General features: G+C 42.1%; 1 protein-coding gene across 1 annotated transcript; it reads right to left on the bottom strand.

The window, feature by feature from the left end:
* Positions 1-15,925: 15,925 nt before the first annotated feature.
* On the bottom strand, positions 15,926-63,611 carry LOC124036311 (transcription factor 7-like 1-B). The gene is given in 13 exon segments (XM_046350734.1): positions 15,926-16,522; positions 17,170-17,221; positions 17,459-17,566; positions 17,688-17,850; positions 18,101-18,225; positions 18,227-18,248; positions 21,280-21,363; positions 22,090-22,192; positions 22,350-22,485; positions 36,189-36,272; positions 62,200-62,327; positions 62,432-62,504; positions 62,673-63,611. Coding segments are annotated over 13 exon segments (1,740 nt in total). The 5' UTR covers positions 62,859-63,611; the 3' UTR covers positions 15,926-16,046.
* Positions 63,612-72,089: the final 8,478 nt, after the last annotated feature.

Genomic DNA, 72,089 nt, shown 5'->3' with positions numbered 1-72,089 from the left:
AAACTCGAAACGAGCGAAAAACAACGCCCAACGAGCTTGACGGGCATTAAGTCGTTTGGCAGAACGGATGTACTCAAGGTTCTTATGGTCTGTCCAAACGACAAAAGGAACGGTCGCCCCTCCAACCACTGTCGCCATTCGCCTAGGGCTAAGCGGATGGCGAGCAGTTCACGGTTACCCACATCATAGTTGCGCTCAGATGGCGACAGGCGATGAGAAAAATAAGCGCAAGGATGAACCTTATCGTCAGACTGGAAGCGCTGGGATAGAATGGCTCCCACGCCTACCTCTGAAGCGTCAACCTCGACAATGAATTGTCTAGTGACGTCAGGAGTAACGAGGATAGGAGCGGACGTAAAACGTTCTTTTAGAAGATCAAAAGCTCCCTGGGCGGAACCGGACCACTTAAAACACGTCTTGACAGAAGTAAGAGCTGTGAGAGGGGCAGCAACTTGACCGAAATTACGAATGAAACGCCGATAGAAATTAGCGAAACCTAAAAAGCGCTGCAACTCGACACGTGACCTTGGAACGGGCCAATCACTGACAGCTTGGACCTTAGCGGAATCCATCTGAATGCCTTCAGCGGAAATAACGGAACCGAGAAAAGTAACGGAGGAGACATGAAAAGAGCACTTCTCAGCCTTTACGTAGAGACAATTCTCTAAAAGGCGCTGTAGAACACGTCGAACGTGCTGAACATGAATCTCGAGTGACGGAGAAAAAATCAGGATATCGTCAAGATAGACAAAAACAAAGATGTTCAGCATGTCTCTCAGAACATCATTAACTAATGCCTGAAAAACAGCTGGCGCATTGGCGAGACCAAACGGCAGAACCCGGTACTCAAAATGCCCTAACGGAGTGTTAAACGCCGTTTTCCACTCGTCCCCCTCTCTGATGCGCACGAGATGGTAAGCGTTACGAAGGTCCAACTTAGTAAAGCACCTGGCTCCCTGCAGAATCTCGAAGGCTGATGACATAAGGGGAAGCGGATAACGATTCTTAACCGTTATGTCATTCAGCCCTCGATAATCCACGCAGGGGCGCAGAGTACCGTCCTTCTTCTTAACAAAAAAGAACCCCGCCCCGGCCGGAGAGGAAGAAGGCACTATGGTACCGGCGTCAAGAGACACAGACAAATAATCCTCGAGAGCCTTACGTTCGGGAGCCGACAGAGAGTATAGTCTACCCCGAGGAGGAGTGGTCCCCGGAAGGAGATCAATACTACAATCATACGACCGGTGAGGAGGAAGGGAGTTGGCTCGGGACCGACTGAAGACCGTGCGCAGATCATGATATTCCTCCGGCACTCCTGTCAAATCGCCAGGTTCCTCCTGAGAAGTAGGGACAGAAGAAACGGGAGGGATGGCAGACATTAAACACTTCACATGACAAGAAACGTTCCAGGATAGGATAGAATTACTAGACCAATTAATAGAAGGATTATGACATACTAGCCAGGGATGACCCAAAACAACAGGTGTAAACGGTGAACGAAAAATCAAAAAAGAAATAGTCTCACTGTGGTTACCAGATACTGTGAGGGTTAACGGTAGTGTCTCAAATCTGATACTGGGAAGATGACTACCATCTAAGGCGAACATGGGCGTAGGCTTCTCTAACTCTCTGAAAGGAATGTCATGTTTCCGAACCCATGCTTCGTCCATGAAACAACCCTCAGCCCCAGAGTCTATCAAGGCACTACATGTAGCACCGAACCGGTCCAGCGTAGATGGACCGACAAAGTAGTACAGGATTTTGATGGAGAGACTTGAGTAGTTGCGCTCACCTGTAGCCCTCCGCTTACAGATGAGCTCTGGCTTTTACTGGACATGAATTAACAAAATGTCCAGCAACTCCGCAATAGAGGCACAGGCGGTTGGTGATCCTCCGTTCCCTCTCCTTAGTCGAGATGCGAATCCCTCCCAACTGCATGGGCTCAGTCTCTGAGCCAGAGGAGGGAGATGGTTGCGATGCGGAGCAGGGAAACACCGTTGATGCGAGCTCTCTTCCACGAGCCCGGTGACGAAGATCTACCCGTCGTTCTATGCGGATGGCGAGAGCAATCAAAGAGTCCACATCTGAAGGAACCTCCCGGGAGAGAATCTCATCCTTAACCACTGCGTGGAGTCCCTCCAGAAAACGAGCGAGCAGCGCCGGCTCGTTCCACTCACTAGAGGCAGCAAGAGTGCGAAACTCAATAGAATAATCCGTTATGGACCGTTCACCTTGGCATAAGGAAGCCAGGGCCCTAGAAGCCTCCCTACCAAAAACTGAACGGTCAAAAACCCGAATCATCTCCTCTTTAAAGTTCTGGAACTTGTTAGAGCAATCAGCCCTTGCCTCCCAGATAGCTGTGCCCCATTCTCGAGCCCGGCCAGTAAGGAGTGAAATGACGTAAGCAACCCGAGCTCTCTCTCTAGAGTATGTGTTGGGTTGGAGAGAGAACACAATCTCACACTGCGTGAGAAAGGAGCGGCACTCAGTGGGCTGCCCGGAGTAGCAAGGTGGGTTATTAACCCTAGGTTCTGGAGGCTCGGCAGGCCAGGAAGTAACAGGTGGCACGAGACGTAGACTCTGGAACTGTCCAGAGAGGTCGGAAACCTGAGCGGCCAGGTTCTCCACGGCATGGCGAGCAGCAGACAATTCCTGCTCGTGTCTGCCGAGCATGGCTCCTTGGATCTCGACGGCAGTGTAACGAGCGTCTGAAGTCGCTGGGTCCATTCCTTGGTCGGTTCCTTCTGTCATGCTGGTGAAAGAGGACCCAAAAGCGACTTGGCGAAAACAGAGTCTTTAATCCAGTAAAGTGAATACAATCAAAAAAACACAACTTTCACTCGAAATGACGAGGACAAACTGTAGACTCGATCTTGAACAGCAGGTGAACAGCAGGTTGCCTCGGGAAGGCACTTGAACCAGACAGACTCAGACACCTGCTCACCACGCAGCATCTGAGGAAAACACGACACGACAGGGCGATACACAAACACAGCACGGTGAAATCTAGACAAGGAACCGACAGGACAGGAACGGAAAACAAGGAGTGAAATAGGGACTCTAATCAGGGAAAAGGATCGGGAACAGGTGTGGGAAGACTAAATGATGATTAGGGGAATAGGAACAGCTGGGAGCAGGAACGGAACGATAGAGAGAAGAGAGAGCGAGAGAGTGAGAGAGGGAGGGGGAGAGAGAGGGATAGAAAGAGGGAAAGAACCTAATAAGACCAGCAGAGGGAAACGAATAGAATGGGAAGCACAGGGACAAGACAAGATAATAAATGACAAAACATGACAAGTATGGTCTGGGTGTCATATGGCCTGGATATCATATTCTCTTAATGTGCATGTGCTTGCTACATCAGGCTCTCAATGGTTCGCTCCAACACACTTCGAATACATGAGAAATAAAACTGCAGCAAAGTACTTTGTTTTTAAACCAAAACATGGAGTAGAAACTAGCTATGTGGCACTGTCAGTCTTGTGCCTGATTTAGCTAGTTCCCTCCATCCAACAATGATTTGATAAGATTAGCTAGTTAGGTATAACATTAGTTTGTTTTGCTGGTGGCCTAATTGGCCCACCTCATTTGGGGTAGCTATCGTTAGCTGTGCCATCGATCTATCAATCAAATGTATTTCTAAAGCCCTCAAACAGCAAGCAATACAAATGTTGAAGCATCCCTCTGATCAGATCGATTTATCTAACGTTAGATAGCCAGTCTCGGTACCCAGCACACGTTAAAGCAAATACTACGTGGTCAAAGTTATTGTAATGTTACTGAGGGTAAAATAAGTGTAAAAAAGTAACATTTATCTGCGGCAGTTGTTTTTAACCTTTTTATTTAACTAGGCAAGTCAGTTTAAGAACAAATTCTTATTTACAATGACGGCCAAACCCGGACGACGCTGGGCCAATTGTGCACCGCCCTATGGGACTCCCAATTACGGCCGGTTGTGATACAGCCTGGATAGGCATGCACCCAGTCTAGGCTAATTCAGATTAGCAGATTGATAGACCTAAATTAGCGCTATTTGACAAAAACTGAACTCACCTCTGACACCACCAGGCAAATAAACCAGCACAACAAACGGGAATATTGTCTTTGACAACATTTTGACTTTGAGACAACAAACTTATCTAGCTATAAGACATTACAACTACACACAGAAAGCTTTCCCTTAAATGTTGACTCGTATGTTATGATAAATCACCTTCCTTCCTTCTAGTGATGGGTCGTTCGCGAACAAGTCGGCTATGAGTGCCGGCTCACACATCAGAAGAGCTGAATATTAAATCATAAGCCTAAATGCTCAAGCGCACACATTCGTTCTGACTGTCTGCTCAGACTAACAGCCTCACCTGTTGTTCCTGTCAATCAGACATGCAGTGTCAACCAATGAACCAAAGATGTGAGGGAGGGCCGAGCCAACTCACTCACAGTCACACACTTAGCAGCCGAGGAAGGACAGCTGTGAAAACAGCTGGAAAATGAGTCGGAAGCACAGTAGAATTTGGATGCATTTTAATCATGTAGACCATGTTAGAGCATAGTGTAGAATTTGCCAAAACAAAATCTCATATAAAGTCGGTTCTATACACAACCTACACCGGCTTATGCGAACTGTGCACCAAACTGTGAAGCTAGCTGTAGAGAAGCTTTGAGAAACTAGCGGGCCTGCTAGTGATAGTGGTGGAGCCAGCACCTCCACACGTGGAGATGTGTCCACTCAGTCAAGTAGGCCTACTCCGCGACCCACATCAACGCTGTCTTCTATGGACCAGTTTATGCCAATGTCTGCGTGTCATAAAATTAACATTTTCAAATGGACCTTGCCCACACAATCAACCTAATTGTAAGAGATGCTCTGAAGGTGATGAAGCCCACTGTGGACAAAGTGAAAACAGCTGTGGAATACTTCCACAGGAGCACAGTAGGTCTACACAATGCCAGATGGGGATGCCTGAGCCGAGGCCTAAACAACACTGCACTACAAGGTGGAATTCAACATGTTATATGTTCAAGCTGTTTCTTGAGTCAAAGGATGCCGTCATCTCTACCCTGGCCATTGTCAATGCAACTGTTGATGCTCTGACCCAAGAGGAATGGGAGGTGGTGGAGGAGGTATGCAGAGTCATGGAACCATTTGAGCAGGTCACTGTGGAGATCAGTGGAGAGATGTACAGTAAGCAGTTATTACTACATCATTATTCAACCCAGTATTATATACAGTGGGGCAAAAAAGTATTTAGTCAGCAACCAATTGTGCAAGTTCTCCCACTTAAAAAGATGAGAGGCCTGTAATTTTCATCATAGATACACTTCAACTATGACAGACAAAATGAGACAAAAAATCCAGAAAATCACATTGTAGGATTTTTAATGAATTTATTTGCAAATTATGATGGAAAACAAGTATTTGGTCAATTACAAAAGTTTATCTCAATACTTTGTTATATACCCTTTGTTGGCAATGACAGAGGTCAAACGTTTTCTGTAAGTCTTCACAAGGTTTTCACACACTGTTACTGGTATTTTGGCCCATTCCTCCATGCAGATCTCCTCTAGAGCAGTGACGTTTTGGGGCTGTTGCTAGGCAACACAGACTTTCAACTCCCTCCAAAGATTTTCTATGGGGTTGAGATCTGGAGACTGGCTAGGCCACTCCAGGACCTTGAAATGCTTCTTACGAAGCCACTCCGTCGTTGCCCAGGCGGTGTGTTTGGGATCATTGTCATGCTGAAAGACCCAGCCACGTTTCATCTTCAATGCCCTTGCTGATGGAAGGAGGTTTTCACTCAACATCTCACGATACATGGCCCCATTCATTCTTTCCTTTACACAGATCAGTCGTCCTGGTCCCTTTGCAGAAAACAGCCCCAAAGCATGATGTTTCCACCCCCATGCTTCACAGTAGGTATGGTGTTCTTTGGATGCAACTCAGCATTCTTTGTCCTCAAAAAACGACGAGTTGAGTTTTTACTAAAAAGTTATATTTTGGTTTCATCTGACCATATGACATTCTCCCAATCTTCTTCTGGATCATCCAAATGCTCTCTAGCAAACTTCAGACGGGCCTGGACATGTACTGGCTTAAGCAGGGGGTCACGTCTGGCACTGCAGGATTTGAGTCCCTGGCAGCGTAGTGTGTTACTGATGGTAGGCTTTGTTATTTTGGTCCCAGCTCTCTGCAGGTCATTCACTAGGTCCCTCCGTGTGGTTCTGGGATTTTTGCTCATCGTTCTTGTGATCATTTTGACCCCACGGGGTGAGATCTTGCGTGGAGCCCCAGATCGAGGGAGATTATCAGTGGTCTTCTATGTCTTCCATTTCCTAATAATTGCTCCCACAGTTGATTTCTTCAAACCAAGCTGCTTACCTATTGCAGATTCAGTCTTCCCAGCGCGTTGCAGGTCTACAATTTTGTTTCTGGTGTCCTATGACAGCTCTTTGGTCTTGGTGGTGTTTGGATTGTGACTGAGGTTGTGGACAGGTGTCTTTTATACTGATAACAAGTTCAAACAGGTGCCATTAATACAGGTAACGAGTAGAGGACAGAGGAGCCTCTTAAAGAAGAAGTAACAGATCTGTGAGAGACAGAAATCTTGCTTGTTTGTAGGTGACCAAATACTTATTTTCCACCATAATTTGCAAATTAATTAATAAAAAATCCTACAATGTGATTTTCTGGATTTTTTTTCTCATTTTGTCTGTCATAGTTGAAGTGTACCTATGATGAAAATTACAGGCCTCTCTCATCTTTTTAAGTTGGAGAACTTGCACAATTGGTGGCTGACTAAATACTTTTTTTGCTCCACTGTACATGTATATTAGCAGTAGATGAGAATGTAGTATCAGTAGACAAAACATGAACCTGAACTAATAAGCTACTGTTCTCTCTTTTCAGCTGTGTGTCAGCCTCAAAAATGATACTCCTGTGTAAGGGTCTGCAGCGAATCACAGCCAGCCGCCAGAGAAGCATATGTAACCACAGGACATGTGACAGAGTTGATGGACACCCTATGTTCATCAAAGTTCCACAGAATGGAATATAATCACGTGATATCAGAAACCGCTGCACTTGACCCCAGGCTTAAGAAGTTAGCCTTCAGTGACACCAGAGCAATTGATGGGGCTCTTCAAAGAATAACCTCAGCAGCAGGGAGGGACAGACCCAGCAGTCAGCTGGATCAGCACCAGGGCAACAGGAAGAAGAGGGATCAGATGGAGCAGAAGCATCAGCAGTAGTGTCACAAAAGTCTGCTGTTTGGATGCTTTTGAAGGAATCCCTCAGCAGATGCCATAATGGAGGTCCGATCCTATTTGGAGGAGCCCCTCCAAAGATCTGCAGATCCTCTGTGCTGGTGGAAGAACAAGGCCTCTGTCTACCCATGGCTTACTAAAGTCATGACAGGGAGACTCTACATAGTGGCCACATCCGTTCCCTCTGAGAGGGTCTTCTCGAAAACAGGACAAATAATTACTGAGAGAAGAAACAGCATCAGCCCCTCAAGTGAGACAGCTTGCATGTCTGAATGCAAATCTCTCATAAAAAGCTAAATATGGTCAGCATTGCTGTGTGCTGCTGGTTATAACATGGCAATAAAGAAGAGAGAGAAAAGAGGGACCAGTTTAATGTTTTAAGTGGGATGCTGCAATTTTGCACATTGTTATTTATTTTTTATTTATGATGCAATATTCTATTAAATGTTACATTTACAGGTGAATTCAGAAGTTTACATAAACTTAGGTTGGAGTCATTAAAACTTGTTTTTCAACCACTCCACACATTTCTTGTTAACAAACTATAGTTTTGGCAAGTTGGTTAGGACATCTACTTTATGCATGACACGAGTACATTTCCCAACAATTATTTACAGACAGATTATTTCACTTATAATTCACTGTATCACAATTCCAGTGGGTCAGAAGTTTACATACACTAAATTGTCTGCCTTTAAACAGCTTGGAAAATCCCAGAAAATTATGTCATGGCTTTAGACGCATCTGATATGCTAATTGACGTAATTTGAGTCAATTGGAGGTGTACCTGTAGATGTATTTCAAGGCTTACCTTCAAACACAGTGCTTCTTTGCTTGACATCATGGGAAATTCAAAAGAAATCAGCCAAGACCTCAGAAAAATAATTGTAGACCTCCACAATGCTGGTTCATCCTTGGGAGCAATTTCCAAATGCCTGAAGGTACCACGTTCATCTGTACAAACAATAGTACGCAAGTATTAACACCATAGGACCACGCAGCCGTCATTCCGCTCAGGAAAGAGACGGGTTCTGTCTCCTAGAGGTGAACGTACTTTGGTGCGAAAAGTGCAAATCAATCCCAGAACATCAGCAAAGGACCTTGTGAAGATGCTGGAGGAAACGGGTACAAAAGTATTAATATCCACAGTAAAATGAGTCCTATATCAACATAACCTGAAAGGCTGCTCAGCAAGGAAGAATCCACTGCTCCAAAACCGCTATGAAAAAGCCAGACTATGTTTTGCAATTGCGCATGGGGACAAAGATCATGCTTTTTGGAGAAATGTCCTCTGGTCTGATGAAAAAAAATAGAACTGTTTGGCCATAATGACCATCGTTGTGTTTGGAGGAAAAAGGGGGAGGCTTGCAACCCGAAAAACACTATCCCAACCGTGAAGCATGGGGGTGGCATCATCATGTTGTGGAGGTGCTTTGCTGCAGGAGGGACTGGTGCACTTCACAAAATAGATGGCTTCATGAGGAATGGATGAGGAAAGACATCAGTCAGGAAGTTAAAACTTGGTCGCAAATGGGTCTTCAAATGGACAAAGACCCCAAGTATACTTCCAAAGTTTTGGCAAAATGGCTTAAGGACAACACAGTCAAGGTATTGGAGGGGTTCTCACAAAGCCCTGATAGGAAACAAAGACCCATAGAAAATTTGTGGGCAGAACTGAAAAAGCAAGGAGCAAGGAGGCCAACAAACGTGACTCAGTTACACCTGTTCTGTCAGGAGGAATGGGCCAAAATTCACCCAACTTATTGTGGGGAGCTTGTGGAAGGCTACCCGAAACGTTTGCACTTTGTTTATATACATTCAAAAAGTTATACTTTAAATGCACGTGTAATAGCATCTTTCTTTTTACATTTATTTCAATTTGTGGGATGCTGCAGCTTTGATATGGTGCAAAATCATTTTGAATGGTTAGATTTATATGCACTTTGTTACAAAGGTATACTTTAAATGCAAATGTTTAATAGCATTCTTTTTCATAACAAACCAAATCATTTTTAAATACATTGTGGTAAAGGTAGAGTATGATTTCATTTAAAAATTTCATTAGAATTGTTTTAACACCAATCATAGTCAAACTATCGCATACTGTTTGACTTGAAAAAATACAAAACATATATTTTTTTAAAGAGCCGTTTGGGAGCCAAAAGAGCCGGCTCTTTTTTGGTGAGCTAAGCTGAACGAGCCAGCTCACTGAAAAGAGCTGGAATGCCCATCACTACTTCCTTCACCGTTCATAGATGACAAAACCAGGGGTTTATTCATTAGTAGGATTCCGTTGAAAAACGTTTAGTAACGGAAACGTTTACTCTAGGAACCAAACGGAAACGAAACGGGGGAAGGACCTACCATTTATTTATCCACGAGAAACTCTCCGTTGCAAAACGTTTTGCAACAGGCCAGGCTAAGCAGGGTTGGTCCTGGATAGGAGACCAAATGCTGCTGGACGTGGTGTTGGAGGGCCAGTAGGAGGCACCCATTCCTCTGGTCTAAAAACAAAATCCCAATACCCCAGGGCAGTAATTGGGCAAATTACCCTGTGTAGGGTGCTGTCTTTCAGATGTGATGTTAAATGGATGTCCTGACTCTCTGTGGTCACTTAAGATCCCATGGCACTTATTGTAGGGGTGTTAACCCTGGTGTTCTGGCTGAAATCCTAACCTGGCCCTCATACCGTCACCTAATAATCCCCAGTTTACAATTGGCTCATTCATCCCCTGTAACTATTCCCCAGGTCGTTTCTGTAAATAAGAATATTATCTCAGTCAACTTACCTGGTTAAATAAATATAATCACTCAATCTTTTCTTGGCCAATTACAATATATGAAGGAATCCAGCAGAGGTCAGTACAGGCCTTCTGATGGTGTGATGAACCTTGATATTGATCATCCAGCTTGGCCTCAGAGACATACGAAACATACTATACATATTTCTGAGCACCTACAATGATGTAGTATGATGTACTAAAGGTCTAGTTATACTGAACACATGTAAAGTGTTGGTCCTATGTTTCATGAGCTGAAATAAACAATCCGAAGAAATGTTCCATCTGCACAAAAAGCTTATGTCTCTCAAATGTTGCGAACAAATTAGTTTACATACCTGTTAGGCAGCATTTCTCCTATGCCAAGGTAATCCCATCCACCTGACAGGTGTGGTGCATCAAGAAGCTGATTAAACAGCTGATTAATCAGCATAATCAGCTCCCGAGTGGCACAGCGGTCTAAGGCACTGCATCTTAGTGCTAGAGGCATCACAGACACCCTGGTTCGATTCCAGGCTTTATCACAACCGGCTGTGATTGTGAGTGCCACAATTGGCCCAGAGTCATCTGGGCTTTGCCGGTGTAGGCTGTCATTGTAAATAAGAATTTGTTCTTAACTGACTTGCCTAGTTAAATGTAAATTAGAAGTTCCACCTTGTGCTGGGGACAATAAAAGGCTACACTAAAATGTGCAGTTTTGTCACGAAACACTATGCCACAGATTCCTCAAGTTTTGAGGGAGCGTGTAATTGGCATGCTGACTGCAGGAATGTCCACCAGAGCTGTTGCCGGGTAATTGAATGTTAATTTCTCTACCAACATTGTTTCAGTGAATTTGGCAGTATGTCAAACCGGCCTCACAACCGCAGACCATGTGTAACCATGCCAGCCCAGGACCTCCAGATCCGGCTTCTTCACCTGTGGGATCGTCTGGGACCAGCCATCCGGACAGCTGATGAAACTGAGGAGTAATTCTGTCTGTAATAAAGCCTTTTGTGGAGGAAAACTAATTCTGAATGGCCTGGCTCCCCCGTGGGTGAGGCTGGCTCTCAAGTGGGTGGGCCTATGCCCTCCCAGGCTGGGCCCATGCCCTTTCATGTGAAATCCATAAATTGGGGCCTAATGAATTTATCTCAATTGACTGATTTCCTCATATGAACTGTAACTGTAAAATAGTGGAAATTGTTGCATGTTGTTTTTATATTTTTGTTCAGTATACATTTGACAGAAACAAGTATTCCATTCATAATGTAGCCTAATGTAACGTTATATATCATAGGCTACTAAATGCCGGGAATAGACTTGCATACCAAATCCGATTAATTATATGTATGTTTTATAAATGGTTTATATTTCCACAGACGCCTACATTTTGGGGGGGCATTTAATATTTAAAAATAGGAACATACAATTGGAGTAACAGAATGCTTCATTTGAGTCATTCTCCACAGCTGTGAAAAACACACTGTATCACTGTTGCACTTTTAATTCAACATCAACTGGATTAATATTACCTTTGTGATACATTTCCCATCAGAATAGGCCTGTTAGTTGCAAGAACCTGTCACAATCTGTATACAAGAAAGGCCCGTTTGGAGGTAATGTCTAACGAAAGCTGTTTGCAGACTAAACTTTTGTTGGTTCAAATCCCATAAGGAACATTTTGTTATCCTTCAAGGTGGTTTGGTTTAAGAAATCCATTGTTTTTAATAAGTAAAGGACTTTTTTCTTATATTGAATGAGGTATCCATGCCTGGCTACAGTGTTGTGAACGATCTTACTGTGAACACATTCCTATGCAAATGCTGAGGGATTCACTGGAGTCTGACTACTTCCATGGAGCTGTTTGCAATGTGTTTTGTCAATTTGTGTGATAGAAAGCTCTAGATCCTCGCAGGTACAACCAAATAAATGTATTTCAGTAAGTGCAAAATCAAATCAATTGCAATTTGTTGGAGCACATAACCTGATATTTGGGGAGCCATGATAATCATCCAAATGTTAATGAGAGGTATTTGACATCTCAGCTGGAAATGGGAGACCTGTGGATTCTTGTAATGAATGTGTCTTAATTACGGTGTTTGACATTTAGAAATTCAGATGATCACTCTCATTCTTCAGTTCTATTTGCTTTGCCTTCTTTAAGGTCAAATGGGTATGAATAATACATTAAGCAGGGGGTTCTTCAGCTCACAGCCAGCTCAGTGCCAGCTGAGTCTTGTCAAACTCATTGAACGTTGGGGATACAGTCAATTAATATCATGTTGGGAAAGCAGGGTAAAAGCACATACACTGGAACCTTCCAGACACTTCCAACATCCTGTATCTATCGATAGGAGCACCAAGATAATGACAAAGGAAAAAGGAGCCGTGATTGGATAAGGTTCAAGTTTTAATGAGTGCATAGAGACAGTACAAAAATAAAATACAATGTTCAACTCAGTTAGTCCATGTAGCCATTTTGTTAGCTATTTAGCAGTCTTATTGCTTGGGGATAGAAGTTGTTCAGGAGACTGTTGGTGCCAGACTTGATGCACCGGTACCTCTTGCCGTGTGGAAGCAGAGAGAACAGTATATTGCTTGGGTGGCTGGAGTCCAACGATTTCCAGGCCTTCTTTTCACACCGCCTTATATAGAGTCCTGGGTGGCAGGGAGCCCGGCCCCAGCGATCTACTGGGCTGTCCGCATCACCCTCTGTAGTGCCATACGATTGAGGGCGGTGCTGTTGCCTTACCAAGCAGTGACATTGCCAGTCAAGTTGCTCTCAATGGTGCAGCTGTAGAACTTTTCGAGGATTTGAAGGCCAGTGCCAAACCTTTTCAACCTCCTAAAGGCGAAGAGATGCTGTCGTGTCTTCTTCACGACTGTGAGCATGTGTGTGGACTATTTTAAGTCCTTAGTGATTTGGACACTGAGGAACTTAAAGCTGTGGACCCTCTCGCTCCACTGCAGCCCTGTCGATGTGGATGGGGGATAAATACAGAAAGTTTACAATACAGGCTGTTCTAAAGTCAGTTTTACTGTATATGTAAACCCTTTGTATAATGTATTACTTTAGTTGACGATATGGTAGCCTCTGTTTGTTCTGGCTGTAGACAATAACACAATTTAAATGTGAGACTACACTAATTGTGTGTTTTGCATCTCTGTCTCAGACTCCCAGCCTGTCCATGTTGAATGGCACTGATGACTTACTCTGTTATTATGGCTCATACTTGCTAGCTAAACCTGACTCCTTGTAGCCTATAGGCCAGTCCTAGGATTTGATGTCCTTTTGACAGCATGCTACCAGCATATAACAACAGGATGTTACATTGTCTCCTGCAAGCCAAACCAAATAGATTGTTCTCTATAATCCCATAGTATGATATATCTCGAAGAATGAACCACTGAATCATATTAACTCCTCTGTCTAATTGGGGACTTATAATTGGGGACTTATTTCTCTACGGTGGAGATGTGTCTATGCAATGTCTCCACATCATGCATTTGAAATATCAAAGGGTTAACCTGGAATTCATTTGTGATCAAAGGAGGGCCCAAAAAATAACCTTGGCAAGAGACTGCAAGAATTTAATGAGCAAAATTAACATGTATTAAAGCTGACATTGTGCTTACATGGCAGATGTCTAGTAGAGCAACCAAATACTACACTTATTATTGCATAAACAATTCAGACTCCACAATGTTGTGCAAATAAAACTTAAAATACAAATATCAAGAAAAGAACATGTTGTATCCTATATGTGCAGTATGAGGAAACAAATAGGAGAGGATTTGTTCAAATAGGAATTGTACACATTGCAGCTACATATGAAACATCAAAACAACTAACACTATCGCCTCATCACAAATTGTGAAGCTGTATTCCTGTGATCATTTTGAAACAATTATGCAATGGTGGATATTGACTGAAATTCATTGACAGTTATTAGATGGCTTGGAGCCAGCCTGGAATAGCCAGTGTTCTACATTTTAAGTTATTCGCCTGGAGTCTCTCAGTTTCATCATGTGTTACTGTCTAAGGAGAATGCAACATTACAATAGATCTGTAGCCTTGAGGAGGCAGTTTCACTGGCTGTGCTTTACAACTCATTACCTGTAATTTCAGTGACGGATAGGGGAAGCAGCTTGAGGGCAGGCAGACATGGCACCAGAGACCACGGCCTCTGCCTGGGATGAGGTAAGAAAGAGAGGCAAACAAGCAGAGACTTATTACAGCTAATGATTGGTTAAAACATTGCTGGGAGACTGACAGCTCAGTATCTCACCGCAGGGTAAAAAAGGCACAGTCTGTCGCTTGTGGTTCAGACCATAAAGAACCCAGTCTGAGAGAGAGAGACGCCCTTGTCTGAGGGCATTGTACAGCGTGTTGAGGAAATGGTTCAAGTTATGGCTTATGGAAAATACTAATGAATGACAGCTATTGGTATTGGCTGCATACATAAAACATTTGAATAAAACTCATTTTGACTCTGCTCCATCCTAATTAGGCTAATGTGTATGTTCACAGCCCCTCTATAAGAGCTGATAAGGATACTGAGCATGGTAAGCAGATGAGAGAGTATGCATGTGGTTAACCATTGTTACTGTCAGACTCAGAAGGGGCTACACTGGGCCCTGGGGAACACACATAGCTGTGGGTTTGGAAGGCAGGTCAGTCTCCTACCATCTGGATGTTGCAGGAATACAATGCATCAACTAATTGCTTACGTCCATTTGTTTTTTTGAATTACCAAACTGCCAATTATATAGATGGGCATTTCAATGACAATCTACAGTCACAGCAGCTCTGCTTTCGCCCTTCTTTATAAGAAGTGTGGGTAAGGTCTAAAACATAGTCACAAGGTGAAGGAACTTCATGTGCCAGTCCTCCAGCTAGAGGCTAATTGGTCCATCCCTGGCACTGCTCCCCATGTCCAAAGCCACCAAAAACTGTAACCTACCGTGTGTATCTTTTACTAATTGAATTGCCTAATGAGGTCCCAGGGGCTACATCCCAATACCTCAGAGTTAATTAAAGCCTCAGCACTGTGCCAAATGGTGAATAAAGATGCAGTAAAACAGGGAGAGCGCGAAACGGGTTTGGTGTGCTGGGGACCAGTCTGACCTGCTTTTTTGTCGTTGTTATGGGACTCTACATTCCAGGAAGGAACAGATGCCTATTTATTTTTGTTGGCTTCAAATTTTGTTACCTTGGCACGTCTTTTCATTTTCCGGTATGGTTAGCCTAAATTCACCCAATTAAAGATTAACTAGTGATTCTTCTCCCACTATCGTCATAATCTTCATTATAAACAACTAAATTGACAAACAAATATAGAGATGTAAAGATGAATGACCATTTCCAATATTTATCTTGAAGAATGTCAGAACTTAACAGATGACGGATTTCTAAAACTCCCAGCAAATAGTCTTCTTCCAAGTTAGTATCTGTACCTGTATTTACAGGTTTGAACCTGTAGGAAATATGTTCATTGCTTATATTGCATATATGTCGTCAAAATTATGTTTTTGATTCATATATATTCAAATGAATGTGCGTGATCAGGCAGTGATGGAAGAAAAGAGAACCAGGCATTTCTAAAAAACAATCTCAAAGGTTTATTTAACATGTCAAAAGAAAGTCACACTCTTGGGAATTTAAAAGGGGCATTTGCAAGGACTGAAATTATTGTCCAGAACTATAAATCAAACTCAATCCTAACATTAATAATGTTTTGGCTAAAAGGAGAGGGTGTTTTTTGTTCCTTTTCTTAATTTTCTTTTATACAAGTAGTTTATTGGATAAATGCATCAAAAAAAGAAACCTGTTCTGCAGTAAACTTTACAAAAAATACATTTTGTTTCATTGGAGAGGAGTAGAAAAGGATGGGATCAAATATTGACCAATAATATTTATTCCTTTTCATCATTTAAAAAAAAGTTCTAATATCTATTTTTTGAAAAGTAAAAGCAATATACAGCACAATAAAAGAGAAAAAAAGAATTGCTTTTGTAGATTTAGTCAGACGATTTGGTTACCAAGGAGAGGGGCTGTGACTGGAAGAGGGCATGATGGGAATGTAGGGCTGCTTGATGGAAAGGAGAGGGCGGTGAGAGCATTGAGTGGTGCAGGGAGCTGAAGGGGATTGGCCGAGGGAGAATGGGTGTGGAGTGGCTGCCTGAAGTACCAATAGGGATGGAGATGCTTGGGTGGGAAGAGGAGGAGGAAGAGGATGAAGATGACGAAGATGAAGCAGATCCAGAGGGTTTGCCAGTTAGAAAATGGTGGTGCAGGCGTCCTTCTGGTTTGGTGGTGAGGGACAAGGGCTGGGCCTGCTCTGAGTGTGTGGCGGCGGGAGCGGCCGGGGAGGCCAGAGCTGCAGAGGGTGTGGCTGGAGAATCCAGCATGCTGCCGTGAGACGAGGCAGGGCTGTCACACATTTTCTCTGAGGGCAGGTATTGTACACACTGCTTCTTGTTACTGATTGAGAAGTCTGGAGAAACAAAAGGAGGGGGCTTTGTCAATATTGCTGTTAAATAAGCCTATAATCTGTTACAAGTCCTTCAACAGTGCCAGTTCCCTTGCATACATGACAGTTGGCCAAAAATACAAAACATTCACAGACAATGTACAGAACATGGAAAACCAAAAGGTCTGGGACAATTTTTTGAAACTTCGAATTAATGTAAAAAAAGAAGAAGAGAAAACAAAGAACACTACCGCAATGGGTGAAATGCACAACTAAATGGCATAGGTTTTTAGAAACTAAAAAGTTTGGGTGAAAAAAAAGTGTAGGTCTACGTCGATAACACATTAAATGCCTGCATGTAAATGAGGTTTGACTGCTGTGCTACAACAGACCAGACCAAACCACTGCGGGTGGAGTGGAGAGCAGTGTCCTGCAGTTCAGCCTTACTGGTTCATAACAGCAGACATACCTGCCTCAACGTCACAATTAGCACTGCACTTCATATGCTGCTTGTGAAAGTAGAGGGAAGAGAGGAGTTAGTTGGGAGTTAGTGGCAAGCCAAGTGTAGCTAGCAGCACTGTTTGACACAGGCCTATAGATGGAGTTCTTTCTGCCCTAAATAGAGAGGATAGGTCCAAGAGAAGAACAGAGAGAAGAAAAGGACCCCTTACCCTCCGGTGTTGAGTCTGGCTTATTATCTCTCTTCCTCTTTTTCCGCTTTCCCTGCACAGATAAACAAAACAATGTAGTCAGAAAAACAGGTTACTATCAAAATGAAAGCAACATGCTTCAACACTACATCAAACAACTTCAGTGTAGGAGAACAAAAGTCTTGTAGATCATTAGAATCACAGTATATATGGAATTATTTTTTTAACCAACTGGAAATGAGGCGCTTACTTCCGTAACCCACATTTCCCCTCCCTTGTTGAAAGATCCATGGGAAAAAGTCCTACTCACATAGTTATCTCGTGCTGACCAGCCTGGGTAGAGTTGGGAGTGGAGTTGCCTCTCTTTCCTTGCCAGCTCATAGTATTTGGCTTGCTCTTCTCTCGATAGAGAGTGCCACTGAACACAAACATAACAAAAGTCACAACTGGCCAAAGCATGTACACAATTTACACACAAACACACCTGCAAACTGTGGTGTGTCTCTGTGTGGTCAGGCAGTGTGTTGTGCTGTGCTCACCCTTCGGCCCAGTATCTGGTTGATGGCAGCACTCTCCTTCAGGGTGCACTCAGCCACCACCTTGGCCCTCATCTCCTTCATGTACAGCATGAAGGCATTCAGAGGCTTCTTGATGTGGGGCTTTTTGTCCTCCTCCTTCTTCACCGGGCCGGGAGACTTTCTGCTGAGACACAAAGTACACATTGCAAATGTCACTTAAAATAGTCCTCCTTGTGTATGAGGTCCGATTCCATTCCAGAAGACCTGGCTGACCTCTTACAAAGAAACAGGATGCTCTAGAATCCTGGCCCTCCAAATGGAATTATGAATAGAGACGGGATACTCAGTCAACAACCAATTTTAATAAGAGTAAATAAAGTGTTTATATGTTTGGATAAAGGTAAATGTGAAGAATCTCAGTTATTGGTCCTTACGAATGCATAGAGGGGCTCATGTGGTCATGAGTGTTTGGTTCCTGCTTGATGGCTGGTGATACGATAGCAGGATGAGGGATGCCAGTCTGGTGCATGCCGTGGGGGTGGTGGGGCATCATGTGGGGGGGAGAAACGGCTAGACACCAAGCTGGAAACAACAAAGACAACACAACCCTAACGGTTAACAAACTTTCAACAAACTTCTTACACACTCTTTCGGGTCTGACTTGTCAAGTCGACTGTTTGTCTGGAGTCTAGACTAAAGTAATGTCCACAATGAGCTACATATTTTTTTTTTGTTCAAATAAAGACTTTTTCAAAAGTCCCTTTATCCAACCATGCCTGGAGAAAAGTGAAGTGTATGGTAACCATGGTGACAGAGGGGACCTGACACCGGAAACCACTGCTTCCCGTGTTCAAAACCATGCAGGGTCTTTCTTCCACAGCTATCAGAACAGAACACCTTCAGATAGCTGTTGGAAAATGAGAGTGGTGCTAACACAATGGTACATTGTACATGGACAAAGGGGGAAATTAAGTTCCATGCTCCTCTGCCACACATTCTTGTTAAATACACGAAAGGAAAATCCTTTAATGCTTCATAAAAATCTCAATTTAACAGACAGATATGGTTTTTGAAAGTCCAAAATACACTATAAGCTTGTACTTCATGCGAGTGTGTCCAGACGCTTTTCTTGCTATAAAAAAGGTTACTTAACAGTAGCACGTCAAATTGAGGACACCCCATTCGTAATTGGGTGTACACTTTAATCTCTCCAATATCTTTCTACTTAAACTATCATGTCATACATAAAAGAGGGGGCTCTTCCACCATTATGATCCCAGCAGCCACTAAAAAACTAGCTGAGGAGAAGGAAAATTTAAAAAAAAGAGTAGAACATCAAATACAGTGGCTTGCAAAAGTATTTACCCCCCTTGTCATTTTTCCTATTGTGTTGCCTTGCAACCTGGAATTTAAATGGATTTTTGGGGGGGTTGTATCATTTGATTTACACAACATGCCTACCACTTTGAAGATTCAAAATGTTTGTTATTGTAAAACAAACAAGAAATAAGACAAAAAAATGAAAAAAACTTGAGCGTGCATAACTATTCACCCCCCCCAAAGTCAATACTTTGTAGAGACACCTTTTGCAGCAATTACAGCTGCAAGTCTCTTGGGGTATGTCTCTATAAGCTTGGCACATCTAGCCACTGGGATTTTTGCCCATTCTTCAAGGCAAAAAACTGCTCCAGCTCCTTAGAGTTGAATGGGTTCCGCTGGTGTCGGGCAATCTTTAAGTCATACCACAGATACTCAATTGGATTGAGGTCTGGGCTTTGACTAGGCCATTCCAAGACATTTAAATGTTTCCCCTTAAACCACTCAAGTGTTTCTTTAGCAATAAGGTCATTGTCCTGCTGGAAGGTGAACCTCCATCTCAGTCTCAAATCTCTGGAAGACTGAAACAAGTTTCCCCTCAAGAATTTCCCTGTATTTAGCGCCATCCATCATTCCTTCAATTCTGACCAGTTACCCAGTCCCTGCTGATGAAAAACATCCCCACAGCATGATGCTGCCACCACCATGCTTCACTGTAGGGATGGTGCTCGTGTTCTCGGGGTGATGAGAGGTGTTTTGTTTGCACCAGACATAGCATTTTCCTTGGTGGCCAAAAAGCTCAATTTAAGTCTCATCTGACCAGAGTACCTTCTTCCATATGTTTGGGGAGCCTCCCACATGCCTTTTGGCAAACACCAAACATGTTTCCTTATTTTTTTTCTGGCCACTCTTCCGTAAAGCCCATGCCCAGCTCTGTGGAGTATACGACCTAAAGTGGTCCTATGGACAGATACTCCAATCTCCGCTGTGGAGCATTGCAGCTCCTTCAGGGTTCTCTTTGGTCTCTTTGTTGCCTCTCTGATTAATGCCCTCCTTGCCTGGTCTGTGAGTTTTGGTGGGCGGCCCTCTCTTGGCAGGTTTGTTGTGGTGACATATTCTTTCCATTTTTTTATTATGGATTTAATGCTGCTCCGTGGGATGTTCAAAGTTTCAGATATCTTTCATAACCCAACCCTGATCTGTACTTCTCCACAACTTTGTCCCTGACCTATTTGGAGAGCTCCTTGGTCTTCATGGTGCTGCTTGCTTGGCGGTGCCCCTTGCTTAGTGGTGTTGCAGACTCAGATATATATATCATGTGACACTTAAATAAAGTCCACCTGTGTGCAATCTAACAAATTATGTGACTTCTGAAGGTAATTGGTTGCACCAGATCTTATTTAGGGGCTTCATGGCAAAGGGGGTTAATACATATGCACGCAACACTTTTTTATTTTTATACATTTTTGAAACATGTTATTTTTTAAATTTCACTTCACCAATATGGACTATTTTGTGTATGTCCATTACATGAAATCCAAATAAAAATCAATTTAAATTACAGGTTGTAATGCAACAAAATTGGAAAGATGCCAAGGGGGATGAATACTTTTACAAGGCACTGTACATACAGTATTATCATATATTCATGACAAAACTGTCAAATATTACATGAACAAGCCTTGTTCAGGTGGGACAGACGGCAAAACAAACTTTGTAACACTGTGGCAGGAGCTGAGAATACTATTGATCATACAGAGACCCTGATGAATATTTCATCCCATACTAACACCGGAAGGCCCGCTACAAATCTTTCAAATTTTGACAGTCGGGCAGAAAGTTCAATCAGATGAGAGTTGTCGGTTCAGATGAGCTTTGATTTGTCGTAATCGATTCTCAGCCCTTTCATCTTTGTGTGTGTATGTGTGTGTGTGTATGTGTGCGTGTGTGTAGCAGATCAACTGAGAACATTGGCCTGGCCAGGGTAGTATAGTTCACAGAAAAGACTGTGCTGTCTACAGCGTAGGGTTCTGAATGCCAATAATCTGTTCACGCTCTCTTTGGAAGGAAGGCTGAGCTCGTTTTTAGAAGACTTAGCACCCCTATTCCTTTGTAGTCCCTACCCACTGGCTGTCCACGGTTGGATACCCCTGTCCTAAGACTGTTAGAAACTCAGCAATGAGAACATCATAAACATGACTACAGAATGCATTACAACCACAAGATATTGCTCTCTTTTTGAGGATGGCTTGGGGTTGGTGAGACTGGGTGACAAAGAGCAAAGCGATCCACTCACCTGGACATAGATGCATTCATTGCGAGGGTGGGATAGGGGTGCCGGAACCCCCCCGGGGGGATAGAGTACATGTGCTGGCCCTGCCTGAGAATCAGAGGAGTAGAGGAAGGCACCAGTGAGAAGAGGATCAGACACAGCTGACAGATAACGCACCAGCACTAATCCAGCACTCAACTGCAATCCCCTGCCTGCGGAAAAGCACCGTTCAAATTGGTTACAAGACCCATAGCAAAACCCATAGAATGTGAAGAATTTATCCTAAATATCTCAAATATGTCAGTGTTTTATTATCAAAATTGCATCAGAATGTGCCTATACCGCTAAGTTTGACAAACACTGTACATATTATACCGTATTCAAAGTTTCTCCTATACTATACCAGGTTAGAACTGTACTTTGAGATAAATGCACATCAACAAAACTATTCTCCATGTCTATGAGTTAGGAGGATGTGGGTTACTCCACAGATACATGACATATTGCCATGGGGCAGAGAGGAAAATGTGCAGTTTTATAGCAAACCTCATGTTATTCTACATATTTTGCAATGAGGCTGAGAGTGTTTTGCATTTCCTACTATTCTACACATTTTGCTATGAGGCTGAGATTATTATACATATTTTTTTCTGTCATTTTAAACATTTTTTTTTGTCATGGCTTATGACATGTTCATATGCTATCTGGGGAGAAGGGTGTTTTGTGGTTGTGGCCCCCACCCCCCCCCCCTTGTGGGGGCTGCAAGGGTGTATGGTATGCCAGTGCATAAATATGTATATAATACTGTTCTATTTAATGCTGTGTGTTACTCACTGTGGCACCAGCCATCCCAGAGGGTGAGGGATCTGTCCCACAGCACCTGGAGACAGGGGGTAGTACGGAGAGAGCTCTGATGGATGGGGAGTCCGAGGAATGCCTGAAGGGAACACAGGGGGGACAATTGAAGCAATAGATCATTTAAAGTCACAGTCAAGGTCATTTTCTCTAAGAAATTAATAGATATATAGACTGCAGTTTAAGTTTAATGCAAGCCATGTTATGCTTGCATTGAGGGTGTGTGTGTGTGTGTGTACCGGTCTTTGGGTCAAGGATCTCCGGGGAGAGGTGTGAGGGAGGGGTTCCGGGGGAGAAATGTTCATTGCTGTAGGTGATGAGGGGGGTCAGCGGGTGGACGTGGTGAGCATGCTGCACCACTGGGACCTTGTTGGACTGTAGGAGAGACGAGAGGAGAGGAACACACAGAGGGGCTTTAGACACCAGAGAGAGAGGACTAGATAGACCAGGGGTTTAATAGTATCCCTGGGTCTCCAAAGACTCAAACAGAAACAGGCTCATTCATAAGTCTGACATGTGTTGTGCCTGATGCTTGCCATGTATAACCAACATGCATAGCCCTCTGCATCCTAATGCAAACGGTTCCACATCCACCATGGACTCTGTTGGCATAAAGGTCATGACACATGTTGTTGGTAGTCACTGTATCATGTGGGTAAAGGTGAGTCCCTATGCCTGAGAATGCTGCCTGTCTGCCTGCCTCCCTCCCTGGTAAACAATGCAGGCTGTGGCTGTGTGTGTGACAGGCCCTATGATGCAATCTGGATCCCCACCAAGACACAGTGAAAGCCTGCAGATGCATACCAACACCATTACGGCCATTACGTGGAGGAGAGAACTGCTTGTTCAGCCCAACAGGCAAAACAACAGGGCCCAAGATGTGAAAGTTCCACCAACACAAGCCCGCAGTACTGTAGGTAGCTCAGTGCCCATACACATGGCTAATCCCAAGCCGCTAACTTGCCCGCACACTATTCAGTTCTTCATTGATCCATGTAGGATGACATTAACCCTGAACAGTGTTTTTAGTTCCTCAATGATATGGTTTGAGTACACTAGTACTAGATCTATCGATCTAGTCTAAGGGAATCAAATCCTATACACTCAAAGCACTCACAATACAGCATCAATCACAATGGGAGGTGGGGTATACATACACTTCAAGGAGTTAAATAACTGATTTTGTTGGCGCAGACTCATTGTTATTTCAGCTATTTTAAAAGGGCCGTGTGGTGGCAGAGAAACGCCATATCCCCTGACTCTAGTGCAGCTAGCTAGCGGACCTGGCCAGGCCAGCCAGGAGGACGATGATAATAATAATAACCAGCGTCTCTACTTTCATTAGGCAGCGTTCGGCCTCACAGTTATTTCCTCTGGCTGCCCTGCTCAATGAAACGCTTGTTGGCCCAACTCGTCACATGTGAGGGCCAGGGGTGGGGGGGGGGGGGGGAGAAAGGAGTCTTGTTCCTCCAACCTAACCTTTCTTCAGTATCCCTCCCAACCCCCTTCTCAACCTCTCGTCTAACCAACGAGGTCCAGGATGGAACAAGGTTTGCATTGAAACGACTGTACGCTCTCTTACTTCTTGATGCTTAGAATTGTTCCAAATATCAGGCATGCATTTTCTGCCCTTTTTTTTAAAAAAGCAGGTCCAACCTCTCCCCCCTTTTTAAGTCTTAGCAAACGTGTTTCTCCTGCTTCCAAAGCCTGCTTTGATTTCAATAATGTCAGTTGTGATGAGGAAATTGCAGATGCAAAGCCTTGTAAAAGGTAAAGTACATATTAGATGTAAATAAAAAAAATAAGCCAATGACACATGGATAAAGCTTTCATATTATAGGATTGCGTACGTACGATGATAATACATACATACATACACCTAGTTGAAGTTTACATACACTTAGGTTGGAATCATTAAAACTCATTTTTCAACAACTCCACAAATGTCTTGTTAACAAACTATAGTGTTGGCAAGTCTACTTTGTGCATGACATCTACTTTGTGCATGACACAAGTCATTTTTCCAACAATTGTTTACAGACAGACTATTTCACTTATAATTCACTGTATCACAATAACAGTGGGTCAGACGTTTACGTACACTTTGCTTGACATCATGGGAAAATCAAAAGAAAATCAGCAAAGACCACAGAAAAATAATTAGAGAGCTCCACAAGTCGGGTTCATCCTTGCGAGCAATTTCCAAATGCCTGAATGTACCACGTTCATCTGTACAAACAATAGTATGCAAGTATAAACACCATGGGACCATGCAGCCGTCATACCACTCAGGATGGAGACGCGTTCAGTCTCCTAGAGATGAACATATTTTGGTGCGAAAAGTGCAAATCAATCCCAGAACAACAGCAAAGGACCTTGTGAAGATGCTGGAGGAAACGGGTACAAAAGTATCTATATCCACAGTAAAATGAGTCCTACAGTGCCTTGCGAAAGTATTCGGCCCCCTTGAACTTTGCGACCTTTTGCCACATTTCAGGCTTCAAACATAAAGATATAAAACTGTATTTTTTTGTGAAGAATCAACAACAAGTGGGACACAATCATGAAGAGGAACGACATTTATTGGATATTTCAAACTTTTTTAACAAATCAAAAACTGAAAAATTGGGCGTGCAAAATTATTCAGCCCCCTTAAGTTAATACCTTGTAGCGCCACCTTTTGCTGCGATTGCAGCTGTAAGTCGCTTGGGGTATGTCTATCAGTTTTGCACATCGAGACTGAAATTTCTTCCCATTCCTCCTTGCAAAACAGCTCGAGCTCATTGAGGTTGGATGGAGAGCATTTGTGTGAACAGCAGTTTTCAGTTCTTTCCACAGATTTTCGATTGGATTCAGGTCTGGATTTTGACTTGGCCATTCTAACACCTGGATATGTTTATTTTTGTACCATTCCATTGTAGATTTTGCATCATTTTCTTGTTGGAAGACAAATCTCCGTCCCAGTCTCAGGTCTTTTGCAGACTCCATCAGGTTTTCTTCCAGAATGGTTCTGTATTTGGCTCCATCCATCTTCCCATCAATTTTAACCATCTTCCCTGTCCCTGCTGAAGAAAAGCAGGCCCAAACCATGATGCTGCCACCACCATGTTTGACAGTGGGGATGGTGTGTTCAGGGTGATGAGCTGTGTTGCTTTTACGCCAAACATAACGTTTTGCATTGTTGCCAAAAAGTTCAATTTTGGTTTCATCTGACCAGAGCACCTTCTTCCACATGTTTGGTGTGTCTCTCAGGTGGCTTGTGGCAAACTTTAAACGACACTTTTTATGGATATCTTTAAGAATCTTCTTGCCACTCTTCCATAAAGGCCAGATTTGTGCAATATACGACTGATTGTTGTCCTATGGACAGTCTCCCACCTCAGCTGTAGATCTCTGCAGTTCATCCAGAGTGATCATGGGCCTCTTGGCTGCATCTCTGATCAGTCTTCTCCTTGTATGAGCTGAAAGTTTAGAGGGACGGACAGGTCTTGGTAGATTTGCAGTGGTCTGATACTCCTTCCATTTCAATATTATCGCTTGCACAGTGCTCCTCGGGATGTTTAAAGCTTGGGAAATATTTTTGTATCCAAATTCTTCACAACAGTATCTCGGACCTGCCTGGTGTGTTCCTTGTTCTTCGTGCTTTTAACGGACCTCTGAGACTATCACAGTGCAGGTGCATTTATACAGAGACTTGATTACACACAGGTGGATTGTATTTATCATCATTAGTCATTTAGGTCAACATTGGATCATTCAGAGATCCTCACTGAACTTCTGGAGAGAGTTTGCTGCACTGAAAGTGAAGGGGCTGAATAATTTTGCACGCCCAATTTTTCAGTTTTTGATTTGTTAAAAAAGTTTGAAATATCCAATAAATGTCGTTCCTCTTCATGATTGTGTCCCACTTGTTGTTGATTCTTCACAAAAAATACAGTTTTATATCTTTATGTTTGAAGCCTGAAATGTGGCAAAAGGTCGCAAAGTTCAAGGGGGCTGAATACTTTCGCAAGGCACTGTATATCAATATAACTTGAAAAGCCGCTCAGCAAGGAAGAAGCCACTGTTCCAAATCCGCCATAAAGAAGCCAGACTACGGTTTGCAACTGCATATGGGGACAAAGATCGTACTTTTTGGAGAAATGTCCTCTGGTCTGATGAAACAAAAATAGAACTGTTTGGCCATAATGACCATCGTTGTGTTTGGGGAAACAGGGGGAGGCTTGCAAGCTGGAAAACACCATCCCAACCGTGAAGCACGGGGGTGGCAGCATCATGTTGTGGGGGTGATTTGCTGCAGGAGGGACTGGTGTCATGCAATAAAATGCTAATTAATTAGTGAAAAATCATATGTGATTTTCTGGATTTTTGTTTTAGACTCAGTCTCTCACAGTTGAAGTGTACCTATGATAACAATTACAGACCTCTACATGCGTTGTAAGTAGGAAAACCTACAAAATCAGCAGTGTATCAAATACTTGTTCTCCCCACTGTACATACAGTCAAAAGTTTGGACACAATTACTCATACCAGGGTTTTTCTTTATTTGTACTATGTTCTACATTGTAGAATAATGGTGAAGACATCAACACTGTTGTAAGCAACAAAAAAGTGTTAAACAAATCTAAATCTATTTTAAATTTGAGATTCTTCAAAGTAGCCACCCTTTGCCTTGATGACAGCTTTGCATAATCTTGTTATTCTCTCAAACAGCTTCATGAGGTAGTCACCTGGAATGCATTTTAATTAACAGGTGTGCCTTGTTAAAAGTTAATTTGTGGATTTTTTTTTCCCTTCTTAATGCATCTGAGCCAATCAGTTATGTTTTGACAAGGTTGCGGTGGTATACAGAAGATGGTATTTTACCAAATAGGACTAAGTCCATACAATTGCAAGAACAGCTCAAATAAGCAAAGAGAAAACAACAGTCCATCATTACTTTACGACATGAAGGTCAGTCAATTCGGAAATTTTTAAGAACTTTGAAACTCTCTATCATGAAGAACACCACAGGAACGGAAGACTCAGCGTTACCTCTGTTGCAGAGGATAAGTTAATTAGCGTTAACTGGACCTCAGTTTGCAGCCCAAATAAATGCTTCACAGAATTCAAGTAACACACACAACATCAACTGTTCAGGAGACTGTGTGAATCAGGCCTTCGTGGTCAAATTGCTGCAAAGAAACCACTACTTATGGACACCAATAAGAAGAGACTTACTTGGGCCAAGAAACACGAGCAATGGACATTAGACCGGTGGAAATCTGTCCTTTGGTCGGACAAGTTCAAATTTGAGATTTTTGGTTCCAACCGCCATGTAGGTGAATGATCTCCGCATATGTGGTTCCCACCTTGGTGTGATGTGTGGGGATGCTTTTCCGGTGACACAGTCCCTGATTTATTTAGAATTCAAGACACAATTAACCAGCATGGCTACCACAGCATTCTGCAATGATACGCCATCCCTTCTGGTTAAGGCTTAGTGGGAGTATCATTTGTTTTTCAACAGGACAATGATCAACACACCTCCAGGCTGTGTAGGGGCTATTTTACCAAGAAGGAGAGTGATGAGTGCTGCATCAGATGACCTGGCCTCCACAATCCTCTAGGCCTCAACCAAATTGAGATGGTTTGGGATGAGTCGGACCGCAGGGTGAAGAAAAAGCACCCAACAAGTGCTCAGCATGTGAAACTGTTGGAAAAGCATTCCAGATGAAGCTGGTTGAGATAATGTGCAAAGCTGTCATCAAGGCAAAGGGTGGCTACTTTGAAGAACCAAAAATGTATTTTGATTTGTTTAACACTTTTTTCGTTACTACTTGATTCCATGTTTGTTCTGATGTCCCCACTATTATTCTACAATGTAGAAAATAGTACAAATAAAGAAAACACGTTTTCCGGGATGGAAAAATGCCAACAGTGTAAACTTAAATGGATATTTGGGGATTTTGGAAATGAGGCCCTTTATCTACTTTCTCAGAGTCAGATGAACTCATGGATACCATTTTTATGTCTCTGCTTGCAGTTTGAAGGAGGTTGCTAACTAGCATTAGCGCAATGACGAGGTCAAATGGGTATCCCTTCCTTTCTCTGACTGTTGCCACCGCTGCTAAAGAAAACTAGAGAAAAAGACTGGATGGTTGCATAAAGCATTTATGCATAATGTAGAAAACCCAAAGCCCAAATGTCATGTATACTTTAGACATGTTTTGTTGTTCTACTTCATGTACAATGTGAGTGAATTTTCCCTATATTGTGGATGCTGTTTGAGACCTCTAGACCTGAGAGCCAACATTTTTGGGAAGCACTTCAGTGAGAATTGGAAACGATCGCCATTAATAATTCATACTTTGGAATACACCAATCATGTGTTCGCTCAGAAGAGAGTTTAAAGTTTAACAGCGCCAGTTTCAACGTGAAGACCAGTCTGCATACGAGTAAAGCAAGCAAAACAATGGAACAGAAATATGTAGACGTGGGCTGTCCACATGCAAAAGCATTTAGGCCAGCGGCCTACCTGCTTAAACCATCTTCAGAGGAGAGGTCCCATTGTGGTCTACGTTTAAGTACATAGATGGTTACCTCATCAACTTCTACTGGGTTATTAGGTGCTGACAGAAAAGCAATAAGCAAGTCCCTCCCTCTCGATCAGAATATTGCGAGTAGTTACAATTAAATAAAAGCATTGGTATTACACTTCTTCATTCTGTCACATTGAACTTTCAGTTGGATAGCAGTTCAACAGTAGTTACCAGTTAGCCAACATGAAAAAAACAAGTTGCCCAAAAACAAGTAGTCTTGATGTGTAAAAGTGAAGAACGCCAACTTCAATCATGGTTCTAAATAAAAGGAGGAACTCCCCAGCCCATCAATACCTCCATTCAGCCTCTAATTACCCCTTTACCCATCACAGCCTCACATGCTTGGGTTCATGAGCAATCTGGAGACAGACGGGACCTGCATTGACACACAGACATCGTGCTCTCTACATAGACCTGCCTGCTCGTTAAACTACCGAGTCCACTGTAACAAAGCACAATGCCTTCACAACTGACGTGTGGCAACAGTGTTGAATGATATTGGATTCGAGTTGACACGGTAACAGGAAAATGAAAAATAGCAAAAATTTGCTGAGCCAGTGCAGAGACAAGGTGGCTGTCTGTTAAGCGGTTTGAGGCAAAAGAGGCCAAGGTGGCAGTACCTCACTGGGCCGTTAAACTTGGAACACTGCTAAGAAAAGCTTAGTCCTTGGTCAATGTGGGTGGAGGGGTAGATTTCATTCAAATAAACATGTTTTTGGATCCTGCACATCTGAATTGAATTACTAGGCAAACAGCCGATGGGGAAGAGCACTCAGAAGAAACTGAATAACCCCAGAGCTTTGTGTGTGCCTTTCTGCTACGTGACCCCTTCTGGGTGGGAGGCTCAGAGGCTTTTCAAAACTCCAGGAAAGAAAGAGTGAAAAGAATGCATGGCATGCTGAGAAATCCAATAATTGTTTTCAATGCCAACAGGAAAAAGGACATAAGAGTGGACTGACTGTCATATGCTTTTAGAACAAGTCCACCAAAAACTATGGCAGACAAGTTGCGTCGCTTTACGTCTGAACAGTCATCCCCACTGAAAGGGTCAATGGCAATTACATTTCAATTTAACAAAATGGCCGTGTCACGTTGCAGTTGCTAGACACCAATAAATAATTGAGTGTTTCACCTAGGTCACGAGGAACTGAGAGGGCAAGCGAAAAGGCAAGCATTGACACAAACATAGTCACCACTAGTTACCACAGCCACAAAGTCAGAGATTCCAGCCTATTTGTTCAACTTATCTTTTTTAAATGTGATTTCAAACCTAACCACACTGCTAACCTTATGCCTAACCACACTGCTAACCTTATGCCTAACCATACCCTTAAAATAAAAACAAAAAGCTACATTTTGTTTTCATGAATTTGTGGCTGTGGTAACTTCTGGAACCCTACAAACATGGTGAAATTACTAAAAAAGGATGTAGAGATTATTCACCACTGATTAATCAAATAGCCAATTTTGAAAGTTTTGGTTTTCAGATGACTGTGTACTTAGATGTCGGGACTTGGTTCCTATATTTGACTTTCACTGAGGTACTGAGTCCAGTGTGTGTCTATAAAAGTAAGGTTTCTGCAGAGCCATGGAGGGACTGCAGCCTTCCCATCAGTATTCAGTTAAGGCTTTCCAAAACCTTTGATTTTATGATGGACTCTGGTTGTTTAATGCGTAATGCAACATGGCAAATCTCAGAGCACAACCAGTAAAACTCATTTTGACTGCAAGCTAGCAGAAAGTAGCTTTGCCAAAACCAACCTGTACAAAAACTGCTATTCAGTCTAATGTGCCGAAAATATCAACGGAAACTCCATGGACAGGCCATTTTTGGATGCACACCCATGTCAATGCTGAGCTCTTACTACTTCGATTCACTTAACAAGCAATCTGGTGACCTCCATCCTGCTCTAAGTGAGTTATGACAAGCTGCTGACAGTGACCAAGACCAACGCTCCTGTTGTCAACATGATTGTTCTGTAATGGGGTACTGAAACACAAGATAGAAGAATTCCTCTGTCTTTGTCAAATTCAGAGCATGAGGCCATTTTGAGCTGTGAGTACTGATGATCTGATGACTGGACTGGGCAGACACACACTATCCGATCTCATTAGGAAGTCACATTCTTTGTAAACATTCCCCATTGATGTTTTAACTTTTGCTAGTGAAAATTATGTGGACACCCCTTCAAATTAGTAGATTAAGCTATTTTAGTTACACCCGTGTATAAAATGGACCACACAGCCATGCAAACTCCATAGACAAACATTGGCAGTAGAATGGCCTTACTGAAGAGCTCAGTGACTTTCAATGTTGCAGTCATAGGATGCCACCTATCCAACAAGTCAGTTAGTCAAATTTCTGCCCTGCTACAGCTGCCCGTCAACTGTAAGTGCTGTTATGGTGAAGTGGAAACATCAAGGAGCAACAACTGTTCAGCCGTGAAGTGGTAGGCCACTCAAGCTCACAGAACATGACCACCAAGTGCTGAAGCACGTATCGTGTAAAAATCGAGTCCTTGGTTGCAACACTCACTACCAAGTTCTAAACTGCCTCTGTAAGCACCGTGAGCACAAGAATTGTTCATTGGGAACTTCATGGGTTTCCATCACCAAGCAGCCGCACAGAAAGGTCACAATGTGCAATGCCAAGTGTCAGCTGGAGTGGTGTAAAGCTTGCCGCCATTGGACTCTGGAGCAATGGAAACGCGTTCTCTCAAGTGATGAATCATGCTTCACCATCTGGCAGTCCGACAGACAAATCTGGGTTTGGCGAATACTAGGAGAACGCTGCATAGTGCCAACTGTAAAGTTTGGTGGAGGAGGAATAATGGTCTGGGGCTGTTTTCATGCTTCAGACTCAACCCCTTAGTTCCAGTGAAGGGAAATCATAACGCCACAGCATACAATGGCACAATTCTGTGCTTCCAACTTTGTGGCAAAAGTTTGGAGAAGGACCTTTCCTGTTTCAACATAACAATGCCCCCTTGCACAAAGCAAGGTCCGTACAGAAATGTTTTATCAAGATTGGTGTGGAAGAACTTGACTGGCCTGCACAGAGCCCTGACCTCAACCCTATTGAACACCTTTGGGATAAATTGGAATGCCGACTGCAAGCCAGGCCTAAATCGCCCAACATCAGTGCCCAAACTCACTAATGCTCGTGGCTGAATGGAAGTAAGTCCCTGCAGCAATGTTTCAATATCTAGTAGAAAGCCTTCCCAGAAGAGTGGAGGCTGTTATAGCCGCAAAGGGGGGACCAGCTCCATATTAATGCCCACAATTTTGGAATGAGATGTTGGACGAGCAGGTGTCCACATACTTTTGTAGTGTATATACAGTACATACAGTGCAGGACACATCAGGGTTTCCATTAGGAAAAAGTGCCGCTTGACATTTGAATTTACTGGACATTTGAGAAATGTACCGGACCCATATGCATTGGGTGCATAACCTGATTAGGGTGTCCATTCACAGTGCTCAAAATGACAGAAATCACATTTAGATTATGGTCATTCATATTAACAGAACATGCAAGTCGAAGATGCAACGATGTGCGGTCCTTCTTACCAAATTCTGATGCGCACTTTGAAGATGCTTAGAATAACTGTCCACATTTACTTTTCCTCAGCCTACAAGAGGAGTAACGCACAACAAAATCACTAGCCTTTGTCAATCTACTATCCCCCATAGTAGGAAAGTTGACCTGTTCTATTTGGTCAGCTTGTTGAGAAGGAAATGGCCTATTCCAAACAGACTCTGGGACAGTTGTGGGAAGATGGATCCTAGATTCATACAACCAGTAGGCCTTGGCTACATCAAACATGTTTTTTATTTTTATTTTAAGCAATGCGTCTGATGAAACAGATTAGAACGTTTAGCTTAAAATGTTCTTCACATTATAAGCGCAGCAATCCACACAAGGAAGTAGGCTACACGTGAATGTTCGTTTCGCAATGCAATTAGCAGGAAAACACCATTGTAAAAAGGGCACTTTCATGTGAGAGGTTTCATGTGACAGATGAAAATATCCACTTAGAGATCTAGTAGCCTACTTTGAAGCAAGGAAATACATGCCTCATAATGTATTCAGCCATTCAGGTTTCAAACAATGAAGTATGTTGTTTTCAAAATGCATAGCCTACTGCCTCCAGCTCATTGCAGAGTGGTGTGTGACACGGTGATGAGGCCTGCCTTCCCTTGGCCTTTGAGATGCTGCAGCAGCAGCTCTCGCGCTGTCTGACAGATGTCCCACTCAAGGGCTCTGTATGCTGTACGTGTGTGATAAATAAGGTACATAATGAATATACTGCAGAATACACACTCGTCAATTTAATTCCACTAAATTATGCCAATTAACATATAGACCGATAAGCATGACCAGTCAAATTAATTTCCATCAATGAATAGGCTAAAAAGCATTACTTCGCAATGGGATTTTCTTATTTTCCCCGACAATTGGCCAGAGCCAATTTGATTTAAAAATCGACTTATCTACCCTGGAACACACACTAAAAAGGTAAAAAAATATATGTTTTTAAGAAAGTAGTGTTTTTTAGACAAGGGCATTCCATGAGTTGGTATGATGGGAAGTTGTGATGTCATCGGCCTACCACTCCATTGCAATAGAGAACAAAAGAGGAAAGACCCACCCTCCTTCTTGTGATGTCATGACTTACCTGGACCACCTATTGAGATGTGCCTTTTGTTAACTAAATCAGGTGTTAAATGAGGTGAAAAGGAGACTGGAGTTCCACTTTAATGTTGAGTCACTTATAACTAATGACATGTCGAACAGTCTAACATGGACCAATCAGTAGGAATGGTAGAATGACCTGAAGGGTATTGGCAGCATGACCTCCATGATTATGATCGGACTGCATTACTCTAGTTTGAAGAGTACGTTATTGCTGCTGTTCAAATGCACGCACATGATCTGTGGTATCAGATGGCAGACAGCTCTCTCCCTGTCCAGTCTGCTCCAGCAAGGCCGGACACTACTGGTGGAGAGACGAGGCAAGGGCTGACTCCCACAATACATCAACTGGCCCTGCATCGCCATTGATGTATAATGAATGAAGAGGTAGCCCTCTGAGTATGATATGGGGGCGGGGGTGGGTATTCACAGACAAGCAATGTTCCCTTCTATTGTTCCCTTCTCCCTAGTCTGCCCACCCGTACCACCAAAAGCAATACCAACTGAATGCTAAACAAACCTGTCTCGTAAATAATTGAGGATCTCGGCCGGAGCAGGCTCTGATTAGCATACGGGCCTTATGGACCCAATCTGCACAGCAGCTACAGGACAGACTTCCCCGTTCCACAGGCTTCTCATATCCAAACAAGGGTTGAAAATCTTTTTCAAAGCTTCCTCTCGCTCCTGGTCCACTAAGACAACGAGGAGTCCAAGTGAGACCAGCTCCATCATTCATTACAATTGACATTGTTGTCTGCTGCAGGCCAGGCACCGTGAGGGACACTTGATGATCTGAGTCACCAGGAATCTGATCATCAGCGATGGCATCATTTCATTACTGCTGTAGAACTGCTGCTAAATGACTAATTCATCAGCAAATACACTAAGGGGGAGAATGCCTTTCTACAAACACATTCTAGGGCAGATAAATCATCAGTAAAAGGGCCATATGTGTATGAACAATTTAAGATTCTGAAGGTACATGCATGTGCGCATACTTGAGGGTCACCTCCAGGAGTCCCACAATCAATATCAGAGAAAAACGCTGTCTCCACACCAGCCATCATGAATATACAATTATGACATGTAATGAGTGCTTGCAGAAGAGAGCAGGAATACATCAATATTGTGGTTGATGGAAGCCCTGCTGCTGTCCCCTGGCTCCCTCTCCTCAGGTCCCTCTGGCTGGTGTTGGCCCTGGCCCCTGGGCAGTAATCCCTGGACCCCCGTGTACCTCTGCATGTTCCCATCCGCTCCCATTGCTCTCATTAGAGCAGTGCTGGGGCCCTGCAGGCCTGGAGAGCCTGCCTCCTGCTCCCCCTCTCTGCTGCCTGGGTAATGAGCACATAATCAGCCTGGCTCCCTGGCAGCAGCTCACCAGAAGGGCATGTGGGTTTATGGCCGTGGTGTGTGTGTGTGTGGGGGGGGGTTAAGGGCACAGTGGGGTGTTTCAATCCGAATCCCCAGTGGCCCAGCCTTCCTTAGCTACACTCACTCTGTATCAGATGATGCTTCTGCTCACACATTTGATGACCCTTTGTCTCAGATCACCTGATCTAGAATGGCTACTTCCTCTTCTAGTTCACATGACCCAATACTCTATTGGCAGAAAAGATTTAAGGGGAAGGACATATAAACAGTGAAAGACAGTGACTTGAGATGGGAACCAGCAAACTGTCCACTACCAAATCTAAAGTTAGGCAATTCAAATAAGTCAAATATTCTCCTTCAACATTAGCTACAGTAAATCCCTCACGCCTGAATGGCAAAGTACACAATAAGGCTCTCTCTATTTGACCTTCCTGGTTCAATAGACGTCGCACAGATATAGAAGGCTCGCCACAACAGAGAACTCCGGAGTTCAGCCAAGGCAGGGCAGCATGGAACCGAGCCAGAGTCCTCAGTGTTCACGTCAAGTCTTCAATAGTCTCTTTCAATTCCTCCTGATTCACTTCCCATTACTCTGCTCCTTATTCACATTGTCTGCTATTCCACAATGCAAGACCATGCATTTCATAATGTTATATATTAAGTAAATAAAATAAAATCCATTGGCAGGAACAAAACAGGGCACAGCGGACAAACGAGCCATGCTCAGAGTCACCGACAGGTCAGCACTTATTGTAATAAAATATATTTAAATTGGCTTCCCAAGACCATTTTAACAGAGAGTGAAGTCAGCCACAGAGAAGCTCTGGATTCCCCAGGGCAAGGCCTACACTACTCCCAACAGCTTCCCATTGACACCACTCAATGAGGACTTTGTCAAGTGCATCATTGCGTTTATGAGATCCGACAAACACACCAAACTAAACAGACCCGTCTAGCCGGGATTACTGAGGTCACAGGCTGAGTCACTGTGGTTATTTTCCCACAGCGTGGTGACTGAGGCTGGTTCTCTCGGAGCACATCTACAGATCACTTCCCTAACCCCAGATCAGCAAGATATGCTGTTCTTTCTCTCCCCACTTCATGGCATGTTGATCCCTAGTGGCGTTTATCTAGTGTTTATCACTAAAACACGGTTCCGTGTGAGGTGTAACAGGCCCAGCAGGTCCTGCACGTCCAGAGGTGCACAAAGAGGCTGTGCCAAAACATAATCACGGATGACTTCTCTACGGAAAGGCATATGAACTGGCCGGACGCGACCTTAAACTATATGATAATTAATGATAAATGATGTATTGGACTGGCATGGTATGGAATGACTAGATGACTGTTGTGTAATGACGTAGTGTAGTGAAGGGTGCTGTGAGCTGTTACTAGACCCAGTGGATGGATAGATGGTATGGTGTACTCACTAGGTGTCCTGGGGTGGGGGAGCGGGAGTCTTTGAGTCCAGCAGCTCCAGGGACATCCAGTAGAGGCCATTTCATCTGCAGGTACTGTGGGGTGAAGAAGGAGTAACATGAAATCAGGATTATTTAGATAGATTCAAATGAAAGCGATCACAGAGAAAAGGAATGTACTTCTATACCTAATCTGCTTTATATACAGAGTAAAGCTACAATCACACAGTTTTACACCATATGCTATTATCGAACCTGCTATAATGTGTCGAGACTAACTCGCTAATGCTTGTTGAGAATGAATAGCATGAAATATGGTTTAGCTATTCCAGAACAGACCACAGTGTAATAAATGGTGTGGGAGCCAGCAGAGAGCCATAACTCTGACAGACACCTGTATGAGACTCATATGCTGTTGGAGTCAGACACCGGCTTTTGGCAGCAGGGGGGAGAGGGATGTGAACACAGCGGACTGGAGGGGGACTGTGAAATCGCAGTTTGTCAGGGAAAAAACAAGATTCCAGCTGTGGGCGCCCATCGACTAGCGGGTGGGAAGGGACTGGAAGGAAGCTCCATCAGGAGAGGGGAAAGGCAGGGGTGGGGTCTCCGCACTAAGCCTATGGCATCCTGGTGAATTGTTTTGGCCTTTTGACCCAAACCAAACTAATCCACTTTTATTGTTCACATTTTTCAACTTGCTATCATAGTTGTTATCATTGGCTTAAACATTACGGTTTTCTTTTCCATTTTTTTGGCACAGATTTTAACACAATTGTTCATTTATGGCCGCCCAGCCCATGTGTAACTCCCCATGGAACAGCGTCATGTATTGAGGAGTTGTTTTTATCTCCTCCTGAAAGCAACACGTTTAAAATAGATTTTCTAGATCAGTCTTGGTGCGGTGTGTGGAGCTGGTGCTCAGACCGATGAAGAGCTCGGCCATCTGGTTTGTGAATCAGTTTAAATACTGAATACAGCAGACTGTCATACATGTGCATTTTCTCCATGGTATCCAACGATTTCAAATGAATTAAAAGGGTTTTCCTTTCAGTTTCTGCTGCATTTGTGGTATCATAGATATTCTACATTGCCTTTTGGGCATAGAATACAATACCAACTTGATTCCCAGGCCTCAGCATGTGTCAGTAGTAATGCAACAGCATTGCTGTTTAGTAATTGCGAGTTGTTTTGCACATTACTCCGTAGTTTAATTCATGTTCACTATGACACTCTCCAAAATGGCTGGGTCAGCAGCAGGCTAAATAGAGAAGGAAGAACGACGTGCATCTCAGAGTCCCCATAATCAACCTCTGCCACTGGGGCTTATCAGGCAAACTTTGACTGTTTCGCTGTACTGATTTGAAGGGTTTAAGACCATTTTAACAGTTTAGCTGTTTCAGCTATTTTACTCATCTCTCTCTCAAAATCCATATCCCAGATTAAAATAAAATATCTATTTTGCATGGAAAAAAGCCATATTGTACAATAAGACATGGCACATTTCCTCATCTTACATAAACCAAGGCTGTGCACTTAATACATTATACTGTTGCACAAAGTCTATAAGGGGGAGAACTCGCTGCATGCATGTGAAAGATGACAAAAACCTTTTCAAGGCTTAAAAGGAGTTGACAATCATCTGTGCAGGATTAGATTTTTAAAGCTTCATTCATCACTCTGAGTTCATAGGGAGGAAGGAAGCTTGGATGACTGCAGGTTAAAAATGGAAAAGACATAACAGGAGGGGGAAAGGGAGAGAGGGAGAAAAACATTTTCAGGAATGAGTTTGTCAGAGAAGGCAGAGGGTATTGTTTCCTGACAGCTGGGGCCCAATAGAATACTGAGGGGGGGGACCCTTATTCCCATCTAAAATGGGGGGGGGGGTTCTTGGAGTTGACATCAGTCCTCTTCATTTTCACCACACTGCTCAAGGCTGAATCGCAGGTCCTAATGGGCCCAAGTCCATACAACTGTCAGGAGGCCCTTGCTTTTAGATGCTGCTAGCTCCCTATTGAAACTTTATTTTGTTCTGTGCATACTGCTTAATGAATGCTGCTTTCTGGAGGGATAACCAAAACAATACATTTTTCACTGTCTAATCTATGTCAATCACAAGTCCCTCCACATATGAAACAAGCCCTATTGTGAGCATTTGGTCAAATCTGGCCTGACCATGCCAGCCCCCAGCTCTCCCAACCCCTCTTCCTTTATTGGACAGCTTCTAAGGGGACTGGGGGATATACCCTGAGGCACTTTTAAATGAGCCAGCCTCGTTCATAAAATTGTCACTGTACTCGATGGAGCGGCTGATTAGAGAAAGACCCCTTCAAAACGACCATCTTGCCCAACCCTCCCTGTAAAATGTCTACCTCACACACCCAATATCAGCAGTTCCTACATCACTGTAGTCAACTACACACCAGCCACACACTACGAGAGAGGGAGAGGTGGTAGGGGATCAACTCAGGGGGGCTTCAGAGATATTCAACTGCTTTCTAGAAATCTTTCCACACACACACACACACACACACACACACACACACACACACACACACACACACACACACACACACACACACACACACACACACACACACACACGTCAGTGTTCCTCATGCAGGAAAAGCTGAGAGTCTAGATTTTATATAGATATTTCCTTCACTCCAAGTTCGGGGCAGAAGCCTCAAATTAAAGTGGGAATGCAATGTTCTCTCTTCAAAATAACAGAACATTTAGGCTAAGAATCAACGGACCCTTATTCAATCAAAATCAATGAAAAATTCTGTTTGACCAAAAACACAAAAACCTGGTCAACAGATTTGAATAAAACCCCCAAAAATAAATGCACGTACATAAAACCCAGAAAGGAACGCATGGTAAATGGGAAGATACTGTTCAAATGGTTATTCCCATGGCTAAAGTCTTGTTGAATAATCTGTAAAAGATTGAAACTAAAATCAGCAATTACACTTTACAGTAAACTTCAGGCAGTCAAGTAATGCTTTGTAGATGCTCTTAATTTCATTAGAAACAAACACAATTTGAGCAGGCCTAGGTTGGCCTCCATAGAGACACTGGTTTCACTGTAGAGTCTGCTCTGGTGAAGAGTTTCAGAAGCTGTGAGAGCTGTGCAAATAAAAGTCAACTTCTGCAACTATCTGATCCATTTCCATGCCTCTAATTGTCTTCCAGCCTCCCTCTGCCTCCAGAACTCAGAATAGACATCAGTAGAATACTGTGCTACTTATCAGGGACCCAGATGCAACAAAGGTGGCAGAGTCACCACAGAAAATTTCCCAAAAGCCAAGATGAAGCCCTTTGGTTTTTCGAACAGAGAGAATACAACATATGCTCTGGGGCATGCGGACTGCCAGAGTTGGGTTCTAATTGTTACATTTCCCTCACAGAGCAGGGGGAAACATGGCCAAGTGTCTTTGTCATCTCTGAAGTGTGTGCCGTCATACTGCTGGCCAGGCAACAACATCAGAGCATGGAGGAGAGGAGAGGCAGATGTCTGGACATTTGTTGTCAAAGTAAGTCAGACACTCTGCCAGAGACAGGAAAAGAACAGCCCAAACTTTTCCACTAACTATCTGCCGTGTCGTTACAACTCCTTGAAAAGGTTTAATCAAATCTGCGATTGACACATCCTCAGGTTCTTTTGTTCTATAGTCAATCAACTACAAAAATGTGTCTTTGAAAATGTCTACAATGTCTATTTTAGGGACCACACACACTGCACCAAATGCTGATCTGCCGTTCATTCGGCACGGTGTGTTTTAGGGTTCCCTCGCTGGTGGATGTCCTTTCTGCACGGTTCTACATGTAGAATCGGTTTGCACTAGGTTTCTACATTATGGCCGGCACTCTGTTCAGACGTTCTAAGTACTATCGGCCAGCAAACGCTACCGTGTGTCTGTGCCGAGCAACCTTGGCTAAAATCCTATTTCTTGCTCCCCACATCACCGTGAATCTCAGTGTTTGGAAATCACTGTTTAATGTTCTAACTTTTGATGATGTATATAAAAGTTTAAAGTTGTAGCTGAAATGCGTATTTTTCGCATACAGTATGTTGACACTGGTATTGTGCTGGAGATAATAAAAATGAGGTTGAAAAGTGGTGGAGTTGCCCTTCCAATACCAGCAGATGAATTGACAGGGACACTCCAGGGCAGAAAACCTGCCTGGCGGGCAGGGTGTCTGCTCTGGGCTGGGGCCATCAACCCCACTCTCAACACTCTTCTCCAAACAGCAGGGAAAGAGAAATGCTTCCAGGGATTGCTCCAGCATATATGTCAATCACCTACTTCGTGGAGAGCCCCTCCCCATTGTTTTCTTTTGCCCCTCAACAGAAAATGGGCCACACAGCTTGCTGTTAAGAGTGAGCTGTTAATGATCCTCTACCTATATGAACAGCAGCACCACACAATGACCATGCCAATCCTTACACCATAGTCCCTCCCTGTTTATTTCCGCTCAAATCACCTGCTTATGCGAGCCATTGCCACCTCTACTTGATCTATGTATGACATAAAATGAAAAACAAAAAAAATCTAAATTTGAATTAAGATCCATTGTTTGCGGACATTACAGGCAATTACATAGACAATTATTAAGCAAACTCCAGCCCTCATTGTGCTAATTAGTGGTTAACTGACAGGAAAACGATGGGAAGTTATGCTGGTCAGCTTGGCTGCTACTGGCCACAGAAATAGCTGTAAGTGGAAAAACAGCCCATTATCCAGTCTGCAGTAAAGTGGATTACCTTATAAGAGGAAGTTGTCCATGAAAACAATCCTCAGGAAAACGAAGGAACTTACACAGAGAAAATATTATGGTGCCTACATAATTGATGGAAATAACAATTAGTTACCATGAATATATCCACACCCTGTATTTACCATTTCTTATGTAAACATAGATATACACTGCTCACCTTTATGGAGTTGTCAGCTATTAACAAAAATGTTTTTACATTAAAGAAAAATGTTACCTTGAATAAAAGTTGATGAGCTAATCCAATGCAACAACAACTAGAAACACTTTATCAATTCACTTTCAAAGCCCCAAAAACAGTCCTTTAAGGATAAACTGTGTGCCAAATGCACAAGCCTTCAAATGGATACATTGCAAACTATGCCATTTTGAATCTGAGAACATAAAAATGATAGATGTGTTTGGTAGGATGTGTGAATAGCGGGGTGATATTTCCCAACGCCCCAGCCCAGAGCAGGCACCCAGGTTATGCATGGGGTTAACCCCGAGAAGCCTGCCGTCTCAAGCAGTGTCACTAGCATCCTTCTAATGGCTAGCACATTCAAAGTGTCCATTAGTACGTGGAGGAGTGAAGTTAAGTGACTGTGACAGGGGCACTCCCTCAGCTCTCTGGGCCTCTATTGTGACCAGGTTGGTCGCCCTGCTCTCTTATTCACAGCCAAGGAAAAACTGGGTCAAAGGTCAGCCATCCAGAGTGCACTGGTTTCTATGGCAACATGGCCTATTAAGGCCAGGCTCATAGGCCTCTTAACATGCTCTTGTATACAAAAGAACTATTAGCGCAAAGAGGGAAAGAGAAGAGTGAAGAGGGGAGGCAGCATGAGGGAGGTCTTAAAAACACAGTGGAGGGGCTTTGCCAAGATTCTAAATCAGTTACACACTGTGCCAAACAGTCCCAGACAAATCCAACATAACAACCATCCATGCTTTCTTACAACCATCAGTCTTGGTCAAATAAAGAGGTGACATCACTGGTCCATGCTCGTCTACAAACTACAAAGTTGACGTTTAAGACACAGAGAAACAAAGAAAAACTTGCAGAATCATCAACACTTTAAAAATTCAACCTTTATTTAACTAGGCAAGTCAGTGAAGAACAAATTCTTATTTACAATTTTGGCTTACCTATGCGATGCTGGGCCAATTGTGCGCCACCCTATGGGACTCCCAATCACAGCCAGTTGTGATACAGCCTAGAATCAAACCAGGGTCTGTAGTGACGCCGCTAGCACTGCAATGCAGTGCCTTTGACCGCTGCGCCACTCAGGAGCCTAATTGGTTTGATGCTCAACAGTAAAAAGGCAGCTTGCGTTCTTCTTCTACATGCATTAGATTCATTTGTAAGGAATTCTAAATTACACAAAAACTAAATAGATTAAATTGTATTGAACTCAGTGAGCTTTAGTGTCATATGACTAGTTAATGTACATTCTGAAAAATGCCATACTGGTCTGCAAGCCCCGATATTATTTAGGCTGTTATTTAGGCTGTTATTTAGGCTGTTATTTAGGCTGTTATTTAGGCTGTTATTTAGGCTGTTATTTAGGCTGTTATTTAGGCTGTTATTTAGGCTGTTATTTAGGCTGTTATTTAGGCTGTTATTTAGGCTGTTATTTAGGCTGTTATTTAGGCTGTTATTTAGGCTGTTATTTAGGCTGCTAAAAATCAGGTTCTGTTTGTAAAGTCCCCACTCATGAATTTTGACTTCTGTCTCATTCCACTAGGCTAGCTGCAAAAACAAATGTATACAGAATCTATTTTTACACAAACCAACAGTGCAAACCCAAGATATACCTCTTATTTTGGCCTTTCTGAATAGTGCCTTGAGGGTTTTACTAGAGAGAAAAAGACTGGCTTTAATGAGACTGCATTTTTTTGTATCTCAAGCAGTTATTTGTATCAGGGTTCATTTTTATTTGGGGGGGGGGGGGGGGATTGACATGATCAAGAATTATTGCCAGAGTTTAAAGAGTGTTGCTACAGCAGAACAGTGAATGTCCCTTTAAACGATGTACAGTATCGTTTTTCTTTAAGGCAATTTAAGGCAATTTAGAATAAGTTAGCAGATCAGATGGTCAAATAAAACGGTTAATTACATTTACATTTTTACATTTAAGTCAAAATAAGCACTTGTTGACATCCAGTGGAACAACCACTGAAAGTTTAAATATTTTAAGAATAATCCTATCCTAGGTTAAAGCAGGTGTCTCCGGATTGTCCTGGCGTCGTGATTTGTTCCATGACAGAAAACAACGGGAACTGTAAGTGGTAGGGAGGCTGGTCAAATAAAGCCTGGAGGTACTGATGTATAATTAAAGCCACAAGACAATAATAATTAATTAAAGCCACAAGACAATAATAATGTGTCTGGCAGGAGGCTCACTTTCTCATTCAAAGAGAGTAGGCAGTCACGCTGTTATACTCAATTATTTGAAGTCAATTATGTGGTATCTGGACTACCCTGGTAAATGCAGTAATAATGCGGTCCAATGTCAAGCCATGTTACACTTTTAACGGAGGAGACATTGTCAGTCTTTCACGTAATTTCCCCTGGCACCGTTTGTCCAGTAACACAACATTTTATTGTTTGGGGAGCAGCCTACTTTCATTGAAATGCACAGCCGTAAACCTCTGTAATTAACTCCAGAACTAGTTGTGACTAACAGTGGTTGGCTGGATGTTTAATGTAAAGCTCAAGAGAGAAATCAAATTAACTCTCTCTCTGTGTCTGTGTGTCTGTGTCTGTGTCTGTGTCTGTGTCTGTGTCTGTGTCTGTGTCTGTGTCTGTGTGTGTGTGTGTGTGTGTGTTAAAAGTGCAATATCTACACAAATGACATCAATGAAACCTGCATTTTTCATTTATACCCAAACACAAATGTACTAACAGAGACAGCATGGGTTACCAACATAATAGAGTGTGTGGTGCCAGCCAAGCAGGTTATGATCGGTAATAAGTCCACCATACACCCCCACACAACAGGGTAAATACCTCTACACAATAACCACTTCTAAACTGAGGTAGAAACAAAAAAATAAACTTTTTCCAGAAAATGTAGATAAATATTTACACCTCTGGGTAAATTTGATCTTAAACGAGGATAAGTCTGCCAAATGTTATATAACTCCTCAGACCAGCTGACACAGACAGGAGGCCATGAAGCATCTTTAGGAAGTATCAGTATAAAAGAGGAGTGGTTAGGTGGGGTGGTGGGGAGAAGGAGAGAGAAAAAGGGCCTAAATTAAACACATTTGTTTCTGCTCTCACATACCACAAGTCTTATGAAAACAGAGGGTTGATTGTGTTCACTCTGCAGCCCCCCCCCCTTCCAACTCCACACCCCCCCCCCTTCCCTGCCCGAGCACCAGCCCCTCCCCCACACACAGCTGCCTGCAGATGCCTCCTGTGTTTGCACTGAGAGTAGGCACAAATCTCAGGGCCTGAAGTCTCAGCCCTGCCTCATCTCAGTTTTACTGCCTGACACCCCTCTCACCCCACTGCTAACCTAGTCTCTCTCTGACACATGCACTGTGGGTATGCATGTCTGAACTTGCAGCCCATACATCAGAGTTAAGTTGTTCAAGTTTAATATGGCAGCATTTTGGACTTATAAAAAAACATTCACATAAAAATTAGTAATCAAACTAAGTCAGCCCTTATTGCTGATTTTTTAGAGATCAAAATTGGTAAAAATGCGCCAAACAAAGGAAACAATTTTTTAAAAGTACAAATATTCAAATGTTCACTAGTACAAACACATAAAATGACACTAGTACAAACACATATAAAATGACACTTTCCAAAGAAAGTGACATTTCTGAAGAATTTAGGCCAATGGAAATCACCCTGCCTGCCAGTCCCCTGCCTGCCAGTCCCCTGATTCCAGAAACATCAATCTTTAGAAGGGATACGGAGCAAAACGAGCCTGGGTCATAAGGTCCTCTACCGCTTCAAGGTTCACCAAGTCGTCAGAGCAAAACAACAGAGTAGTAAGCATATGCAAGGAGCCTTCCCCTTCCTGAGCACACAAGAACCGCTCAATCCCTGTCAACACTCAGGAAAAACCTCTGGAACAAATACTTTCCTGAGTGTTTGGCGAAAAAGGGAGGAAAATTAAATTCAGTGAGCTTAAAGAAAGAAAAAAAATCTTTACAGATAATAAATGCCATGTCAATTTAAATCAAATGATCTGTATCTGAAAGGGATTATAGGAAGTACCAAAAGGCACAATGCTAGCCAATAGTCCTGATGAATGCCAATGATATCATGGAGATTTTCATGATATCAGGGAGAATGGGGGCCACTAAATGTCAATGGAATGATATTGAATCAGTGTTGGGGTCAATTCCATTTACATTCCAGTCAATTCAGAAAGTGAACCAAACTCCAACTAAAAAACAATGAAGAGAATTGGAATTTTAGTGTACTTCCGGAATTGACTGAAGTTAAATGAAATTGACCCCAACCCTGATAGAAATACATACACCAACTCATGGTTAACCTTGCCAATTTCAAAAACATATTCCAGTCTTTGCATATTACTATCATTCAATCTGAATACATTCTTATGAGAGGGGAAAGGTGATTATGACCAGGGGCTGCAGCAAATATCAGATTCCCAGGCAGGGGCAGAGCTAAGGGGAGGCCCCTACCAATTACACTGAGTGTTCAGGAAAGCAGAGCCAAGACCATGCTGCCACAGACCTACCTGAACACCAACCACTCTCCAAAAATCACCACTAGAAATACTGCGTATACTGTTCAGCTCGCATAGTAGTTTTGTTGAGATTGGAGAAAAAAAAATATTTATATCTTGATATAGTCTTTCCTAAAAAACAAAACAATTCTCTCCCACTTCACAATGCAACAACTTCTTCCAAATCCAAAGTGCTCACTCCTGCAAACAATTAGAGATGACCTGAGCACTGTAAGCTGTGTGTGTCAGATAGAGAGGGGGAGAAGGAGCTGATGGAGGAACGAAGGGGGAGAGAAGGGAGAGGGGAGCTTGTGCACAATTACAGCAGGGATTTATGGCCTGAGAAACAATTTATAAATCACAGCGTCTGAGCTAATGTGATCCAGATTGCTCGCCATGCAGCTGCAATTTTGGTCTGTGTGAAACTGCATAATAAACCTGACTGGAGGTCATTTGTTGGGTGGTGGTGGGGCGGAGAGAGACTGGAGTTGTGGGTGGGGGCTAACGAGGGTGAGGTCTTTGGCTCGCAAACTCTGGAGGTGTTTTGGACAAACATGCTGGGAGTCTTATATGTTGGGTGGGAAGTTTTGCTGAGGTGCAAAACAGGATTGTTGATCTTGACAGATGCTCGAGACGAAGTGTTCTTGCGTAAACCTCACAATGACTTTTCACATGCAAATAATAAGTCAGACGTTTATAAAAAGCTCAGTAAATCAAAATGCCATTTTGTATTGCGGTGAAAGGTAATTGAAGGAGAGCAGCAAAGCAGGCCTCTAGCAAAAAAACCTCATCTTGTCTTTGAACAAATCATATTTATACAATGGCACTAGCCTAGCTTGCAATAAGATGCTATATCCATGTCTCAGGCACAAGTTCTAAGCCAATGTCATTGCACCCATGTGAAAGAATTTAGCCACCATAACCAAATCAATGAATTAGACCGAAAATGTATTTTAGATTGTGATGAGAAAAAAAAGAATAGTGTGGCTTTTTCCCCCTCTTTTCGTATCTTAGGGCTGGTGTGAAAAAGGGAACGGATGTGCTCAGTGAACCTGGGGCTTTGGTGACCACTCAGCAAACTGGCCCTGAACCTTGACCTCTCACCCTTCACCCTGGGGGGCAAACAAAGCTCTGAGTGACATCTGAAACAGGAGACCCTATGGGGAGAGAGTGTCTGGACAGGGCTGAACTGACCCATTAACTCTGCTGATAAGATTTAGTGCCTTTTTTGTTGTTTCGTGTCTTAAACCATGGGGTAGCACACAGCTCAATCAAAAATAACGAAGCAAGCAACGAATTTGAGGTTAAAGTCTTCATCTCATTTATTTGCCAACGCCTCCATATTATACGAAAACAAACAAAAACTGTTCCCTAATGAACGACTTCACCCGCCTGACGCCAAGCTTAGCTGTGATTACCAACAACAAGCAGGAGGGGGGTTCCATGGAGCTAGTGTTAATACATGTTTAACGAGGGGCTTTGCTAAGCCCAGACTAATATGAATTATAGCAAAGGAGGAGGTGGGAGAACAGAATAACATGGCAAAACACATTACTGAAAAATACAATAAAGATGAAACAAACAATTCCCAGTCTGTTTATAAGGAGCTCACTGAAGATTATTCACCACTCTTCCAAAAGGTTGCAACACAATAACTCATGTAAATAGCCTTCTAGCATTAGCATGATGTAAACAAAAACACTGGAGAAAGTTGATGGAGAATGTGGCGTATAGAAGTGATGTGAGCGTTGGTCTCCAAAATGCTTAAAGCCACTGTAGTATTTAAAATCAGGCAAGGAGGGAGGAAGACTGGGTGAAGGCAGCATTCTGTAGCTCAGCTGTGAGGCTCTAAGCCGTTGCCCTAGGGTCTTTGTCCTGCCTTTCAGGGCAGGTCTGAGGTAGTCAAAGACCCTATTCATGAACAGCGCTCCCCCTGCCAACACCCATACAGCCCCAGTCAACTCAGCCCACAGCTATAGAGCCTTTCCATTTCACACGAGAATCAGACTTGCCCCCAAAGCCTGCTTCAGGGATTTCCAATAGCAGGCCTTTCCAGCCCATGTACAAATCAAACAAAAGGATTCCTTGGACTATTCCATGTCATATAGGCTTGATTAGAGCTATTTTTTTTAAATGTAGCTAGCTGGTCTGACCATGCAGCAAATAAGTCATTCACATTTGTAAGGATTTTGTATGAAAGCATGTAAATTGAGGGATTATGCCAGTGGAAGGTGTAGAGGGGTGTGCATCCCAAAGAGTCGCCATATTGCAACTGAACATAGAGACCCCACACGATATGTTTTTTAGAATACATTTCAAGTCTTATTCTTTAGTATACCATTGATCAATCATGCTAGTGGACAACCAATTCAAGTCTTATTCTTTAGTATACCATTGATCAATCATGCTAGTGGACAACCATTTCAAGTCTTATTCTTTAGTATACCATTGATCAATCATACTAGTGGACAACCAATTCAAGTCTTATTCTTTAGTATACCATTGATCAATCATGCTAGTGGACAACCATTTCAAGTCTTATTCTTTAGTATACCATTGATCAATCATGCTAGTGGACAACCAATTCAAGTCTTATTCTTTAGTATACCATTGATCAATCATGCTAGTGGACAACCATTTCAAGTCTTATTCTTTAGTATACCATTGATCAATCATGCTAGTGGACAACCAATTCAAGTCTTATTCTTTAGTATACCATTGATCAATCATGCTAGTGGACAACCATTTCAAGTCTTATTCTTTAGTATACCATTGATCAATCATGCTAGTGGACAACCAATTCAAGTCTTATTCTTTAGTATACCATTGATCAATCATGCTAGTGGACAACCAATTCAAGTCTTATTCTTTAGTATACCATTGATCAATCATACTAGTGGACAACCAATTCAAGTCTTATTCTTTAGTATACCATTGATCAATCATGCTAGTGGACAACCAATTCAAAATTCTGAAAACATATTTGAAGACAAAATATGGAAAAGTGTCAAATGAAGGAATCACAAGGACAATCCTTGGCAGAAGGAAAAGTCCCAATATCACTTGAAACCGATGCTTTAGGATCTCAGCTGGAATTTATCGGTGTGTAGAACATTGCATCGTGGTTTTAAATATGCCATGAAAGGCCATTAAAACCACAAATCAAACTATGAAAAGCTGTAAAAAATATTTAAAAATTAAGAATATATACATACATAAAATATACACACATCTCATCTGACTAACTGGATCCACAAGTCTAGGTGGAGACAACGAAGCTACACATTTCAGATTACTCGAGTCCTCGCTTTGGCTTTAATCAAATTTGACGCTCTGTAGAACATTGTGACTCCTTAACAAGTACAATTGGTTTACAGGGGTTATGTGGAGGTAGCTAAGGGCACCCAGGGGCAATAGAGAATTGCATGTTAGGACATCATCCACATCAACAAGCTGAATGATAACTAAATAACCATTTTCATTATGGCGTTACACCGAAAGCTCTGTCAGCATCCATCAGCTGTGCTCCTAGGACTGACTATCACAACGTGCAGAGCTATCGGTCCAAAACTGCTGTTCCACCTATATGCCTTATCCCAGAGCAACCTTGGTTTTTGATTTAACCCACCTGGAAGACCAGGTGTGTTGAATTTAGGCAATCACTGAACTGATCAATTAGCACAGTTGGTCAGGGGTGGGGCCTAGTTGGACCAAAATCCTGCAGTACCTGTGACACTCCAGGAACAGGGTTGCCTACCCCTGCCTTATCCTAGGAACCTTGTCTGGGGAAGATGCAACACTTTCAAACATCTTCCTCTCAACAAATTAATAATTTGAGTGAAGGTTTGTAAATTGGGTACATAAAGTGGATACACTCTTCCAAGATACATTCATTTGCTGCTTGTAAATGTATTCAAGCTTACAGTGCATGTACTATAAACACTAGCGTTAATTACACTGTAAATATGTATGTAAATTGTAATAGGAGTTGAAATGGGAGTAGCACACTTTAGTGAACTTGTTACACATTGTATTGACACCATGAACACTCATATTTCTGACAAATGTTTTGAAGAGTGGTCAATAAAAGTTTCTCAATACTTTGTCATTGCCAACAAAGGGTATATAACAGAGGTCAAACGTTTTCTGTAAGTCTTCACATGGTTTTCACACACTGTTGCTGGTATTTTGGCCCATTCCTCCATGCAGATCTCCTCTAGAGCAGTGATGTTTTGGGGCTGTTGCTGGGCAACACGGACTTTCAACTCCCTCCAAAGATTTTCTATGGGGTTGAGATCTGGAGACTGGCTAGGCCACTCCAGGACCTTGAAATGCTTCTTACGAAGCCACTCCTTCGTTGCCCGGGCGGTGCGTTTGGGATAATTGTCATGCTGAAAGACCCAGCCACGTTTCATCTTCAATGCCCTTGCTGATGGAAGGTTTTCACTCAAAATCTCACGATACATGGCCCCATTCATTCTTTCCGTTACACGGATCAGTCGTCCTGGTCCCTTTACAGAAAAACAGCCCCAAAGCTTGATGTTTCCACCCCCATGCTTCACAGTAGGTATGGTGTTCTTTGGATGCAACTCAGCATTCTTTGTCCTCCAAACACGACGAGTTGAGTTTTTACCAAAAAGTTATATTTGGGTTTCATCTGACCATATGACATTCTCCCAATCTTCTTCTGGATCATCCAAATGCTCTCTAGCAAACTTCAGACGGGACTGGACATGTACTGGCTTAAGCAGGGGGACACGTCTGGCACTGCAGGATTTGAGTCCCTGGCGGCATAGTGTGTTACTGATAGTAGGCTTTGTTACTTTGGTCCCAGCTCTCTGCAGGTCATTTACTAGGTCCCCCCAAGTGGTTCTGAGATTTTTGCTCACTGTTCTTGTGATCATTTTGGCCCCACGGGGTGAGATCTTGCGTGGAGCCCCAGATCGAGGGAGATTATCAGTGGTCTTGTATGTCTTCCATTTCCTAATAATTGCTCCCACAGTTGATTTCTTCAAACCAAGCTGCTTAACCTATTGCAGATTCAGTCTTCCCAGCCTGGTGCAGGTCTACAATTTTGTTTTTGGTGTCCTATGACAGCTCTTTGGTCTTGGCCATAGTGGCGTTTGGAGTGTGACTTGAGGTTGTGGACAGGTGTCTTTTATACTGATAACAAGTTCAAACAGGTGCCATTAATACAGGTAACGAGTGGAGGACAGAGGAGCCTCTTGAAGAAGTTATAGGTCTGTGAGAGCCAGAAATCTTGCTTGTTTGTAGGTGACCAAATACTTATTTTCCACCATAATTTGCAAATAAATTAAAAATCATACAATGTGATTTTCTGGATTTTTTTTCCCTCATTTTGTCTGTCATAGTTGAAGTGTACCTATGATGAAAATTAAAGGCCTCTCATCTTTTTAAGTGGGAGAACTTGCACAATTGGTGGCTGACCAAATACTTTTTTGCCCTACTGTATCTTTAATATAGTAGAGGTTGGAGAGTCTACTCCGGCCGTACTAGTATACACTTAAGAATTATTCTTATTTATTTTTTACCTACGGTAACCTACCTGTAGTTACTATACTTACTGTACCCTGCGTTCTTGGAAGATTGCAGAGTAGACCCAGAGAAAGCATTTCCATGGCCTTCATATGAACTTAGGTGAAACCAGATTAATATCTGAGTACCAAGGAATCCAGAACTGTACGATCTGATAGTATCATGCAGCTGTCTGATTGGCCTGCAAGGGAAGGGCAATGCATTCTGGTCCACAGCAGAGTAGCGCTCTGTGGGGGAGAGAATCCCTCAGATAAGAGAGCCTCAAGGTCTGGAAGCTGGCCGACCTCAGGATAACAACCAAAAGAATAGAAAGGCCCATATCTACCCCAGTTTATGCTCCCACCACCACCACCACATCTCATCAACAATCTCTCCTCTTCCCTTCTCAGCTCCCTCTGTCTCCTGCAGAGCTTAAATTAAAACCAGCTGTTTGGAATACCATACCGATGAAAACCTATTTCTATTTTTTTCTTCCTGCTGTTCAATCAGGTTTTATAGCGTGGAGTGAGGACTTTAGTGTACACTTTAAGAGAGCTAACGTTACTTAATGTGCTATAAAACGGGGCTCCACGACATGAGGACCACATACAGAAGGAATCCCAAAGCCCTGAGTAGTGGTGCCGTCACTGTGTCCCATCCTCATCCATCAGCCGGGGCCCAATCACCTGGGAGGCAGATTGATTACCCAGACCCCTTGATAAAACCAGGGAGCCAAACTCCCTCCTAAACGGAGGCTTACTCCTAATACCGGAGACCATAGACATTAGTGAGCATGAGACATGCTGGCATTAACATGATATATTATCCAGCCTCCACAACCTCCTGCTCATGTCATGACAACCATTTTATTTTCAATACAATTAACAGCTGTATGGCCTTGCTAGGAGCTCCATTGTTTAGGGGAGGATTCCACATATCATGACGGTGGTGTCATGGTTTAGCCCTTACCTCCATGCCGAAGTTGACAAGTTTGTCTCCGAGACTCAAATTGCATTGCTTCTACCTTAGCTCATCTGGCTCTCTGAGCCCCATGACGGCCCATCCCAAATACGCTAGATAAATAAGAGCATCTGCTAACAGAGGGCTGTCCATGTACACCACACAGCCTGTGGTATGTTGAGAGCTCTTTTCCCTTTAGGCATGGGGGAGGTCAGGAAACTGCCTCCACAGTGACATTGTTGAAGTGATATTATGTGGAATGAGTGGCATACAGGCATACATGATCCACACTCTGGTGTCCTCAAACCTGCTGCTGGGGTTTAAATTGATAGTTTGAGATTTTTTTTCATCTACTTCCCCAGAAGCAGATAAACTTGTGGATACCATTTGTCTCTGCATTCAGTGTGAAGAACTAACTTGCGTTAGCACAATAAAATGTGAGTTTATGGGAAGCTGTTCCTGTAGACTGCCAGTCATTGCACTAACGCTAGTTAACATTTGCTCGCAAAACTACCTCAAACTTGGTTCATACTGGACAGAGGAGTTCAGCTGACTCTGGGGCAGTAGATAAAGGGCTTCAGAGCCAAAATCCCGAACTATCCCTTTAATGATCCGCAACATGCCATTGACTCATCTCACCTTTTAAATGTGATAAACACTTATTCAGTCGATCCACAGACCACACCGTCATTTACCATGTGTGCGCTTGGGTGGTCTGTTTTTTGGAACAATGCACATCTTTTGGTTAACCCGATACCTCAACGGTCCATGCATTTCTAGACTCCCAAATAGCAAAATTCAAAGGGGCTATAGCAGAGATTCTTGTTGTCTTCTCATGTTGGAAAGATTATCAACACTGTACACTTATTTGAAAGAAAACCTACTGCATATTTAAATAAATAACTACATGTAATGAAAGTGTAGTTGTTTTTTTTACATTACCTTGCTACTCCGCTAGCAGCTTGCTAGCTAGCTGGCTAAAAACAGCAAGCAAGCTAGCCTTTTATCTTAGCACATCTCCCCCATGTAAAATAATATGCCCTGGAAAATATTATTATACTTGCCCGTGTAACCTACATCATCCCAGTTTGATATTTTTTTCATATTTTTTTATTTAATTAGGCAAGTAAGTTCGATTAGCAGCCTTCGATTACTGGCCCAACGCTCTAACCACTAGGCTACCTGCAGGCCCTGATATGCTGCTTGAATGCATCAGATAAAAATACAGCACATAGTTACAGCAGTTTTACCCTTTCAAAATAGCCTACAATCATGTAATTATGGCTTCTAAACAAAATACATTGGGGGGGTTCTATTAAGGCTATGATGTTGCTTGGTTTATTGTTTTAAAACAGTCGCTGAGATTATACATTTGGTTATCAATGCAAAATAGACTGCCAGTTTGGTGCATATAGATCAGATCAATGAACCAAGCGAGTTGTTTCAGCCTCATTATCTTCACAACACTGCCCCTACCCGAAGGAAGGAATAATGCGATGCTTTTCAAAATTTGAGTGCCGTATGCAGGCCTACGTACTACAAGAGGCCGCCCATTTTGTGATGAAAAACGACATGCATGTAATACGCTACGATCTAAGGTGCCTGTCAACCTGCTCCTTACTTACACCTGTAAAAGTAGGCACAGTGAGTTTGTGTTATATATATATATATATTTATTTTTTTACAAACATGTTATTTCTACATACTGTATCTAGTAAAACAGACACTATCAATGTGGATTTGAAAGGTATTCATGCTTTGGCTGGCAGATCTATCAAGTTCAACAAAAAGTAGTCCCGATTTTTTCATGAAGAAAAGTACTGTACCACATCTGAAACTCTGAAGTAGTTCTGGCCAGACCTAATGGATGTGAAAAACACATATCTGGGATAAATAAATTGATAAAAACACATTTGCACACATATTCATCTTGGCACTTCAAAGGGATTCATTGATGTCACAGAACGTAGGGAGTCTTTGGCTGGGGGGGGGGGGTATCCTTTCCTCAAAGGGTGCTGAGATGCTCCTGATGGGCCCTGCTCTTGAGAAGCCAGCGAGTGCTATAAACAGAATTTCTAATGGCAGGCGGGAGGGTTGGTGGGTAGGTGGTGAGCTAGCAGGAGAGGGGTGGCGGGTGGAATTGAAGCCAGCTCATGCTTTTCCACAGAGACCAAAGAGGGAGGAATAGAAACCAGGACTGGCACCATTTCACACACACTTCAATACAAGTGCTGTTATGAACTGTACATGAACAACTCTGAGTCTGAAAGATGAAATACAGAGAAATAGCCCTCCTCCCAGAGACACCGGAAAAGAGGTAGGCTGAGATTCTAGAGCAATGACCTAAGTAGCATCTTCACCACTTCATGAAGTAATCAGTAGAAATGTTAATGCCAAAACAAATGCAAATGCCTCATATCTCAAGTGTAAAAACAAGTTCCTATAGTGTTAAAAGTGGTTTGTACTCTTATCATTCAATTACTATAGAAGGGGTGGGTACGCCTACTAGAGAAAGGTTTTCATACAGACTTTAGAACATGGAGTGCCTTCAGAAAGTATCCGAATCCCTTGACTTTTTACACATTTGGTTTTGTTACAGCCTGATTTTAAAATGCATTACATTGAGATTTGGTGTCACTGGCCTACATGTCAAAGTGGAATTATGTTTAGACATTTTTACAAATGAATTACAAATGAAAGGCTGAAATGTCTCGAGTCAATAAGTACTCAACCCTTTTGTTATGACAAGCCTAAATAAGTTCAGTCGTAAAACTTTGCTTAACAAGTCACATAATAAGTTGCATGGACTCACTGTGTGCAATAGTGTTTAACATTATTTTTTAATGACTACCTCATCTCTGTACCCCACACATATAAGTATCTGTAAGTGAAATTCAAGCACAGATTCAACCAAAGACAAGGGAGGTTATCCATTGTCTCGCAAAGGGCACATATTGGTATATAGTTACAAATAAAAAAAACAGACATTCAATATCCCTTTGAGCATGGTGAAGTTATGACACTTTGGATGATGAATCAATACACCAAGTCACTACAAAGATACAGGTGTCCTTCCTTACTCTGTTGCCAGAGAGGAAGGAGAGGGCTGCAGGTAGCCTAGTGGTTAGAGTGTTGGGCCAGTAACCAAAAGGTTGCTGGATCGAATCCCTGAGCTTTCATGGTAAAAATATGTAATTCTGTCCCTGAACAAGGTGGTTAATCCACTGTAGGCTGTCATTGTAAATAAGAATGTGTTCTTAACTGATTATATTTAAAAAAATTAAGGGAAATAAAATATTAAATAAAAAAATAGGAAACCGCTCAGGGATTTCACCGTGACTGTGACTTTAAAACAGTTACAGAGTTTAATGGCTGTGATAGGAGAAAATTGAGGATGGATCAACAACATTGTAGTTACTCCATAATACTAACCTAATTGAGCTTTCCACACAATTCAGGTGTGAAAAGCCCTTAGAGTCTTACCCAGAAAGACTCACAGCTGTACTCACTGCCAAAGGTATTTCAACAAAGTATTGACTCAGGGGTGTGAATACTTACGTAAATTTGGTATTTCATTTTCAATACATTTGAAAAAATGTCTAAACTTGTTCATTATGGGGTAGATGGGTGAAAAATAAATATATTTAATCCATGAATTCAGACTGTAAATGTGGAATAAGTCAAGGGGTATGAATACTTTCTGAAGGCACTGTATCAGAACTTTAATCTGGGTTACAGCTGGATATTTAAAAGTGTTAGTAGAACACAGTTATACAGAACCTTATTTTCCTTTAGTTTAGCCAAATAAACTTGTAGGACATTTAATTTACCCATTGCAAGCAGTATGCCCACTTATGACAAATACTGTATACCATTTTAGAGGCGAGATGTTTGCAGGCCTTGACGTTCCTGAGGGCGCATGCAATCTTTTTTAATCGAAATGCTGCCACTATGATGTAGATTTGTTTGCCTTTGAAGAAGAAAAAATCCTTTCCAAAACATAAACCTCGTCCAAAATGTTGCTCTGTTTACACAGTCCTTGGTTAAAAAAATATTTGCAAGCTTACATCGAGATTACTTTCAGCAGTCGCACACAGCATCGAGGCTTGTCAGAATGAGAGCTCTGGACACTGTTCCCTCTGTAGCAGAGCACAGATAGAACCTCCCCTGCTGCTCTCCTCACCACACCCCTCCACCTCCACCATTGGGACTGCAAGGTGAGTGGAAAAGGCAGTGTTCTACCTGATTAAAAGACAGCTCCACACAAATGCCACACTTCCGACTTACCCCCACACCAGTTTGTTGCCAGTGTTTTATGTTAATGTCAACTCTAGTGTAATTGTGTTTCCATAGCTAGGCCTGACAGTGAGACTTGTGAAGAGCAGAATCAACATCCTCTGCATAATCAAATCAGTTGCTTTGTGAGAAGGTGTTAAAGTTCATAGTTAGACATTGTTATGTAAATGGTGGCTGAAAAGTACCAGTGGCCTGTCTGGCTTTGGCCCCAGGTGAAAAACTGGTCCGCCGGAGCCATTGCCCAGTGAGACATGCATGCCAGCCCCCGTAGATGGAAGCAGAAAAGTCTGAGCCTTTTGGGTAAAACACTTGACGTAAATCCTCAGTGGAAATGCGCCAGAATACTGTTTGCTTATACAAGGTGAGGCCCTTTTATTCAACAAGACAATGTCACTGTTTACTTTTCTTTGTCTACATATTTTTAAGCACCAAAAAGACTGGAAAAAGGAAGACGTCAGAGAGGCATGCAATTGTAGCACTGACATGTTCAGACATCGTAGCAGCACATTCACACCCTGACTGACTAGCACACATGCATTTGATTCAGTTGTATCCAGGTGACTTTAGCCTACCTGGCAGACTGCACACACAAGAGATAATTCACTGTTTACTGATACAACATTGTAAAAAGGGAGTCCCTTTAAAAAAGAAATCTTGACTGAAATAGAATAGGGCCAAATAAACATTAGTGTTTTGAACAATTCCTCCAGCACTCTTCACTGAGAGTTCCTAATCACATCCATCTACAATAGGCCTAAAAAAACAACACTGACAGTCTACCTCACAGGGGGAAGCCTTCTTGGCCCTCACCCATGACAAAAGTCTGGTGAAACGTCTTTCCAAAAGCAAAGTTCCTCCTGAACTCTCGGCGGATTACAGCGGAATTTCAGCTCAGAACAGCCACTAAATCAGTTATGCTTCACCCTCTAGAGATTTGTGTTGTGCTGAGCCAAAGTGTCTTACATTGCTCATGAAAGGGTTGTCATATGCACATTCTAAAGTTGTGCCTCAAAACAATAGACATACCAATACTAGATTAAACCAGAAACACTAGACTCGGGTGTAAAAACAAGGCGTACTCTACAGAAAGCATGCTGGTCTCTTGAGAAAAGCCTAAGAATAATGCTTATTCAGCTGTTACGGTTTTCATCGTCTGGATATTGCATTACTTCTAAAAACTTGGAATATCAATTGATTGAAAAAACCCATCTATTGCTTTAGAAATAAATATTTGAGTAATTTAAAGACTATCACATAGCTTGCAATTATTTTATCCAGTTACTGGGAGGCCAGAAGGGGGAGTTGTTGACAGTATTGTTCGAGAGAGAGAATGTACCATGGGGAGAAAAAGTAAGACTTCCCTAACAGTCTCACCTAAAAGTGAGATGCAAAATTGGCAAGGCAGCGTTGTTGAAGCATCTCTACTGCTCCTATGTTTGTGTTTACATTCCTTTTTCTGATCCACGGGTATTCTGAACTCTGTTTTATTCTTATTCCTGATTTACGTCTTTAAAAACAGACACTGCAGGCCAAATCCATTGTTGTTGTGGTTTATTTTTCTACGTAGTAACTGTTCAGAGCTGGAGAGCAACAGATTTTCAACACCAGACTACTGTATGAAACAACTTTCCCCGCCTTTGGAATTAAAACTTGAAATCTGCAGCTTGAGGGCTATTAGGTATTCTGTTTGAGAGGCTTAACTGTTATGCCCTTCATTTATATACATAGGAGAGGACCAATCTGGAGCAATGATGTCAAAGTCAACAAGACAAAGTTCTGGTATGCGCCTGTATAGAGAGATCTCAATCACAGTCTCCAGCTAACGAACCAATTAGGAAACATTGCAGGTATGTAAACAGAGCAAATGTACAGAGCAAATGTTACTGTGGAACTCATTAGTTTAACAAACTTGTGTACCCAATGTTTGAGCAGAGACCAATGACCAAGTATTCACCATTAAATGCAGCTGTATCCAACTCGGCATACCAATTTTAAAAACTATCATTGTAGGCTAAAAAGATTATAAATTCAATATCAGATTATTCAAAGTCAGAGCATTTTCTACTAAGTCCCAGGCAGTGGGTTTTATTCAGCTCCATATGGCAATACCAGTAAATCAGTCACAGTTTAAGACTACTTGTTCAGTAAATACCCAGAGTATTCCAGCCAGCCATTGTCTCACTGTGGCTTCTCTACCATGGTGGTGCTCTTTGACAGAGCGGGTTCAACATGGCCCATTAACCTGATTCTTTCCTCCCCCTATAGTTTGGGGGAGCTCCAAAAGTATTGGGACAGTGACACATTTGTTGTTGTTTTGGCCCTGTACTCCAACACTTTGGATTTTGAAATGATACAGTGCAGACTGTCAGCTTTAATTTGAAGGTATTTTCATCCAAATTGTGTGAACCGTTGAGAAATTACAGCACTTGTTGTACATAGTCCCCCCATTTTAGAGGATCAAAAGTATTGGGACCTCATTTACCTTTATTTAACTAGGCAAGTCAGTTAAGAAAAATATCTTATTTTCAATGACGGCCTAGGAACAGTGGGTTAACTGCCTGTTCAGGGGCAGAACGACAGACTTGTACCTTGTCAGCTCTGGGGTTTGAACTTGCAACCTTCAGGTTACTAGTCCAACGCTATAACCACTAGGCTACCCTGCCACCCCAAAATGCAGTATGTGTATGAAAGTATTCAAACGTTTAGTATCTGGTCCCATACTCCTACCAAGCAATGATTACATCAGGTTTGTGACTAAAAAAAACTTGTTGGATACATTTGCTGTTTGTTTTGGTTTCAGATTATTTTGTGCCCAATGGAAATGAATGGTAAATATTATATTGTGTCTTTTTGGAGTCACTTTCATTGTAAATAAGAATTGAATACGTTTTTAAACACTTCTATATTAATGTGGATGCTACAGATGCACACATATCAAAATGCTAACCTCACCCGTTATTGTAACGGTGAGAGGCTAGCATGTCTTTGGCATATAATATGTGTCTGTATTTCTCTCACTCATCATTATTTATGATTAATTCAGGACTATCCATAATCATAGTAGCATCCACATTTATGTAGAAGTGTTCAGAAACATACTTTATTCTTATTTACAATAGAATTGACTCCAAAATAGCACAGTACATTATTTAGCATTCATTTCTACTGGGCACAAAATAATCTGAAACAACTAAAACAAGCAGCAAATGCATCCAACAAGTTTGTAGTCACAAGCTTGATGTAATCAATGCAAGCTAGAAATATGGGACCAAATACTAAACTTTTGACTACTTTAATGGACAGTGAATTTTTCCCCAATACTTTTGGTCCTCTAAAATGGGTAGACTATGTGCAAAAAGTACACCTCATTACCTCATAGTCATAGCATCATTTAAAATCCAAAGTACTGGTGTACAGAGCCAAAACAACAAGTGTGACTGTCCAAATCCTTTTGGAGCTCACTGTAGCTCCAGCATTGGTACACTTCGAGGGAATGTGGATCCCTCCCTAAAGCAACTGAAATTGAGAAAGAAAACCGAAAGCCCTCCTGACTCACTTTTTGTTTAGGAGGGTTTTTTTCTTCTTTTTCTGAACAAAATCAAAACCATGGTGGGAGGTAGAGCTCTGGGTCCCAGCATGCTTTGTGAGGGGTCATGGAGGAACAACATGAGGTCAAGACAGGGTTTACCAAAATGTTATCATTTCCCTCACTCAACATAATAAATAGGATATTTCTGCTAAAATACTAAGTCCATTTTCTGTATCTGGAATTGGTTTTCATTGTAAATAACATTCGTATATGGGGTCTGGCACATTTACAAAAAACACCCAGAAAAATCTATTTCAATGACCTTGGATATGTTTAACATTTTGGTAAACTTTCACACAAAAGATAATGTGAGGAGAAAGGAAGGAAAAATATCCAGAAGGAAGCAACAAGAGGGGAAATATTGTATATTTGTCCATACAATTAATATTATTGTGATGTGAGTGAGGTGAATGGATTGCTTGCAAAAACATGGATCATACAAAATGTTCTAAACAAAATGGTCTTAATTTAAACAACTTCTCATCTCATTGCCAAATTCCAGATATGAATCCACAAAAATAATTAAAATGATAATCTTAGATGGAAGGAACCAAAATTAAGGCAAACATCTGAATGTATCCAGAAACATGTCAAAACGGGACCTAGGAGTGAAAAGTACAAGCAGAAAACACAGGCCTTCTACTTAAACTACTATTTTCTTTTGACTATTCATACAAAAAAAAAATCATGACTTGAGGAACAAACAAATATCTCCACAGTGGTATGAACCTTGTGTGTAGAGAGTAGCCATTTAGTTAATGAGCCCCAATGGAGACCTCCAATGAAGCCATCAAGCGCCTGCTCAGAATAACAATGGTCAACTAACGCCTTACTAATTGAATGGAAGGTCCATGGAGGAAGGGAGAGTTGGTTTGAAACAGTGAAAAGGAGACAGAAAAAAGCAGATAAGGGAAGGGGGTTATTGCTTTTCAGTGAAATGCTTCACTGGTTCCATCCAAATCACTCGCTTTTGGGGCTGAGAGAAGGATTGTGGGATGGAAATGCTCTTAACAACAACAGTATTTCATTAGGTGGTGTTTCAGGGATGTTTATGCTAGCCACATTGTTTTTTAGTTGATTTGATGCACAGAAAGGATATTTTATTTTTTCTAACTGTTAATTATATACAACGGATAACAATATTTACATGAAATGCATACAGAAATCTGAAGTGTGTACATAATTCTTCCCTATAAGCAGGCCTCGTAATAGTGCATTAGATTAGTGCACACTGTTTTTCCATAATATGCCACACAACCTGCTATATATTATGGTATATGGAAAATAGATTTGTGAGAAATAATGTCATTACAGTAGGCATAATTTTCTTTGGGGGAAGGGGGGACACTTTCTAAATCATGGGCATATGATTTTGGGTAAATAACTGGTCTAAAGCTAATGCTGACATGACAGTTAATTGAAGAAAAACAAGGGCATTCAGTGGGACACTACTGTGACCTACTGCATCTTGTTTTGATCAGGTATTTAAACTGCAACATCTGATGCCATGTGCATCAAGTGTCTAAGAGTACAGGTCTCATGCACCCATTAATTAATGCCAAGGTTTGCTTTATGCAAATTGTTGAATTTGGGCTCTAGGGAACATTGAATGGGCTTGAAACGTATGGATCTCAATGTAGTATGCACTTAGATCTGTAGTCTGATGTGTTTTTGCTGATAACTACTTTATTGAGGAAAAGTGTCATTACTATGCCTGCGATATGTGGTTGTCCCACCTATCTTCAGACGAACGCACAAACTGTAAGTCACTCCGGATAAGAACGTATGCTCAATGACTGAAATGGAACAAGTTGTTGCTAACCAGGCCAGTGCCACAGCTTCAGTTGAAGAATCACATTTACAAAATGACGATAGTGCTCATTTTTATCATATCATATATACACTTAAATAGAGATCAACGTCTTGATTAATCATGGACTTCATGAGAATTGGAAATTGAGTCTAAATTGGCAGTTAGTATCCTACAGAAGGCTGACGGGGGGAAATCCCCAAAGAACAAAGAACTAGTTACTCCTTGAGAGGCCACACTAAGGGAATGTGGCGGTCTGGTTATGCAGAATTAACTTTTACGCATGCCTTCAGTGGACAGCAGAAGCAGATTAGTGGCAACACTGAAGAGTAACTTCTGCTGGACTTTGTTATGGCCACTCACCGTTCTTGCGCTAGGGGACAGGGCCCCATTGGATAGGTAGGGGTTGGTAAGATCTGGGATCATGAAAATAGGGTACCCAGGATAATGGGGACTCTTGAAAAAGCCACCATCTTGCTGTCTTCTGAATGCTGTAGGGACAGAGCATGGAAGTCAATATAGAAAAGGGACATCACTGTACATGTAATGCATTAAAAATATATTAAGCAACAGCATTGCAAGAGGTAGTTTTTACCTTCACTAAAGTAATCCCTGGTTTTCTCGTAACTGTCTAAGTCTGGTCTTGGTTGAGGGCGCCTCTCTGCTTGCTGATAAGGACAGAGGCACACACAGAACAAGGAGGGAAAACATGTTATTGTAGGCTCGTCTATTTCAGCAATACGTTCAAACCAGAAAAATATTGTTTGAAATGTGATGTATATGGCCTATTTAGGACAAGCTGTTCAGTAGATCACCCTTCACTGCAACGTCCTTACCTCGGAGTCTGATGAGCTACTGTTGTTTTCCGATTCGTTTACTAAAGAAGACTTCAGATCATCCAAATCCCTCTCGGCTGATACATTTTCGGATATTTTTTCCTCTTGCTCCCCTTCATCTTTGAATGATATCATTTCATCATTCGCCCCTAAATCATCGCCGCCACCTCCGTTCAGTTGTGGCATTTTGTGGATAAAAAAGTTTATCCCTGATAAAGTTGGCAAGTAGGCGCGATCGCTCCAACAATCCAAAATAAATAGTCAATTTGCAAAGCAGAAAAGTCCAGTTTGCGCAGTAGTATAAACAACACTGACAGTGTGAAAACAAATGCCACGTTTTCACATCTCCATTTTGATATACTGAATCTCCCACTTTTCCATGATGATGAGCTCCAATAATCCACCAAATACAACTGTTTTAATTTCCGCGTCAATATCCGGATAAAACAATTTCGAAAAGTATCTTCTTCACTCTTCCCAGTCGGTTACCTGTAGCCCACTCTCCCTCTGTATGGGTGCTGAAGAATGCAACTTCGATATTCTTCCTGAAACGCACACAGGCAAACAAACTGGGTACGAACCAATTGAAATTGAAGACTGACGTCCAATTTCACCTCCTAAAATCCATCCATACGTGAGTTACAATTCGACAGACAAAATATGTCTTATTATAAGCATGGAACTCGAACCACATCTATTGCTTTCTTTCTCAGGTCACTCTCTCGTTAGTAAATATAGTTTCAACCAAAACTATATTTAGTTCGAGGAAGTTTACCTTGTTATAACTAACCTTCGTATGTTCAAAACATGAACTGAAATTATATCCGGTGCAAAATCGATATTTTCGGGTAGGTCGACCGAGGTCTTTCCCTCCACATTAGCTGACGGGGAATGCGCTCAAAAACTACTTGGTTGTTCAAGTGGAAGTAAAAGCGCAGCCTGTTCAGAATGCAGAGGAGGAGTTAGCAGAGAAAAACGACACTTAATTTATCATGTAAACGGGGAATGCTTAAAGGAACAGTTTGACCATATTATACATTACAAAGTTACCATTCATATTGAAATAGTATCCTGTTGTTTCAACATCAGTAAGATATCGATGGTTATGTGACTAACAATTCTTCCAAGATCTATGACAATGTAATAGGTATTTCACTTTAATTTAGACCTTTAAAATGACATTTTAGTAGGCCTAGCTACATGCCTACAATCCATTTAGTTGTATCTTATTTATCATGCTAATTATTCTATGAAATAAATAACATAACATTCATAAACGTTTGTTCTAGGGTGCACTTACTGACAGAATTTGGCAGAGAGAGTTGAAGTTGGACTTTCTATCAAGAAAACCAAATATTATTATGGAATTTCTCTAGGAGGGTATAATAACTCCTATTATAATAGCCTATACAGTAATCTTTAGAAATACTTAATCCTCCAACAACCGTGTATTTATTTTCTTTGTGCTGCTGTGTCCAGAAGCAGCAGCACTGTCTTTCATCCTTGTGTGTTCCCATCAGCCCTATCTCCCGTCCAAGCTGTGAACCCAGCATCAGCCATGCTGCCTACAGCCATGCGATAATGACAGGCTCAGTAAAAGAGTCTTAATTACACGCTGCCATGCTAAATGTGTGTTGGTGTGTGTTCTTGGAACAATGCACTTGGAAAGGCAAGGCCCAGCATCATGGGGATAAGCATGGTCTGTTTGCAGGGCTTTAGGTTTGGCTTGGTAATAAAATCCTCTCACTATATGAGGTTGGATCCCCAGCCCTCCCACCCAGACAGGACTGTCCTGGCCATATCACTAACATTGCCTGCTTGATGCCCTCTGCATTGAGTTAGGGCTTTTGGATGTACCATTGAGAGGAATCTACATGTGTTTTGTGATGTTGACTAATGAAGACGCAGCTAACGACTGTAACGAGCTGTAACAAACACTCAAACCGGACAGTTTTATCTCAATCTCTTCATTTAAAGACTCAATCATGGACACTTACTGACAGTTGTGGCTGCTTTGCGTGATGTATTGTTGTCTCTACCTTCTTGCCCTGTGTGCTGTTGTCTGTGCTCAATAATGTTTGTACCATGTTGTGTTGCTACCATGTTGTGTTGCTAACATGTTGTTGTCATGTTGTGTTGGCATGTGTTGCTGCCTTGCCCTGCAAACAGACCATGCTTATCCCCATGCCTTGCTATGTTGTTGTCTTAGGTCTCTTTTTATGTAGTGTTGTCTCTCTTGTCGTGATGTGTGTTTTGTCCTATATTTATATTTTACATTTTTAATCCCAGCCCCCATCCTCGCAGGAGGCCTTTTGGTAGGCCGTCATTGTAAATAAGAATTTGTTCTTAAATGACTTGCCTAGTTAAATAAAACATAAATATTGAGGGATTTTCCCTGCTGCAGCTAATATAAGTAAGTAGTAGCAATATATATATATTTTTTTATTTAACTAGGCAAGTCAGTTAAGAACAAATTCTTATTTACAATTACGGCGTACCCCGGCGGTGCTGGGCCAATTGTGCACCGCCCTATGGGACTCCCAATCACAGCCGGATGTGATGCAGCCTGAATTTGAACCAGGGACTGCAGTGCTGCCTCTTGCCCTGAGATGCAGTGCCTTAGACCGCTGCGCCACTCGGGAACCCAATACATTTTTACTGAAATTATTCTACTAACCTTATATATTTCCAACGAGTTGTGCTATATTCCCAAAGATCCAAGATAAATATGTTTTTTAATTGTAATTCAAGATAAAAACGCACCCCCCTTCGATCATCATCTATTATGAATCAGGAATAGATGTCACTGTTACTTGTATATCAGATCAGTTCAGAGAATGTGGCAGAGAAGAAAAATAGTCAAATGATTGCTATTAGGGGGATACCTGTCACTGTGCATGACTGTTATAGCATCTACCTGCCACAGGCAATCTTTACCTAACCCATATTTTTCTGTGACAAAAAATACAGCCCTGGAAATTGTGCATCTTTCTAGGCTGAGCATGACATATTGGTGTGGCCTAAGTGCATGAAAATGCATAGCTGATCAATGCTGTTATATCAATAACAACAAATGTACAACTGTGAAACTGAAGCTTACCAAGGAAAACTTTATATATTCAAGCCATTTTGTCCCTGCATGGAATCTATCTATTGATCTGTACTGAAAACATAAATTGTGAAGTGTCAGTGAGGATTGGTATAAATGTTACAACGATTACAACAACTGTCATGATCATTTAGTTGAAGTCAGAAGTAATTTGCCCTGATCTGATGCACATAATGAATGATTCATAGTAAACAGATCGACAATATTATTCTGGAGGAGTGGCACAACAGAAAATACTATATATTTTTTACTCAGCCCCTCTTTCCTTCTGCTTTTCCTCTTCTTTCCTCATGTCCTCTCAAACTTCCCTCTTCATCTTTCTCACTGAAACTTCCGATTCCCTTCTCTTCTGATGCAATCTGACAGGCTTCTCTGTTTGAGAAAATCTTATTGAAGTTGTCGACCGTGTGTCAGCTAGCAGAGGTTTGATTGACAATCCAGCAGGGTCTCCAAGGGCCTCATTAGAGTCCCACTCCCTCTGTGTGTGTGTGTGTGTGTGTGTGTGTGTGTGTGTGTGTGTGTGTGTGTGTGTGTGTGTGTGTGTGTGTGTGTGTGTGTGTGTGTGTGTGTGTGTGTGTGTGTGTGTGTGTGTGTGTGTGTGTGTGTGTGTGTGTGTGTGTGTGTGTGTGTGTGTGTGTGTGTGTGTGTGTGTGTGTGCGTGTGTGTGTGTGTGCGCGCGTGTGTGTCCATGCGCATGTGTGTGTGATCGAGCAAGAGATATAGTGTGAGATTGTGTATGTGTTTTGCAAGTGCATAACATATCACTATGAAGTGCATGTATGTGGATCATGAACAATAGACCCAGCTTAAAGTTCCTCACACAGGTGCATTTTTGCCCCAATGCCTACATCTTAGTGTCTTCCCCTACTGCCGCATACCCAGCACATAATACAAAACCTTTCCCTCATGATGCGTAGAAAACTCTTGCACTATTGTATTTCCAAATGGATAACCTAACCATAACCGCAATAGTTACTCCCACGATTGTTGGTGCTTACACAACTTTTCAGGTGTTAATTACCGTACACAAGTCCACTATCATGAGGATACTTACAGGACAAATTATAATGTTCTTTGTTTCAAACAATTATTTTAAAGGATTTTCGATTTCTAATCACTGAAGGGCACCTAGCATCACATGTGCGTGTCCCAATAGACATAATTAACTTAATTCACACACCACACACTTAAAAATAATTTACTCAATCAAATATTAGATGACAACCTTAGAAAATGTATTACAATTACATATATTTGAGGTTTTAGCTCTTCCTGAACCAAAAATCTCCAACACACGAACACTTCTAATGCATGCATCAATGACACTGAGTACTACTGCTGTTGTACATTTAAGAACCAACAGCGGCACACTGCAACATGGCACTTATATGATGAAGTGAAAACTCAAGGGAGTATACAGAAAATTAATTACTAATACAGTAGTGTTTCATCAATACGTATTTTTCTTGAAGACAATTGCAGTCTGTTTTACCCATTATAGCACTTCTACAGTTGATTACAGGATCTCTATCTCTTCTAAATATCCACTCTTATCATATCATTCTATCATTTTCTCCATGTCTCCCTTGTTGATAGGGATTCGTTTTAACTGGGAGCTGATGAGGGGTCAGGAGAGATGCGAACCACCACAATCTTAGCCTGAGGGCAGATCGACTAGGGGCCAGAAAATGTATTCAGAGGGTGCTGTCCCTGCATCTGCCTTACTTTGAAGTGGCTCTCTCAACTCTGGCTGAGAGAGAGGGAAAAAGAAAGAGAGAGCGGGAGAGAGAGGGATACTCAAGGTCATTCTTTCATGTTTTGCCAAGCTTCGCTCAATCAGTTTCCCATCAAAGTAATGCTTAATTCAGAGCTAATTCCAGCCTCCTAGTCACGAATTTGCCTCACTGTTGTCTAGGTGTTAGGGGTGCTATTTTCTGTGCTCTGCTCTGCAGTGCTATGTTGAACACATGGCATGCAGAGCCCATCTACTCACTGTGTCATGTATGTGTTGCTGGATAGAGACATGTCAGACTCCACACTGGCTGTCCCCTTCTGTCACAGTCAACCCTTACAGGTTCAAGTTTTACTCCACTGTCCACAAGTTAAAAGCTTGATCCACACATAACACATGTGCTGTTTTATTATCCTCTGGCCCATTCAGTGTCACAAATTTAACAACAACGCCAGTTAACTGTGGATATAACTACTGATATAACTGGTTTCACAGGTGGAAGAAGAATACGTTTAGATTTTCTGTCACACTGATCATTGATCTACTTCAGAACATATAAATTCTCTCCTTAAGTGGGATTTTTCCATAATACCTTTATTGTTATTCAAATAACTTCTTTATGACAGTTGTTGCCGGAAGTTACTCAGGCACACAATGTATAATCTTCTCTCTGTTATTCAGAGAGAATGTTTTCTGATGTTTAGTTGATTGACAGGGCTACCCACAATCCTACTGCCATGTCCCCATGTTTATATAGTTGTCTCTCTCCCCCTCCTATCTCTCCTCCACACACATCACTCAGACTTTTAGTGAGAGTGCCTCATGCAATCATGCATTTTATTAAATTACACCATATCCGTTTTTCTCGAAAGAAAGACCTATTTTTCAAGCTGGTTGGGCGTGCGTGCTATTTAAGACTGCATGAGGACACTATATTAGAGGACAGTTGTCACTGCCCATAGGCTGTAACTGAAACACTAAACTATGCAGAGAAGAGAAAATTTAAAAAAGTGTTTTAGCATGCTATTCCTCCTTCTGTTTCTCTTTAGAGTTGTATTTCACTTAAAGTATTCATTTTCAAAACGCTGTATTTTTCAAGTTACAGTATCCACAGGTGTCAATTCTCACACACACACAATTCACATTATCTCTGTCTAAATTCAGTGAATCTTAACACTGTATATAATCCCAATTTAATCCGTTTTAAAGCTCATATGAGCACAATTACATTTTTCATACTGAATAATCCTGTCATACAGTATACAGTTGTACTTTATATGCAAAACACTGAGGAAAAAGATGAAACATGTATCAGTGCATCTTCCATTGTGGGTGTATGGTTTACATAGCTGCCTACAAGTGCCCGAGCCTTTGATTGAAATACCCGTTCGTGTTCTCTGTAATGCAGAGGATGCTTTTAAGGAGCATTATTTCTGAGAACTTCAAAGCCTGCCAAATGCACTCTGCTTGTGAGTGTGCGGCCTCTTGAAAATGTCCTTATATTTTCCAAATGGACAGGAAGAGGCACTCACTGGTATTGAGGTGATGTTAATGCAGTGCAGTGCTTGTTTTCCACATAACCCTGTTTGTCCCTGGTGACTGAGCCAGCACTGTACTCAGCCCTATTGAGATCATTTATATACAACTCTAGATTAACCTTATTTACCATCTAATGAAGAGGGAAGAGTGCCATGCATGACAACATAATGTTACTAACTACCCTGTAAAAAAAATACTTGATGCTTTCTACATTTGCTTGAAGCAATTCCTTATTTTCAAAACTGAAAAAAAGATCTGGTACAAAATGTAAAGTTACATCATCATCAAAGTTATATCATCAACTATATCCTCTGGCTAGATTATTCACAATTAGTTCAGTTTATATGCAATTGTAAGATTACTGTAATTGACCTAAATCACTGTTAAAAATGTAGTATACTCTATTGTACTATTGGACTGTGCAAAATAAATTGATGCCCTCTCTGGTTACGGGACTCTCCCATTCTGCTGTCAAAAAGTATATTTATCCAGTTAAAGGCCCAGTGCAGTCAAAAACGGATTTCCTGTGTGTTATATATATTACCACAGGTTGGAATAATACTATGAAATTATGAAAATTATTATAATGCCCTTTTAGCCTGTTTTGGTGGGTGGAGATTTGGCCTTCCATGGTGACATCACCATGTGGTAAATTACTTTATAGACCAATAAAAAAAGGGTTCCAAACCTCTGCCAATAACAGCTATTTTTCAGTTTTCCCCTCCCTATTCAGACCACTCCCAGACAGTCCTAGCAAAATTATTGCTTGAGAAATTACCCTATTTTTGTTTATTTTTTACCATTTAATTGAGAACAATCCCAGTAAGGTACTTAATTGTTACCCAAAAATGATTTGATATTGAGATAAAAATGGCTGCATTAGACCTTAACATGATCAGTTACAAGAAAAGCCCTCTATCTGTCTGATGTTTTGTCAGCTCAAGATGCACAGCAGAGCTCCTTGGAAGATTGGAGGTCCTTTCCTGTGATGTAAACCCTATACAAGTGAGAAGCTGTTGACTTTATTTCATATGTTTCCCAGATTTGATGAGATTTACGTGCATGAGATGGTTTGCATTATGCATGAACCATATGTTGAGCAGTGGCATGCATCACTGTAGACAGCTGGAAGTAACTCGAGCCACTTAGTCACTTATCAGTACTGGCATCCTTGTCATTTCCCATAGCCATCCTCAACCAAGAAGAATCTACCCATTGTTTTCATTTCTGTGAGCCCAGAAATGTGTTAACCCAGCAATGCCTTGCTGATTGCTGCAGAGATATTTAGGAACATTTTAGATTTGTCTTTGTCCACATAACACTCGTCTTGTGACATCCAAGTCTGTGTGTTTGTGTGTGTATTTGTTTGTGTATTGAGGGGGGTTAGTTGGTAGAGTTCGAGAGAGAAGCTGCACCTGCCCTATATATCAACACAGGGGTCTGGAGCAGACACTCAAGTAGAGAGATGGCTTTCACACCACTGCCCTCACTAAAGCTGCTTACTTTTCTAAGACAACAATAACCGCTCTGCTGTGCTGTGGAATGGCCAGGGCCAGGGCCATTCTTCCACACAATAACCTGGGCGCCTGCTCTGTGTGGGCCCCAGATTAACTCTCGACTGAGCCTTGCTATGTTCAGGTTTACTGGCTTTCCTCATGTCCCCTTGTTTTTTGGGGGTTTAGAGATTCCTGGATGCTTTCTAACGGTCTGTTTTACACATAGAGACAGGATCCCCTGTGAGGGGTTGTTTAGAGGTTACAGCGGGGTAGTAAAGAGGTCAGGGAGAAACTGTCAGTCTATTTCCTTTCTCTGGCCTTGGGAAACAGCACCACAAGTCGTTTGCATATTTTTAGTGTCCGAGCTGTTTTTCTCAATATGAATCCACAGGAAACGATGCAGTTATTTCCAGTTTATAGGATCTTTCATTTCTCTGATGGATTACTTCTTCACATAAGATCATGTCCAGCACAGAGTCGGTCAATATAATAGTCTGGAAGCCATCATTTTTATGTGTTAGTGTTTAAAACTCTGGACCATAAAATTACTACACAACCTTCTTCAGATATTTGCTTCATGCTGCTGAGTATCAACCGTGTGTCTTCAGCTGTGATTTGGGTGTGAAAGGAATGTAGGCCTTAGTGTTATTTATTTTCTCTTCGCCATCGGTGAGACTATATTAATGGGCACACTTCTCTTTATGTCGATCTGAGATACCTTAATGTATTACCTCAGGTAGTAAACACTATAGGCTAAAAATATATACAGGGGTTATTTTCTGATGTGGAACTTTACTGAAGGCTCTCTTCAAAATGTAGAAGTCATCATGTTTGAATTGACAACTTGTTTTTCTTTTTTAGTGTTTAAGGGCTGGCATAGAGTGTCTGTTTTGGTAAAGTGCAAATCGGAATATTCAGTTGGCGCTGACCCCTCTTCCCTCTGTGACAGACCAGTCCTTCCCAAGGCCTTGCCAAGTGCATTCAGATGTGAAGGTACTCATAAACCTTGTAAGCAATCATGCTGATTCACATTAAACCTGTCTCACCGATTGCATGGCAGATACTATCCACAGACATTCTACCTGCCCCTCCACATTCCTCCCTGTGTTTAGGAATTACACATGCACATCACAATACCATCCACTACTTCACCATGTTCTGTCATCATCTGATTATTGACAGACTGACCAATCACCCTATTGTGCTAGCTGATAGTGAAGGTCACACTGTTGTGTTAAAAAAGCTACTGTAAATAAAAAGACTAATAGCAAGGCCTCCCGAGTGGCACGGTGGTCTAAGGCACTGCTTTTGCCACTAGAGATTTTGGGTTTGAGTACAGGCACTGTCGCAGTCGGCCGCGACCCGGAGACCCATGGGGATGCGCGCAATTGGCCCAGGGGAGGGTTTGGCCGGCAGGGATGTCCTTGTCCCATTGCGCTCTAGCGACTCCTGTGGTGGGCCGGGTGCAATGCATGCTGACACGGTTGCCAAGTGTACTGTGTTTCCTCCAACACATTGGTGCGGCTGGCTTCCAGGTTAAG

Source organism: Oncorhynchus gorbuscha, linkage group LG05 (assembly GCF_021184085.1).
Source record: "Oncorhynchus gorbuscha isolate QuinsamMale2020 ecotype Even-year linkage group LG05, OgorEven_v1.0, whole genome shotgun sequence".
Taxonomy (NCBI): Eukaryota; Metazoa; Chordata; class Actinopteri; order Salmoniformes; family Salmonidae; genus Oncorhynchus; species Oncorhynchus gorbuscha.
Note: the sequence above shows the minus strand (reverse complement) of the source record. Positions and strands in the feature narration are given on the sequence as shown.